At 33.6% G+C, this 72,089-nt stretch overlaps 4 protein-coding genes across 5 annotated transcripts in view; 3 read left to right on the plus strand and 1 right to left on the minus strand.

The window, feature by feature from the left end:
* Positions 1 to 293: 293 nt before the first annotated feature.
* Positions 294 to 9,809, plus strand: LOC138334765 (baculoviral IAP repeat-containing protein 7-A-like; the record flags this gene model as incomplete). Its single annotated transcript, XM_069283517.1, has 9 exons — positions 294 to 1,398; positions 2,380 to 2,546; positions 2,767 to 2,893; positions 3,253 to 3,416; positions 4,237 to 4,300; positions 5,838 to 5,978; positions 6,714 to 6,812; positions 7,328 to 7,357; positions 7,923 to 9,809. Coding segments are annotated over 9 exons (2,091 nt in total), but the record flags the coding sequence as incomplete, so codon positions are not given.
* A 272-nt stretch (positions 9,810 to 10,081) lies between these two features.
* LOC138334628 (aminopeptidase Ey-like) lies at positions 10,082 to 36,318 on the plus strand. Its single transcript, XM_069283270.1, has 21 exons — positions 10,082 to 12,424; positions 16,768 to 17,284; positions 17,551 to 17,706; positions 20,224 to 20,341; positions 20,673 to 20,793; positions 21,536 to 21,690; positions 21,975 to 22,088; positions 22,366 to 22,500; positions 22,786 to 22,851; positions 23,182 to 23,247; positions 24,003 to 24,169; positions 24,556 to 24,653; positions 24,869 to 25,005; positions 27,293 to 27,348; positions 29,207 to 29,354; positions 29,999 to 30,072; positions 30,891 to 30,995; positions 31,250 to 31,414; positions 32,767 to 32,907; positions 33,097 to 33,178; positions 33,682 to 36,318. The coding sequence occupies exons 1-21, from the start codon at positions 12,130 to 12,132 to the stop codon at positions 33,832 to 33,834; spliced, it is 3,069 nt and encodes a 1,022-aa protein (XP_069139371.1). The 5' UTR covers positions 10,082 to 12,129; the 3' UTR covers positions 33,835 to 36,318.
* A 1,777-nt stretch (positions 36,319 to 38,095) lies between these two features.
* Positions 38,096 to 46,792, minus strand: LOC138334637 (dicarboxylate carrier UCP2-like). The gene is made up of 5 exons (XM_069283277.1): positions 46,475 to 46,792; positions 44,595 to 44,732; positions 42,372 to 42,576; positions 41,477 to 41,966; positions 38,096 to 40,306 (listed from the first exon to the last, which is right to left on the minus strand). Exons 2-5 carry the CDS (start codon positions 44,712 to 44,714, stop codon positions 40,132 to 40,134), a joined length of 990 nt encoding a protein of 329 aa, XP_069139378.1. The 5' UTR covers positions 44,715 to 44,732; positions 46,475 to 46,792; the 3' UTR covers positions 38,096 to 40,131.
* A 13,930-nt stretch (positions 46,793 to 60,722) lies between these two features.
* The window catches only part of LOC138334647 (peptidyl-prolyl cis-trans isomerase-like 4), a 59,687-nt gene continuing 48,320 nt past the window's right edge, over positions 60,723 to 72,089 (plus strand). Inside the window, exons 1-3 of one of the 2 annotated variants that reach the window (XM_069283291.1) lie at positions 60,723 to 60,898; positions 62,829 to 62,896; positions 63,867 to 63,931. The gene's annotated coding sequence lies outside the window, so the exon portion shown is untranslated. The remainder of the gene's footprint in view (positions 60,899 to 62,828; positions 62,897 to 63,866; positions 63,932 to 72,089) is intronic. The other variant, XM_069283306.1, reaches the window with a different exon arrangement.

The raw sequence follows: 72,089 nt of genomic DNA on the forward strand, positions 1-72,089 counted from the left end.
TCACATACCCTAAAGTGACAGAAAAGGACATTAAGGATGCCAAAAATCGATTTGTCAGGAAAGAATCATATTCACAACCCTAAGGAGTTAGTTTATCTTGATTTTAAACAATTATCTATTGACTATGAAGAAAGTGAGAGTTGTACAGCTGAGCATATTATCTATAATTTAAAACCATCGTTAATGCTTCCTGAAATTCAAAGGTTTCTCCAAGACTTAGAACTTAAGATTGATTTTACTTCAATAACAAGGACGCCGGTTACTAATGTGTCACCCATTTCAAAATCAAACAGACAGATACCCCTTCAAAATATGTGTGCTATGAAAAGGTTTTTGCCAAGGACTTTGGTGGATTATCCGTGGAAGTGTTTAAAAGCGCAATTCCAATACATACCAGATTTGTAAAACCTGACCAAAGAGGAGTTTACGTGCTCCTGAAGTCAAGACAGGTATTCACAACAAAGCAACTAGCAGCCATTGTAGAGAGTTTGAACGCAGAACTAGCGAGTCTATCTGCTTATGTAACTAAATATTATAAAGAGGTGAAAAATCTATCTGGACGCACACCTCTGGACCACGAAAGGCTTGAACACGTGTATCACAATGGTAGCAATGGGTCGAGCTCGGGACAACAACAACGTAACCACTCCTTTGTGTATTGGGATTATTCAACAACTCCCATTCAAGATTTGGTTGAAGCAGGATTTACTGGAGTCGATCGAGTTTTACGAATAGTAGAATGTTTATCCTGTAGCCTGCGTTTAAGTGTTACTGACCTAAACGGCCGTCCTCCTTTAGATGTACATAGAGAATTATCCCCACACTGCCAGTTTCTGCAGTCTGTAAACCCCGGAATAACAAACAATAATATATCTTCAATCAATTTGCAGCCATTCAGATTAAATGAACCACCCCAAATCAGTCTGCCAGATAATGAGGTGGTTTATGAGGCTTCTCCTAAAGAGGGAACACTAGACATACATCGTTCTCAGTCACAGGAAGTCACAAAAGGGGTACAGACTGATGGACATGTAGACAGCAGGACTCATGAAATACTATCCACGGCACGCATCTCTCAACCCTCTGATGAAAACGACTTTCAAACGGATTCGATGCTTATCGGGAATACGGAGGTTTCATGTAAACTGAGGAACAGTTATTTATATCACAAGACTGAAATAAACGATTTGAGTTCAAGGCAGGTGCACGACGCTAACTACGACCTGGATCATACGGAAGGAGCAATATCTAATGAGACATTGGAAACAGCTGGAGAATCAACGTTGCCTCCGAAAGCTCCTCAATACGCCCTAGAAACGTCCAGACGGGAAAGTTTTAACTCTTGGAATGGTAGACACAACATTGACCGTCTGGTTGAAGCTGGCCTTTACTACACTGGTATGTTTATACTTGTTAATAGGGCGTTATAATACAACACACACAAAAAATACAGCCTTCATATTTTTATGGCTTCTTCTTTCTGACTGCGGCGGTCCTCCAGAGACAGCATGCGACAAGGGACATTCCGTCACATTATACTTGTATAGTATACACTTAGCTATTCAGTCGTCATGAATCTTGAATACTGAATACTTATTTGTAATGGAAACTGCCATTGTATGTGGGTTTTGACGACCTAAAGCATGTGGCGTACGTCTGTTGACCGCGTTCAATCCATGATTTATATTACATATTGTAATTTTATAACGTTTCTATTATTGATAAGCTTGCATTACGGCTTTCGGACACCATGAAGCATTATTGAATTGCCATAAATAAACCTTTGTAAAATCTGTCGTATCTCCGTACCCTTTTACTGTTAACTGTAAAATCCTTACCTTGTAAAAACAGTTTTGAAATGGCCAATCAAATTGGTACTGCCAGAATCTTGACTTGGGACGAAATAGTTCGTAAAAGCTGTCCAAATTACTTTTGTGTACGTAGTCATCTCGCCTAAAGAGCACAGCTAAGCTAAATGTATATGTATACTTGGACGAAATGGCGTTATTAATTGATGTAGCAATGTGTACAAAATGTATGTGATCGGAAGTACACGTAATAAAAAGGTCATCCGAACATGACCTTTTATGGACTGTTGTCAGATCCTCTATAGAACGGAGTGATTATAAGGATCTGTATTCTAATCAGATTGGGAAAAATGTGGTTCTTCCCTCTTTTTTATTCTTTAAAAGCCCGTACAATATTGCTTTTTCCTTTGTATTCCTCTTTCTTAATAGGTGCTTTCTTTTGGAAAACAGTTATTTCATTATCTTGGTTTTCGTTGTTCGTTTTCTGACTTCTCCTTTCCACAAATCACTAACTGAATTTTTCTGTTAACCTCTCATCACTGTATAACCACGATACTTTTATTAACAACAGGAGACCAGGACATCGTAAGATGTTTCCATTGTGATATTGGACTTGCTGAATGGAACCGAGATGACGATCCATGGGAGGAGCATGCGCGGCATAGCCACAAATGTCATTTCCTGTTGCAAACCAAAGGGCAAGCTTACGTCGACCACATTCAAAGGGAATGGGCACAGGTATCATATCAAACACTGAAGATAATATTATTCATGATAATTGCATATTGAATAAATAAACAAGCATCAACAACAAGGACATCACCATTTTTTCATGACCTAACGTTAGTCAATCCATTTTACTTATAAGGTATCAAGATATAGTCTATCGATATATTACTAGCGATCTTGAGTAACCAATGTTACACATTATAAATTTGTGGTAACCAAATAATTTCAGATTTATTCACCAAAACGACCAGAGCTTTCGCACATAAACCAAAGGCTGGAAACCTTCGATAACTGGCCAAGTGACTTCGTTGTGCAAAGTCCTCGACAACTAGCCACAGCAGGGTTTTATTACACTGGTAATTGACACTTATTTCTACACTTTGAGCTTTAGTATACATTTTAATGGAACAAGGCATCGACTGTTATATATAATACTAGAGCCTCTACGAATCGTGAGGTTTTATTTTAATACCCGTGTTGTGTTTTCTTTCTACAATTAAAGATAAAAAAAATCGGATGGCATAATTTACTGTTTCGCGACATTTTTCTGTATGGTATTATTATTTGTCTTAAACAAATTAGAATAAATTATTTATTTCTCCTTTCGGAGCTGACCTTGAGTAATTGAACATTCTGGTGAAATTTTAAAGATTTTCTCTGAAAAACTATATCAGGAAAAAGATAAGATACAAGCTTGTTTATTTTCTTTATCCAGGCGTGACGGATACGGTTCGCTGCCACTACTGTGATGGCGGACTCCGAGAGTGGGAACCTGGAGATGTTCCTTGGGTGGAGCATGCGAAGTGGTTTCCTCACTGCAAATTTGTCCTTAAGATCAAAGGACTGCCGTTCATTGATCAGTGTGTAGCACAAAGAAACGTATGTATTCTGTATTCGTATAACCTGAAGGTGTTTTTGAAAAGTTGTAAAGTCTTCAAAAAGCATATCAGTCGTTGCATATTAAAACTTTTGTCTATAATATGAAGTATCAAGTCAGTGATCATCTCCGGTACTCCAGGGGTTCCGATTACTTACGATCTCTACACCTGGTCCTGATTTCTTGAAACAAACTTTTCTCCTAATATAACCTATATGAAAATTTTTGACTTAAGTAAATGTTTGTCTTAAGTTTGTTTTGAGAAATTGGGGCCAGGACTATCTCATAGTAAAACTGGAGGCAACAGAACAGGCAATTTAATCCTTTGACGTATATCAAAAGAGACCTTTATAACGGTACCCTGTGTTTGACTGTGTGACCCTGAAGTAGGGCGTCGTTCTCTCTGTAGCCTTGAAAGAATTTTTTGCAGGCCTGATATTGGCTCCCCTGAGCTGCCTTCAGTTTTACTATGAGATAGTCCAGGGGTGTTGAGATCGTAATTGATCAGAACACAGGGAGTATCGAGGATGGTCAGTGATGTATCTAACAATATGTTCGAATGGGGATTCATATGTACAATATAACTTTATTTCAAATAAACTGTAGATCCTACATTCACCGAATGTGAATTGTAAGTGCAATACATTTTAATTCACTCCAGATAGACTTCATTTTTAGAAAAAACATCTTTGATCTTATCGGCTAGGACTGCATTATGTAATCACGTTTAAAATATTTTAAACAGCATGATTAGTTTCAAAGTCTACCTATTTGAGCTGCTAGTGATAGTCCCAATGGATTGTTTTTTATTTCTTGTTAAAGGTGATAGAGAATCCCGTTCCAAATAATGAACAGAGACAAAATGAAGTTTTACAGCGAATCAATGGTAAGCTCATTATACAATTAGGACTGTGAGAGATTTCTTTGTACAAATCAAATGTGTCTGTCGTTTGTAATTTTTATGAAAATTACCTACCATACATAAATGACGCTATCATATACTTTGTGATAACGAAAAAAAAAACCCATAATAAGTGATATAAACAACAAAAAACAATAGAAATAATAAATGGATAACAATATTCTAACTTTATTTTAGCGTGATAATCATGTGAACTTTTTGAACGAAATCCCAGATGTTCAAGTTACGATTGAACATCTTACAACTTTCTTTAATATATATTGAGAAAGTACATTGTAACTAATGGTAAAATAATCTTACGGGACATTTAATTAATTACCGTTAAATATCGACTATCGCAAATAAATGTAATTTATCATTGTAAGATTTAATAAACATAATAAACCCAACCTAATTTTGATGTTATATCTTTTACTGGACATACATACCAACTCAAAATATCAAGATATTTTTTTCCTTATTTTTGTGTCGCCTGCAACGCAAGGGCGACTCTTAGGTATCACTATATCGGCGTCGTCGGTGTCGGCGTCGGCGTCCGGGAAACGGTTTCCGTGCGATAACTGAAGTATTTATAGTCCGATTTCAACCAAATTTGGTATAGAGCTTTATATCAATGAGATCTCAGATGAGTTCGATAATGGTCAAAATCCGTCAATATTTGCAAGAGTTACGGGACTTTAAAAACTTAAAAACAGAAAAATCCATGGTTTCCGCTCAATAACTTAAATATTTATCGTCCAATTTCAACCAAATTTCATAAATTGTTTTATATTAATGAAATCTTGGATGAGTTCAATAATGGTCAAAATCCGTCAATATTTGCAAGAGTTACGGGACTTTAAAATCGTCAAAACAGAAAAATCCATGGTTTCCGCTCGATAACTTAAATATTTATCGTCCAATTTCATTCAAACATTAATTGTTTTATATCAATGCGATCTTGGATGAGTTCGATAATGGTCAAAATCCGTCAATATTTTCAAGAGTGACGGGACTTTAAAATCATCAAAACAGAAAAATCCATGGTTTCCACTCAATAACTTAAATATGTTTTGTCCGATTTCAATTTGGTATGTTGCTTTATATTAATGAGATCTTAGATGGGTTTGATACTGGTCAAAATCTGCCAATATTTGCAAGAGTTACGGGACCTTAAAATAGTCAAAACATGGCTTCCGCTTGAAAACTTTAGTATTTATTGTCCGATTTCAACTAAATTTGGTATATTGCTTTATATCAATGAGATCTTAGATCGGTTCGATACTTTTCAAAATCCATCAATATTTTCAACTTGATTACTTCACCTATATTATTAACAATATTTTCAACTGTAAATAACTATTTTTTTTTGTGATGCTGTGCAGGCGACACATCCACTTCCGTGGAATTCTTGTTGTCTCTTAGAAATTAATATGCTGCATGACATCGTCATGCAGTACAACATCGATATTAAAACAAACAATTGGTTTGCACGTTTTCAATATGATCGGTGTTTTTTCAGCACCTCCAAGTAACGAGGAGAAATATCGTGAACAGGAGGAAAGGAATCCTCTCCGCACTGCAGCAGCACAGGCAATTATTGCAATGGGTTACTCAACCGCTACTGTCACCAAATGTATCAACGCTTATGTAGCACATACTGGTAAATCAATAAGTATATCATAAAGTTTCTATTGAAGTGAAACAATATATGATAGGCATTGTGAAAAGGCTCTCGGTATTTTTTTATGTATTATTCTCATGCATATTGTCAATATATTTACAGCTTGTGAACTAGTGTTGAAGGCTTCTGTACATGCAATTGTTGTATTATATTTTGATAAGTAGTATCCATGTGACAATCGAAAGCATTCTAAAATATTTACAGGAGTATGAATTCGATTGGTCATTTATTGAATTTACTCTTATGAATCTATTATTTACAATATTGATTTTATGATTTTGAAGGAAGAAATTACCATTCATATATATTGTTTTGAATACCGGAGTAGTCGTACTAGTAAATATTCACCAAATGAATATAGTTTGTTACATCATAGTATATCAAGCTTAATTTTGTATATGTTTATTTTCCACATCACATTCGAAATTAATTTCTTATAACAATGTTTTGATGGTATCCATTGACCTAATCTAAGCTGTTTGAAGATTTATTAGAATGAATAACCATGACATTGACATTTTTCGCTCATTTTGCTTTCTTTCAATGCCCACGGGAACATATTAAAAGTTGATATTTTACTGGTGAAAATTTCATTATCAATGATATATTCAAGGCGCGAAATACAGCACATCACGGTGAACCGTTTGAAAGCTGACAAAAAATATCACATTTGCATTACAGTTATATATTATCTTATGATACCATTCTTTGAAGGTCACAAAAATTTTGTTGCTGAAGACTTGATGAATGTTATAATCGAGAGAGAAGATGATGGCGAGAAGCTATCAGATGACGGCGAGCAAGGTGAAAATGGTAAATATCTTAATTGTTCCGAATTGTGTTGTTAAAAAGAGTATTATTAACTCGTGAAATTTATACATCTAGTATATCTTTAAACGTATTGAAATCGGGAACATACTTTAAATACACTTTATCTTAATCGTTTATTTTGATGGCGGATAGGGATTTTCCACCCTTGGAATTACAAGATAAAACGCTAGAAAGAGTGCAGATTTTACCTGATGTTGTAACACATCTGAAGGCATTTTATACCTAAGTAAACGCTAGACAGAGTGCAGATTTTACCTGATGTTGTAACACATCTGAAGGCATTTTATACCTATGTTTTAGACCACCATATACTTGTATCTCTAATAAAATCTATTTCATCCAATTTCGTGAATTTTCTCATCTTAAATGATATTACTGAAATGACTTTTTATCAATATTACATGGTGATCGAACAAAGATTATGTAATTCACAGAAATTTTGTTATGGAATATGTAACCGGCGAAATACTTACAGATATTTGGTGTGTTTTTTTCAGATATAACTGAAGATGGCGAATTCCCATACGGTAGGTTGCTCTAGAGGACATTATGAAATAAGTTGTTTATCTCCGATTTTTATCAATACTAATATCTAGTATAATCATGAGATTTTTCACTGGTTCATTGGTCAAGTTAAACAACTTCACGTAACTATAACATTTGATTAAATGTCCACATTTCAAGGGTTGTGTTAAACTTCTGTTATGAGGAAAGAGAAAACACACCATTCTGAAGAGTGCACGACCACGAATCAAATCTAAGATGCTGGCATTACAATCAAGGCTCTACCGACAACATCAATCAGTTTGCTCCTTTAGTTGAGTGAATAACTATGATCAACACTGGTTACAGGATGCCGAGCTTTTAAAACACACTCAGCATTGTGTAGATAAATGAAAATATTGTTTCTTGAAATCAACGTCATTGCTTGATAACGGGTCAGAAAAAAAACAAAGGTGTGCAAGTCATATCATTAAATAAACTGTTCGAATAATATTAGAATCTGGAAAGCAATTAAATACAAAATTTTGTCTTCTTCTTCTGCTGTGAACATTTTCGATGTATAACTGAAATGCACGTTTAACCTTGCAGATGGTCCAGCTTTGTTTAAGATGAATGCAATTCTAAAAAGTGGTTTCATGTGTATCGACTGTATGACCAGGAGGAGACAAATTCTGTTCCAACCTTGTGGGCACTTACTGCTATGTGAAATCTGTGCTACCAAATCTACAACATGCTTACGTTGTGGAACACACATTCAAAACAAGCATAAGGGTTATCTATAAGAGTACATGTGTATATCCGAAGAATGCCCGACTGATGGTGGACTTTCTCTCGTAAAGGTAGGACGTTGGGGACATACAACAACGGAAACCTTTCATGTTGAAATGCAAAACAATGGATACTCGTTTTGGGATTCCATTGACTATTGCCAAACAATAACTACGTGCCACCAAACGTAATATTGATTACGATATGGAAGACACATTTGAAAGTGCTAAAGAAGTCTCGTTCATATCTTGTGCACATTTCCTGCTGTATATTAATCAAACGATGTTCTCTTAAATATGTTTGCCGTAATTTTCATACTCACGAATAAAGAATATGCTATCCACCAAAAGCATTTCACAATGCATTAGCATACAGTGTTGCGCAAAAAACAACCATTTTGACTAAAACAGAAGTCATTTAAAAAAAAGGGAGTAACTTAAAATGTTTTTTGATACTATAATCTTTCATTTGTATAGCAAAGTATGGCATAAAAACGACCATGCTTAGTGAATTTTGATACTAAGCAATATCTTTTACACATACTATGTTAATTTCACGTCGATAATCCTCAAATGATATGACTATTCTATGATCCAGAAGATGTCGCGCTTCGTTTAGAGGCCAACAAAGGCTAATAATAAAATGCACGATTAATGTGAAAGAAATCGTGTGTGTAATGTGATAATTTACATCAGAAAGAAGCATAACCTGCTGGAAAAAAAGAAATTATGATGTAAAATATACAGTTCGCCTTATTATGCAGTTGTCTATTCGAAGGACGATCGTGGAGAGAAATAGGCACACCTATGTAGACGCCGTTAAAATAACTAACTAACTAACTAACTATGTTTCCAATGAATACATAGTCTTGTGTGATATATTTTCATTATATGTACTATATATATATATACACATAATGTATACCGGTATACAGCCGGTAATGTAATGTAGACGTCTGTGTATCATTTATCTAGATAAGTTAAAAAATAACTTAATGAAGACGTACTTTCTGTCTGTCATATTTATGTCGAGAGCAATACACACAGTCCAGAAATCTGGCGAAGAAGAGGTAAATAAACCTCGAAAAGCTTAGGACGGTTAAACAGTGGAAAGAAGGCTACATGTAGATAGAGACACCGAAGAACAGAACCCGTATAGAAACTTTAAAAGCACAGGGGGCTTGTAAAGAGAGACGGGAGTGTCTGCTGTAGGTACTATAGTCCTTTATATTGTACCTACAACAACACACATCCCAAACTCTCGTAACAAGACCCTGTGATCTAGCAAGCCTGTATATATTAAATATATTTGTAACAGTTTTGGGATAAATATCAACGATATCATGCAAGGGCTATGCGGATCAGGTTACCATAGTAACAAAATCATACAAACACTCACACACCCCTCGGTATACTGTGGTTGTTTGGCGCTCTGTGTAACCTTCAAAGATAATATCTGATTAGTCAGGATTTTTGTTTAATTTTTGTCTTTTTGGCTGACGAAAGACATCTGACTGGAGTTTGTATAGACATCTTTTAAATATGTCAGAACACATGTCTAAATTAAAATCAGTATGAACTGATTATTTTCATATCGTACATCGCGTGTCGTTTTGGTACGTCTTGGTGCTTGTTTGAGCATACATATGTAGAGTAAGATTATCTTTTATCGTCGATAGATAGATAAATAAATCACAATATATTTTCAGTGTATTTTTTTTAATTATATTTTACTTTCATTGTACATTTTTCTGTTTATTTTACCTCCATTAATAAGTCGTAAATAGCAATTCCCTTTTATCTTTATTCAATAAAAATGATGTTTATATTTATTCCATAAAGATATTGTTATTTTACATTTGCTGCGACCTACACTATAATATATGTTCCAGGTATGCAGATTTATCAGCTATACAACAGCTCTCATCGCGAGAGAAACTCAGGTTTAGTAAAATTCATTGAATCATGAAAAAATCTATATATAAAAATGTAACTGCATACCGTGCACCATTTGCTGTTTTGATTGCATAACAACAACAAAATAACGATATTATTCTTTCTTATTTTATTATATCTCGTACCCCTTCTGTGACCCCACGCGGAAAGTTGTACCTGGCGGACAGTTGATTTGTAACTTCATAACGATGTTGCATATTTTTCTACTTCTTGATAAGTAACGATCTTTCTAATGCTTCAAAGGGATAAACACTTCTCTGTTGTAACAGATCGGAATCGAGTTTATAACTTTAAGCATTGGGGGGAAATAGATTTTTTCGAGTGAATTTGAGCGCAACTTATGCAGGACACCATCTTTAAATAATGCGGAGGGAAAGTTTTATGAAAGACATCATTTTGATTGAGTAATAGCGAAAACTAATGGACGCTACGATTGGTATAGAGTAAATGTAACTAAGCATTCTCTTTTATAGGCATATATCTGCTGGTATCTGCTGATACATGAACGAAACATGAAACAGAGGTTGACGGTTTCTATATTGTAGAAGGTTGCAGTTGTAGTAGGTACTAGGTATTGCGTTACGTGCTTGTCTTCGTGTAAACACGAATGAAATACCGTAAATCAGTCTTGTAGCTTTGCATTGTGATTTGTGAGGGCAGAACACTTGTTGAATAGTCTTTGTCCTCACCATGAAAGGTGGGGACGTGATCGAGCATACATATAGTATTATGTTTGCCCGTCGTTCCTGATGTTATGTTTTGGCGAACTATTCTAGTCCTTAAAATATATCGTATGAGTCATCCTAGTAACCCAGAAGTCCCGAGTCAGATCCCTGGCAGAGGCAGTGATTATGTTTATATAAAATCATGTGCTCTGTTAATATGAGGATTGAACTTAAGAAGAACTCCTTAACCTCTGTTATTGAATTGTTGATGTTATATGGTGTGACATAGCTGATCTGATATCCTCGATAAAGCAAAAGATATGTCTATCCTCAATTACGATATCCTGTCTGGATTGTTCTCGAGGTTTCGGGTTTACGTTTTATGTCACTTGATTGTAGACTTTCTATGCACTTTATGACATAATTTTTATTCGCCTAATTAGTTTATTTTGACTTGTTAATTTTTGACATGGCATTGTATAATTGAATTACCTTTGTTTGTTTTGTATCTTTACATCGGTTTATAATTTCATTTTATTAGTTATAATTTGTTGGAAATTTACCGTTGTACACTCGTTTTAATCATGCAACGTTAAAGTCAATATCCTTGAATTTCATATGTTCATCAAAATGAGCAATGACTTTCCCTCCATATAGAATCAACATATTCCCAAGCTGTTCTTAGTCTGTGGTCAAACGTCTGACAAACCGCTGAGTCTCAACTTTTCAAGTCTTCTGTTAATATTGTTGAACATGATCGCTAACTGTTGTACGCAAAGAACACCTAATATACCAGGTACGAAAAAACAATATAATGATAATTCATGCAATGCAAATAATGCAAAAAACTATTTGTTCATGTGCCGCATTCAAACACAAGTACGCGTTTAGGTGTTACTCACAATTTGAAATATCTAGGTAGATTCAGGATACCAATTAAAAGTGTTCCTTCCATTTATTTGCTTTTGACATGCATGATTTAACAGCACTATCAAGATGGAGTAGACATTCATCTCAAGTTGAGAGCACGAGTATGGTAGCATATTTCTGCCATCGTGTTATTTTAGGTCGAGTTATATAACGTAACTTTGCAGAGATAATTATGTCGACCAGTCGAGTTATATCATGACTTGTTGAAATATTGATGTCGGCAAGTCAGCTTAAATTACGGGAATTCGACTTATATCCTGGCACATTGACTCACTTTAACACTTTATGTTATAGCTCGACTTGCCGACATACCTATCTGGTCACAGTCGAGTTACCGTAATTCGATCTTAACTAACTCGATGGCAGAAATATACCACCATACTACACGAGTATTTATACCGGTTATATACCCACGGAAGGTAACACCTAATGACATTTTTATGGGATCCTGACACAGGCGGCTAGGTCCGAGACGCAATGTTCGAAGGATCCACTGACAAATTCGACTTTTCTGATATAGAGAGTAAGAAGAAGATGGGTCGCAATGACGATGAAGCAGGATGTCGAATGTCCGGAGCATCCGGATTCCTTATGGTATTGTTAGCTATAGCTATTGCAGTGGGTGTCGGGCTTATCGTGCACTTTGCCGGGAATCAGAAGGAAATGAATTGCAACTGCAATTGTGGTCCAGCGGAGGGTGTGGCCACGATGGCCCCAGGGTTTCTGACCGAAACATGCAAGGCGTCAGCTGTTCTCGGAAACCAAGAGCTATGTAATTTTGTTTTCTTATTCCTTTAAGATATATATATATACCAAAACTTGCGACAAGTTTGACATGTTAGTTTCTCTTCAGTAATATATTGATGAATTAAGCTGTGAAAATGATTCAAATGAGAGACAAACATAATATGGTGGCTTATAATCATTAGTTACTACACAATAGTAAAGCACTGGAAAAATCTTTTATTTTATGCCTTATGTATGTTTAGATAGGAACATACCTTTATCTATCACTTTAAAATGATAACATGATCTGACCATATGTACCCATTTCACTGCACTGCAATTTAAATATCATTTTCGGCTCTTATTTATGCGTATTAAATCAGAGCTTGTGTATTGTAAATATTGTTGTTCTCAAAATGTTGGTAATTTTTTATAATTTGGAATAACTTATCAAAAGCATTTCTTGATTCGTGGGTATGAAAATTACTGCACATATAACTTAAATTTTTCTCTACTCTAAATTTTTGTTTTGGTAACATGTACATGTATATGTTTTGTTGTATACGTTTATTATGTTATAAGAAACGTTTTAAAAGTAAGATTATATTTCGTCTCCTTTTATTTTATTAGGAAACATCCGGAAATCTACCTTTTTCAACTAAAGCAATAACATGATTAAATATTGAAGGAAAATAAACACTTTTTGAAATAGCATAAAACTCTTTTTTCGATACTATACTGTACACGTTACATCGAGTCGTTTAGTAAGCAATGTGGTGTGTTGAATGTTTTCATGTCGAAGACGCTCGCCATTTAAAATTCATAACAGGTAGAGGTTAATTGAAACTTGATTCAATATATGTATTGTGATGTTAAAATATGAACTATGAACCTATACAGATTATATAAGTTTGCTGGAGGTTATTATTAGTTCTAGCGTTTGGTAACATAGATATATGTGTATATATAGCCATTTTTTATCGGGAAATCATTCAGAGACAGATAACCGTGCCTGTGAAAATTGCCACTTTGAAAGAACTTTGATAAGCTTTACCTGAAAAGGACACCATTTCAGTATTGTGTATATGTTTATGTTGGGCCATTCGTCAAGGTATGAACAAGGTCGTATTGCCGTGGTGCTCCAGGTTAAACCGATGGTGTGCCGTGTTAACGCATTCACATCAATTCTTCAGGGGAAGTTTTATATCTCTGATCACTAGATTAGTTACAGGTGAACATTGCAGTCCTCCGTTTCACAATCGTCAAAATAGGACACACTTGAACGAATTTGTGACCTTGGTATATTGAAAAGGTCAGGTCCCACGGATATGAAAGCAACTCTTTTTCGGGTCGATTTCAACTTTACATAGTTATAGGTCATAGGTCAATAACACTAAAATGTTGGCAGACTGTTAATCTATGCACTAAAAACGAAACTATTTTTTAAGAAAAAGATTAGTCGTAGGTATACTTCATAAAGCAACCAGGACGCGCCTTTTCTATTTCACATCCACAGTTCCATTCAAATCCACTACAATGCTTGGTATTCACATCGTGTAAGTCTATAAGCGACAAAATCCACGGGCACTATATCTTTATACATTATCTAAGGCAGTGGAAGTAATGTGTTACAGTCAAGATAAAATCATTTGTAATGGTAGGGTAAATATTTTTGAAATGTAAGCCAAAAAGTTTATTGGCCTCGCCATATATAACTACTATGTCTGTATAAATATATAATAAATACTGTAGGGGGAGATGAATATATAAATATATTATGAATACTGTAGGGAGAAATGAATATATAAATATATTATAAATACTGTAGGGGGAGATGAATATATAAATATATTATAAATACTCTAGGGGGAGATGCATATATAAATATATCATAAATATTGTAGGGTGAGATGAATATAAATATATTATAAATACTGTAGGGGAGACGAATATATTATAAATACTGTAGGGGGAGATGAATATATACGTATATTATTAATACTGCAGGGGGAGATGAATATATGAATATATTATAAATATTGTAGAGGGAGATGAATATATAAATATATTATAAATACTGTAGGGGGGAGATGGATATATAAATATATTATAAATACTGTAGATACTGGGAAGATGAATATATAAATATATTATAAATACTGTAGGGGGAGATGAATATATAAATATATTATAAATACTGTAGGGGAAGATGAATATATAAATATATTATAAATACTCTAGGGGGAGATGCATATATACATATATTATAAATACTGTAGTTGAAGATGAATATATAAATATAGTTTAGATACTGTAGGGGGAGATGAATATATAAATATATTATAAATACTGTAGAGGGAGATGCATATATAAATATATTGTAAATACTGTAGGGGGAGATGAATATATAAATATACTATAAATACTGAAGGGGGAGATGCATACAATGTATATAGATATATCATAAATACCGTAGGTGGAGATGCATATATAAATATAGTATAAATACTGTAGGGGGAGATGAATATATAAATATATTATAAATACTGTAGGGGGAGATCTATAGGGTGTACCTGAGGTGTAAATTAGAAAATAAATTGTAATCAACATCCCCATCGATAATTTACTTGCTCTTGTTATATAGAATTGAATTGGGTTTATGGGCAAGAACGTTGAGTTTACCAAAATAATAATGGAATATAACTTTAAAATGTGGAAAAGTGTGAAGAACTAAACATCCGACCCTCTCCGACCTACTGATAAGATGGAGAGATACTGTTACCTTTTGATCATGTCACAAAAATGACCTATTAACCTGACCAGTATTTATAGAAATGTCATGTATTCTATAAAAAAACACCAGGACAAAAAGTAAACTAAGCTGACTTAAGCTTTTTGCAGTACGCTCTGATACCAGTTTGTAGTTCTTTGTACCTTACAGAAAGGGTGTAGCAAAGCGTATCGGTGTATATAAACTGCTGACCTTGACATACGATACTCTACCCGCCTTAGGTGTAAACACTCGTCTGGGTACAATAAAGCAAAAATTAACATAAGGAGTAAACGTACACAAAATGTACATTTATCTTATATGTTGATAAAGCTCAAATTTAAACATTGTCAGTATAGTTGTCTTACATTTATCTAGTGGAATGGGGAAGAATAAACCTCATAGCAAGGTATCACTGGTAATGGAAAAAAGTTAACAAAAAGAATAAATCGGACTTTCTGTAGTTGTTTTGTTCGAATACTAGACAGGGGAGATAGAGCCTGATCTAATGAAAAAGAAGAAATGCGGTTTATTGAGATTAACATTTTACGTAAAGCTGGTAATTATTCAATGTACACCTTGACTATTGACCACATTCCTTAATATTTTCCAACATTTTTGTTGCTTTCTTCCTGCTGAAAAAAGTAAGAGGACAGTGTACTTTTCCTATTGTATTCCAATTCTGTAATATACAGGTTGGTCGTAGAAATGTAGTAGAACATAGAAAAATACCTATCCCAGTCGTATGCCCTGATTAGGAATCTAACCCGAGTTTGCGGCGTGAAAAACTACGGCTCTACCGGCATGTCCCGTCAGCGAGACTTGTTTGCCGCGCCGACTCATTCCTTTCATAAAATCAACAAAATGATGAGAGTAGTAAAATTCCTGTTTGATCAATGAATTTATTGTTTTTCCTTTAGAGTGCGCTTCTTCAGCCATCTCGCTATATCAATAGGAATACCTTACTTAATACCCACCAATAGAAAGTAGTCCCTGAGGCGTTTTTGACGCTGTCATGTAAACAATTTTAAGTGTTCTGCACTGAAATTAAATGCAAATTAGTCACATCGTTTCAAATGTGTCAAGGACGCAGATGAATTAATTTGGTTCATAATATATCTACTTATATCATACACGGTATCCCGTGGAGCTAAAATATATTTAATCTAAATCAGTCGCCTAATTCTCTTCACTTGATATTTCTCTACCAAAGTTGTATTATGCGATCGTCATGTTCATATGTTGATGATACCTAGATAGGACAAATGGCAATTTTAAGGCTGCCGTGTCAAAACACACGTCATGTTTACAATGTGAATAAGTTATTCGGATATGAATTGCATATTTTTACTGCATTTACCAGATTGTCGATCATCTAAAATCATCCGTCTCTCCGTATCTCTCCGTTAACAATATATCAGTATTTCATACTATGCTCGATCAATTTGAGAAATATAATGTATAAGACTAATGTATTTATTCGACTTAATCCCCGATGAAATGTTCAAAAACGTGTTAATTTGAACACCCCCCCCCCCCCAAAAAAAAAAAAGAAAAAAAAAACCGTTTACCCTTTTCAGTATATTTCATGTCGTTGTTACTGTATGTTTGTTATGAAGGCGGACTATGTCCAGCAGTGACCACGTCAAGGCAAATGACGACAACTACTGAAATGGGAACAACATCAGTTATGATGAAAACAACAAACACTCCTACGTCGCCTCCTGCGCGGATCACGGATACCCGTCTACCTACTTCAGTAAAACCCCTTCACTACGTTATACAACTGAGACCAGAGTTCTACAACAACAGACCAGAGACCTTCATATTCAATGGTACGGTAGCAATCACTGTAGAATGCCAGGATTCCACTAACAATATTACCCTCAACATCGCCCAACAGACCCTGACAGCTACCCCGACCGTGGAGGCACTGACTGTAGGTGAGGCATCCCCTGTGGTCCTCAGAACAACTAGAGACACGGTCAGACAATTTCTGGTCTTATCCTTAGACAAATCATTGGTCGCAGGGAGCCAATATATCGTTAGGATTGGATTTGAGGATGTGCTCTCCAATACAGTTCTTTTGGGCATGTATGTAAGCACATACAGAGATGAGGCTGCTAATATGACGAAGTAAGTAAATATCATGCTATGAGCAATGTAGCGAATTTCATAGGTGTCAATGGAACGTGTATCTGATTCATATGTCTCTAGATAGATGTATCTAGATCAACAACTGTTCTTTGTAGTAAATAAATTGTTCGAATTATGTTGAACTTTGTGTAGTACAATGTTCTGTCTATAAAGATGTTGTTTCGTATTCTTTCATATCTTTGAATATGATTTATATTTTTATGCATATGCTTATTGTATTGGATACATCATATGTCTTTGCAAAGGTATATGACAGTTACCCAGTGTGAGCCGACTTATGCCAGACATATCTTCCCCTGCTTTGATGAACCGGCAATGAAAGCTACGTTCGATATCACACTTGAGAGACAGACCCAGGTTATCAGTCTCTCAAACATGCCACTCACGAACTCAGTCACACTGTAAGTATACTCCACATTATCAACCTCTCACACATGTCACTCACGAACTCAGTCACACTGTAAGTATACTCCACATTATCAACCTCTCAAACATGCCACTCACGAACTCAGTCACACTGTAAGTATACTCCACATTATCAACCTCTCAAACATGTCACTCACGAACTCAGTCACACTGTAAGTATACTCCACATTATCAACCTCTCACACATGTCACTCACGAACTCAGTCACACTGTAAGTATACTCCACATTATCAACCTCTCACACATGTCACTCACGAACTCAGTCACACTGTAAGTATACTCCACATTATCAACCTCTCAAACATGTCACTCACGACCTCAGTCACACTGTAAGTATACTCCACATTATCAACCTCTCAAACATGCCACTCACGAACTCAGTCACACTGTAAGTATAATATATAAATACTACCTGCATTAGAGGGTGACAGTGCCTAGTGTCACCCCGAGGATATCACTGTCATCCGAGGCGAAGCCGAGGGTGACAGTGATATTCCGAGGGGTGACACTAGGCACTGTCACCCTCTAATGCAGGTAGTATTTATTTTATTATACTAAAAGTCTAGAAACAAAACTAGTTTTCAAGTATTTGCAATCTATTGAAACATTTAACTGATTTTAGCAAAAGTCGAACAGTCACCGTCGGCAGTAGAATAGCATATTAGCTTATACTAAGTAGCGTTAACTATCATTGCATTATAAAAAAGAAAACTCACAATAAGCATTTAGTGAAAATTCTCGTTGTTTTGTCTCCTGCGTTTGTAAAAATCTCAACGTTTTTGTAAATCTCGTAAATCTCAATGAATTTTGGTTTCGTCCCGTCGTCTGTTCACAACATTAGCAACGTCACGAAAACGCTTGAAATCGAATGTCTTTCGTTCACCTAATCACCGACGAGTTCATAAAATCCAACATATAGCGCTTTGATGGTAAGCGAAAAGGCGTGAACGGAAAGCTCCGTCCTTAATATGAAAAACAATTATTGACAAATAGACTTATTTGGCAAAACTATTACTAAATAGCTCCAGATAAATTTTGAAGCGTCGCTTCAGAAAACAAAGATGGCGTCGAAAAAAGAAACGAGTGCGCATCTTTTTCGGGCGGTTAATATTTTGCACTGTCAAAAATACACTATCACCCGTTGCTAGGGGGTTGCTACGAACGTGTCTATTGTTTCTTGTTGTTCTAATGTTACCTGCCGTGTGATAGTGTAAAATACCAAATATCTCTCGACCAATTAGAATGCAGGATTCTCACTTGAGGTATAATAATCTACATTATCAACATCTCAAACATGCCACTCACGAACTCAGTCACACTGTAAGTATACTCAACATTATCAACCTCTCACACATGTCACTCACGACCTCAGTCACATTGTAAGTATACTCTACATTATCAACCTCTCAAACATGTCACTCACAAACTCTGTCACACTGTAAGTATACTCCACATTATCAACCTCTCAAACATGTCACTCACGAACTCTGTCACACTGTAAGTATACTCCACATTATCAACCTCTCACACATGCCACTCACGAACTCAGTCACACTGTAAGTATACTCCACATTATCAACCTCTCACACATGTCACTCACGAACTCAGTCACACTGTAAGTATACTCCACATTATCAACCTCTCACGCATGTCACTCACGAACTCAGTCACACTGTAAGTATACTCCACATTATCAACCTCTCACACATGTCACTCACGAACTCAGTCACACTGTAAGTATACTCCACATTATCAACCTCTCAAACATGTCACTCACGACCTCAGTCACACTGTAGGTATACTCCACATTATCAACCTCTCACACATGTCACTCACGACCTCAGTCACACTGTAAGTATACTCCACATTATCAACCTCTCACACATGTCACTCACGACCTCAGTCACACTGTAAGTATACTCCACATAATCAGCCTCTCACACGTCACTCACGACCTCAGTCACACTGTAAGTATACTCCACATAATCAGCCTCTCACACATGCTGTTCACGACCTCAGTCACACTGTAAGTATACTCCACATAATCAGCCTCTCACACATGTAACTCTCTCAAACATGCCACTCACGAATTCAGTCTCAATTTACATATAACCACACAGTATCAACCTCTCATTTTGTCATTCCAGTTTAGACGATTACAATGTGGATTTTTTCAACACTTAATAATCGATCTTAATTTTATTGTTTACGAAAGTATGAACGTAGTTGACAACGAACCTATTCTGTGGTACGTGTAAATTCCATAGATATGTTCGCTGCCATTTGAACTCATACTACTGTATACTTAACTAAATGAAGATCATCCTTATATTTAATTTCTATTTTGATTTTAGACAGAATAAATCTGGTAAAGTTCTACAGTCACAAAGGTTGCTAGACTAAACAGACTGCGTATATGCTAATGTATATGCAATCACACTTCACTTTACAGAAGAAGAGAACGATGTTTATAAATTAATTTTTCATTGCAGTGGAGACGGATACATCGCTGACCACTTTAATGTGTCAGTCACAATGCCTACATATCTTGTTGCCTTCGTCGTTGGCGAACTGGAAAGTGTGAAGCAATTGTCGACCAATAATGTTCTGGTGAGGTTTGGAAAACAACATTACTAAATGATTGGATAATAAACATTATTTGATGTTTTGTAGTTAGCATAGGGGCTAACGCTTGTTTAAAAGAAGGAAAATGCTTTGTTGTGGATAATTATATTAAGAATACGTCACGAAGGAGTCGTGCGGTATTTACTTTTCACAGTCACGCTGAAAATTATGCGATATGGCATATTATAAAAATCCAAAGAGACGCAAAATAAGAGATGAAATGAATTAATTTGTGTTAAATATTACGAATTGATACAATATGGACGCATCAGCAAATATGATCACGCTTGTGTCATTGGCATGTATTCTGTTTCAGTTTGGAATATATACCACGCCAGCCAATATCAATCAGACCGACTTTGCTCTGCAACTTGGAATTTCACTTCTCGATGGATTTGAGGAGTACTTCAACATTTCATTTTCACTTCCAAAACTTGGTAAAACATTTTTGTTTGTTTCTATGTAATTGAAATGTTAATCGTTACGATTGTTGTTGTCGTGCGTTTTCTCTTTAGCGTAGTAAACACACTACTGTTTACGGCTTTCAATAACCAATGTCACCAATGTAATGATAATTAACTAAAGCATGGTACGGTGCTTATGGTTGTAATGCATATGATAAAATTTAGATGTTTATCAAGATCAACGGTAAAATCAAATATTCTGGGTTTGAATCGGGGGGAAAACACACGTGAAGAGATAGACACATGTTCACCTTATCGAAAGGCACATAAAATCAAAAATCTTCTCAATGGCCATAGCTTGCCAATTCGATTGTAGTTCTTTCATATGCGAGTGGCTTTCGGGGTTTTCTTAAATTAACAAAATGCGATCTTCATAGAAAAACGAGTAATAACAAAACAAAAAAAAAAAAAAAAAAAAAAAACGTTATCCAAACCAAACAAAAAGATTTTACGACTGAAGGTATACTAAAGCACAGTCTACAGAATAATATAAGTCACTGAACATGTCTTACAATAATGTGTCCAAGATAAACTGAGTATTCATCAACGGTACAGCAGCATGTCATCTAGACCTAAACTGTGTCGGTCAATAGTTGACATCTACCACAGAAACTACCGAGGGCTATTCCTAGAAAAACGAATCAAAAGGAGTGCGAAAGAACTACATTGTAAATGATATCAGTTTGTCAATAACATTTATTTCTCTAATATCCAGATAATGTGGGTCTTCCCGATTTTGTGTACGGTGCCATGGAGAACTGGGGATTAATGACATACCGGGAAGCCTTCCTCCTGTACTCCAGAGGTGTTACTACTACTCGTGATATGGAGTATGCAGCCGAGGTCTTGTCACACGAAATTGTCCACTCTGTAAGTATCAACAGACATCATTATCATCAAACAAAAGTTGTTCTTTCATCTTATAAAACAATTTGCCATTAGTAAAACTTATATTAAGTTTGAATGTTACCTTGTATAGAAAAGCATACGTATCGTACGTTACAAATAGTTAAAGCTTTCGGCTCGGCAAAACCCTTGTCATAAAACAGTTTTTAACGTTGTAAAAAGTATCCGTTCTTTATTATATTCATAATTTCATAAACCAAAAAGATATTGAAATTAATGTTTAATATTTGAAATTTTATGATTTTCAGTGGTTTGGGAACCTTGTGTCGCCGGCATGGTGGGATGATATTTGGTTGAATGAAGGATTTGCTACATTCCTGTCATTCTTCGGGTTAGATCTCGTAGCCCCTGAGTGGGACATGGTAAGTATACCTTATATAACTGTTTTGGCCTGGCAGGGAAAGCACTATTGCCATATTGTATTGTCAAGGGATGGAATAATGCCCGAGCGGAAGACCATAAGACATGTGACCTCTATCTATAATAAACTCGGCTATTGTGGTAAAATTTATAATACATGTACACAATATTGACAAATACTATAAATATGTTTACAAATATTAAATGACAAATCACTTCATCGTGAACTGCAGTTTGTTTATACTGGTTTTATGTACAACCTGATGGAATGATTTGTAGATGGACCTGGTCAACCTTTATATAATACAGCCGGTGATGGATGTGGACAGTGTTGAGACTGTTACTCCTATATACCGACAGGCCTATACCCCTGACGAGATTTTAGCCCTGTTTGAAATAATTACTTACTACAAGGTAAGTTTACATTGGCCAAAGTCAACCTTTCTAACGATAAGATGTAATTATCCATATGCTCTAGATTGTTCAAGTGTGATTCATGGTGATTTGTTTTTGGTTTGATAGCAGGTGCTACTTTTTATCGTAATCGTTGTTTTTCTATGAAAATAACAATTCTACATATGGAAAAATGAACACAAAATATGAATTCGAGTGTACCAAACATCATGTATCTGACAAACACACTGTGTCTCTTTCGTCTCTTGGCCGAACAAAATATATCAAAGTTTTTAACCTATTCAGGGATGTGCGGTGATACGTATGATGTGGTTTTTCCTGGGACCGGAAACATTCAGGAAGGGATTGCAGGTGTGTTAGTACTGTTTCTGAAACAATGTGGTCTTTAACATCCGTGTCATCACTAGTGAATCATGGAAGTTCGCAATTATGGCTGGTCATTATTTAATTTAAAAAATATCGTACTGAAGAAAATCCAAAGATTTCTGGTGAAAACATAGTATTTCAAAATTCAAAACATTATCTATTTAAGAGATCAGGACGTAAAATAGGACCCTAAAATCTTAATACAGACCATGGTACATAGTTCTGATAACGAACAGTCAGGAAATGATATTGACATGTGTCATTATGATATCAGAATAAGTAAAAAGAGCAATCATTTGTTCATTGACATCCTAGGGATACCTGCGAGGAAATGCTTATGGAAATGGTGCCCATGACGATCTTTGGGCTGCCCTGCAAACGGTATGCTGTGTTGTTTTGTGTTGTTGGTTTTTTTTCTCGCGAAAATAAATAAATCTTCTTTCGTTATTATGACGACCTAATCATGCAACGTCCATTGTGCTAGCTAGTTATTAATAAAGGTTAATATATTTAGGCACATTTTTGTCCAATTGTGTAATATTTGAAGATGATTCAAAATATAGAATTAAAATCCAATATATACTAGTAACTATTGATTCGGTTACTGGTTATCAACGTGTGTGCATTGTATATGCCTCTGTTATTTTACTCTATTTACAGATACATAGTCTACTTACAAATTAAGATTTTTGTATCACTTTAAAGATGCTCCACCGCCGATTGAGCATAAATGATATTCTTCATTAGAACAATAATTGGTGTTTAATTGTGTATACATATGTCTAATTAACACAGAAAATAGTATAAAACAATATGATTTTGCCTTTGATGCATGCGCAATTAGTATTTCTTTCCATATAGGATATAGTACCACGGAATTTTTCGGGATGCAATTAATTATATTTTATGTTTTTAACTTGAAGTAAAATTAAAAGCTCAAACTTTTCAATGGTGGTAATGCTAAATACTAAATCGTTTGCTCCTGTTTTGATAGTGAAAAAATACCATTTGTCAGCGCTGGGGCATCTTTAAGGAAAACAATCATTCTAAATTTGAAAAAGAAACAAAAATACAAAGATACGTTTTTTTTCCATTCGAATCAGTAATACCTTACAAAGTCGTGTTTATGTCCACAGCAAGCAACTATGGACGGTAAAACGGATTTCGATATAAAGGATGTGATGGACTCCTGGATATTACAAACAAACTACCCAGTGGTGACGGTGAGGAGAGTCAATGGTGGTCTCTACCTCAGCCAGAGACGATTTCTTCTGCAGTCCGACAATACCACAGACTTTGCAGGGTCAGGTTTAGTTTGTTATTTACTATCAATGGCTAAGGTCACTTATGTGAGAAACGCCAGAAATCCTGTCATTCTCGACGAACAGCCGTTAGAGTTACCTCAGTTTCGATAAAAATAGGAAAATATCAGCCATTGATTGATACTTTATTGTTGGTTAATTAAAGGTAATAACGAATGGTTAGGTAGTAGTATGTAGTTTCTGTGGATATGGATTTCTGGCGTTTTGTAAAATACCATTTAATATATATCCAGACTACATGATCAGATAGAGTGTTTTAAAGGCATATTTGGACAACATATGGTGTCTACAACATGAAGATAAATGCTTTGCCCTCTTATTACCAATCAAATTAATATTAAATTGTTTAATCCCATTATACATGTAGGTACAGCTGGAATATTCCATTTACATACACGACAAACCAGGAACAGAATTTTAATCAAACTTCCGACAATGTTGTTTGGATGGCGCCCAACACTCAAGGTAGGTCTTGACATGGGGAATGTTTACCAATGATTATATCAGAGCAAGTATATTTTCTTTCTGTTATGAAGACTTTTGCGTAGTGTCATTCATGCATCAAATGAATATGAGCGAGTATCTTTGTGTCAATTAATTTGTTTTAATTGTTCTCTTAAAGAAGTGCATTACTCTAAACGTTCACTACAGAAGTGAACAAGCATAATGATGTGTTTCAGTATTCGCTACCGATGCCAGTATCAGTAAAACGAGCGGATGGGTGATTGGAAACATACAACATTTTGGTTACTTCCGAGTGAACTACGAGCAGGAGAACTGGAATGCTCTGATCACTCAGCTTAAGACTGATTTTACGGTATATTTTCTTTTATTAAAAAAACAATATATAAAAACAGACCAAATAGATAAGATATAGAAGAAACATAAGAACAGACTATAGAAGAAACATAAAAACAGGCCATATAGGTAAGATATGGAAAAACATAAAAACAGGCCATATAGGTAAGATATGGAAGAAACATAAAAACAGGCCATATAGATAAGATATGGAAGAAACATAAAAACAGGCCATATAGGTAAGATATGGAAGAAATATAAGAACAGGCCATATAGGTAAGATATGGAAGAAAAATAAAAAACAGGCCATGTAGATAAGATATGGAAGAAACATAAAAACAGGCCATATAGGTAAGATATGGAAGAAACATAAAAACAGGCCATATAGGTAAGATATGGAAAAACATAAAAACAGGCCATATAGGTAAGATATGGAAGAAAAATAAAAAACAGGCCATGTAGATAAGATATGGAAGAAACATAAAAACAGGCCATATAGGTAAGATATGGAAAAACATAAAAACAGGCCATATAGGTAAGATATGGAAGAAACATAAAAACAGGCCATATAGATAAGATATGGAAGAAACATAAAAACAGGCCATATAGGTAAGATATGGAAAAACATAAAAACAGCCCATATAGGTAAGATATGGAAGAAACATAAAAACAAGCCATATAGGTAAGATATGGAGAAACATAAAAACAAGCCATATAGGTAAGATATGGATGAAACATAAAAACAGGCCATATAGGTAAGATATGGAAGAAATATAAGAAAGGCCAATAGATATGGAGAAAAACAGGCCATATAGATAAGATATGGAAGAAATATAAAAACATGCCATTTAGATAAGATATGGAAAAACATAAAAACAGGCCATATAGGTAAGATATGGAAGAAACATAAAAACAGGCCATATAGGTAAGATATGGAAGAAATATAAGAACAGACCATATGGATAAGATATGGAAGAAATATAAGAACAGGTCATATAGATAAGAATAAGATATGGAAGAAAATAAAAACAGGCCATATAGGTAAGATATGGAAGAAATATAAGAACAGACCATATGGATAAGATATGGAAGAAAATATAAGAACAGGTCATATAGATAAGATATGGAAGAAAATAAGACAGGCATGTAGATAAAAATATAAGAACAGCATGTAGAAAAGATATGGAAGAAAAACAGGCCATATAGATAAGATATGGAAGAAATATAAGAACAGGCCATGTAGATAAGATATTGAAGAAACATAAGATCAGGTCATATAGATAAGATATGGAAGAAGATAAGATATGGAAGAAATATAAGAACAGGCCATATAGATAAGATATGGAAGAAATATAAGAACAGGCCATATGGATAAGATATGGAAGAAACATAAGATCAGGTCATATAGATAAGATATGGAAGAAATATAAGAACAGACCATATGGATAAGATATGGAAGAAAAAGCAGGCCATATAGATAAGATATGGAAGAAATATAAGAACAGGTCATAATAGGCATAGATAAGATATGGAAAAACATTAGAACAGCCCATATAGATAAGATATGGATGAAACATATAAAACAGGCCATATAGATAAGATATGGAAGAAATATAAGATCAGGTCATATAGATAAGATATGGAAGAAATATAAGAACAGACCATATGGATAAGATATGGAAGAAAAAGCAGGCCATATAGATAAGATATGGAAGAAATATAAGAACAGGTCATATAGGTAAGATATGGAAAAACATTAGAACAGCCCATATAGATAAGATATGGATGAAACATAAAAACAGGCCATATAGATAAGATATGGAAGAAATATAAGAACAGGCCATATAGATAAGATATGGAAGAAATATAAGAACAGACCATATGGATAAGATATGGAAGAAAAAACAGGCCATATAGATAAGATATGGAAGAAATATAAAAAATATAAAAACATTAGACACATGCCATTTAGATAAGATATGGAAAAACATAAAAACAGTCCATATAGATAAGATATGGAAGAAATATAAGAACAGGCCATGTAGATAAGATATGGAAGAAAAAACAGGCCATATAGATAAGATATGGAAGAAATATAAAAACAGGCTATATAGATTAGATATATCAAACCTTAAGAAAGCATATTTGAAAAATAAATGGGATTTATTTTCTCACATCGGAAGAATAGAAATGTCTTCTCTTTTGTTATTTGCCACACACACACATATATATATAATCACACTGAAAAACACTACGTGCGCGAACAAACTATAAGTATCGGCTTTATCCGCCATTTACTATTCCAGAAAATACACGTGGTCAACAGAGGGACACTTATAACAGACGTGTGGGCTCTTTTTAAGTAAGTCGTTTGAATATTAATTCCCAATATGAGAAAATTACTAGATGTTTCTACACATTTTCCTACATTACTAAACAATGTCATCTTAATGTGATTTTGGAAAGTTTGTTTTACCATACTACTGAATCTTTATGGAAGCTTGTGTGAAGTAATATATCATTCCATCATACATTTTAATCTTAATAAAGCTGGTTTTTACGGCGGCGTATTAAGGCCACTAAAAACTAAAAAAATTTATTCATCTTGTACGTACAAGTTATTATCTTGTACGTACAAGATAGTATCTTGTACGTACAACTTAGTATCTTGTACGTACAACTTAGTATCTTGTATGTACAACTTAATATCTTGTACGTACAACTTAGTATCTTGTACGTACAAGATAGTATCTTGCACGTACAACTAAGTATCTTGTACGTAAAACTTAGTATCTTGTACGTACAAGTTACTATCTTGTACGTACAAGTTACTATCTTGTACGTACAAGATAGTATCTTGTACGTACAACTAAGTATCTTGTACGTACAACTTAGTATCTTGTACGTACAAGTTAGTATATTGTTGAAACTCTCGGTATTAAAGGCTGTGACTGGTTTACTGTCACAATAGCATCGCATGAAGCTATACGTATATTACGTACCCTTTGTTTAAGCCAAATGGAAAAAAAGAATACCTTGCGACATTTTGTGGAGTTGTGATGCTGTGATAAGTTTCCGAACATATACATGTATAACGGAGTATTAACTATGATCATCATTTGGACAATAATTGATGTGTGTATATATGTCTAATAAACACAAAAACACATACGAAATAATTTGTTTTGCTTTTGTTGTCAGTGCAATCAGTAACTCGTTCGAATTAGGGCATAATACCTAGGTTTTTTATTTTTCAGATGCAGTTAATTATTTTCAATACTACTATTCTGAAGTAAAATAAATGCTCCAACATTTCCAATAATGGCACCTCGAAAGGAACTATACAGTGTCAGTTTCAAAATAATGCAAGTGACTATACAGTTTCAACTCATAACCCGGCAATTTCAAATTACGATTATGAAAAAGATATTGTCCTCATTGATATATATTTATATTTTTAATATTGTCAAATAAGTTAATAAACCTGTGATCGTGCTTGAAGCAATGCAAAGTAGACAGACTATCTTCAATTACGAAAAATATCAGGCGGGTGACTCAATCCTGCGGTGATGAACAGCAGTTCAACTCAACTTGCATGTACAAGATACTAAGTTGTACGTACAAGATACTATCTTGTACGTACTTAGTATCTTGTACGTACAACTTAGTATCTTGTACGTACAAGATACTAAGTTGTACGTACACGATACTAAGTTGTACGTACACGATACTATCTTGTACCTACATGTACAAGATACTAAGTTGTACGTACAAGATACTAAGTTGTACGTAAACGATACTATCTTGTACGTACAAGATACTAAGTTGTACGTACAAGATACTTACTTGTACGTACAAGATACTAACTTGTACGTACAAGATAATAACTTGTACGTACAAGATACTAAGTTGTACGTACAAGATACTATCTTGTATGTACAAGATACTAATTATAAGTTGTACGAACAAGATACTAAGTTGTACGTACAAGATACTATCTTGTACGTACAAGATACTAACTTATACGTACAAGATACTAACTTGTACGTACAAGATAAATAAAATTTTGTAGTGGCCCTAATACGCCGGCGTAGGTTTTTTGTATAGTTTTCAGTTTAATTATCTGTTTTGTTTTCGTTAAAATGTGACCATGCAGTATCTACAAATTAGAGAGTTCTTTCAAGATCTTCATCAAGTAATAATACTATCCGTTGTGACAGGGCTGGACAGGCTGACCTTGTGACCGCGTGGGACATATTGACTTACCTACGGCACGAGACGGAATACATTCCCTGGGCATATGCCTCAAGTGAACTTGTGTTCCCTAGTACCATGCTTGTTAGTCGTCCAGCGTATGGGAATTTCGAGGTAAGTGTACAGTACGTGTATACATCAGGATTCAGATCCTTAATTAGTGTGATGAATTTTATTTAGAACATAATTAGTCTACGCGATAATTTTAGAACTCATTTACGATGAGCTACATTGGCAATGCAGCGTTGATTACAATCTTTGCATGGATATGAATTTATATTATTTTGTATATTTTCATATTTTCATTATTTTCATACCTATAAAGAAACTTTCGGTATGATACTGAAAAATGAAATGTATTGTAAATGCAAATTTTGAAAGCGAGTCTATATACATGTAATTACCGCAACCAGCTTGCCAAGCTGCAATTGTTTCAAATATTAATGATAAGATTTAACTTATTCCTTCATCATAACAACAAATAAAAAACATTCATAATTGTTCTATATCTGCTAATTGACATTCCATTGCCATTTTTTCATTTTTCATTATATTTTTTAACTCTTCCATTTACTCGTTGATTTTTTTTCTATTGAATTTATTTTTGTGATAATCACTCAACATTGAAACACACGTTTACAATTTATTTAATTTGTACCCTGATATCAGAAGAAAAAACAATTAAAAAATACAACCAAAATTTAATCATATTGTGACAAGCAACCCACCGACTCACTACATTACATTTTCGTGTTTAGAAATTCATGCAGAACCTTCTAGAAGGGCGCTCTCTGAATGCCTCTTTGTACGACAACCGTCCAACTCAGGAAAGGTAAAACATAGCAGAGAATTTATTCGTTTGGATATCAGGAAAATATTTAATTATTTGGCATTGAATTAAGTGGATTCCAAAAATGTGAGATGTAATGTATATTATTGATAGACTTATCATCGCAATAGTGCAGGGAATGGAGGTAGCTAGCGTAAATAAATAGTGTCGGCTATCGCTGTTATTTATGTAGCTATTTAGACTTCGAATTAATTAGTCCCTTGCCGTTGAAACCGGAGGAGACTATAGTGCTTGTTCCCGTCTGTCTGTCTGTCTGTCTGAAAACACATCAACAGAATTTGTTCAAACGTCATACAATGAAAGCATAACAAAGCAATAATAACTTGCCATAGATTAGAAGATGTAATTGACGGTAGAGCAGGGGGCGTGCACGCAACACTTACTGTAAGCTTAGCTTGTTTCATAGATTTGGAGGACGAAATACATTAACAACTTTCGGTTGACCATTGAGATATCGGCAACATTTGGTTTTATTATTTTTACGTCCTATTAACAGCCAGGGTCATGTAAGGACGTGCCAGGTTTGTTGGTGGAGGAAAGCCGGAGTACCCGGAGAAAAACCACCGACCAGCGGTCAGTACCTGGCAACTGCCCCACTTGGGATTCGAACCCGCATCCCAGAGGTGGAGGGCTTGTGGTAATATGTCGGGACATCTTAACCACTCGGCCACCGCGGCCCCGATATCGGCAACAATATTTCTTGTGTCAATATGATGATATTTCATTGCCCAGAAAACATATATGTACTTCCCATTCAATTTAAAAAAATGAACTCTTATTTTCGTTTTGTTTTGTTTCAGATCTCTTACCGGGTTAATGTTTGGGCTATCATGTAAATATGGAGTCAACGATTGTGCCAACAAAGCTATAGAATTCTTTAATGACTGGAAAACGACTGGGAAATTGTAAGTATTGTCGAATATTACACAGTGTGTGGACATTAACATGTATTTTCACAATAAGCTTTCGTTATCGTTATTCAGCTCTAGGAAGATTTATCAGTTGTATATAGCAATTAATTAATTCATTTGTTCTTTCATTTCAATCAGCTACCACTGTGTGGCTAGAAACTGCAAACTAACCTCCTCCGACGTCAGGTCGCGTCTTCCGAGTATGGCCTTAAAACCTTTGTGATGTCTGAGTTTCATTCTTGTTGTAGAATTCCCCCTGATATCAAGCCAGCAGTATATTGTAAGGCTGTAAATGAAGGTGGCGAGCAGGAATGGGACCATATGTACGATATGTACGTTAACGGACCGGTGACGGAAAAGGCTGGCGCTTTACAATCACTCGGTTGTACAAGTCGTTTGTGGATAATTAGCAGGTAATTGGCGCTTTACAATTACTCGGTTGTACAAGTCGTTTGTGGATAATTAGCAGGAAACTGGCGCTATACAATCACTCGGTTGTACAAGTCGTTTGTGGATAATTAGCAGTAAACTGGCGCTATACAATCACTCGGTTGTACAAGTCGTTTGTGGATAATTACCAGGTAACTAGGCTTTTACTGTCGACATGTTGTAAAAATCGTTCGTGGATAATTAGTAGGTAACTTAGGGATTTCCCCTAAGTTGTACAAGTCGTTCGTAAATAATTATCAGTAAAATCATATTTCATTTAAATCATAAAGATAATAAATCAAAATTTACTCATATAAATGATATGTCTTAAATATTTTAAAAACATGATTTTTAATAGTGAGAAGGAACGTATCCAAAATGAACGTTTCGCAATCAAAAACCAGTACACTAGAAGATACACTGTATATATTCGGTCATTTTCGCAAGGATGATAAGATGGACACATAATAAAATATCAATTTGGTAATATTAAAATAGAAAAACTGTAATTTTGTTCCATTTTCCCAATTATGAGTGTTCAGGACAATTGACAGATATGCAGTAATCGTGGAGAATACCTACCCCAAAAATGATAAGAATAGACCGTCATATTCTATTTTTGGAACACAAAACGGAAGCTGATCGAAAGCGAGATGCAGACTTGCTTACACGAAAAGAAATATCAGTTTTTCACATTTTAAGATAATTTTCTAATTAACGATGGTTGACATATGAAGCCATGTTTGTTGATATTCGTTATAAAACAATTTGCATTTAGCGCGAGAATGATAAGTCAAAAGTCAAACGTGACTTTTCATTCGACGAGGCACCGCAAAGAGAGTGACTTGACTTATTTTATATATGTACACCACGCAAGTTTAAACTTGGAAGTTGCTCCTGTCTCTTGCATTTAAGTGATCCATTAATATTTACCTTCTTTCCAAATCGCGCACGTTACTGACACTTTTCGTACTCTGTTTTCTATCGGAATTCGTTTGTGTTCGCTTAACGCACGTTTTTGACCCACCATTTTATTTACATTAATCTAATTTATGCAGTGCATTGTGGGAGGTCACTAAAGTTCAACACTACTATTTTTATCACACACAGTCTACAAAATTCGACCGGGCCGGTTCAAAATACCGAAAGATGGAATTTCCATTATAATTTTTTATTTGACACATTTGCAAAATAACTGATATAAATTACTTAGTAAGGTATCTGACACGTCTTAAATTTGTATTTTACTCAAATTTCCAAGGTTATTTAGGTTAATGTCCCTTTAACGTGCTGTGAATAACGTGAATTATTTAATAGTTTTGTTCTTATTTTTCAGATACCTGGAATATATTGTGGACACTTCTAAAATTAGAAAACAAGATGCTCCAAGTGCTTTGATCTCTCTGCTCGGAAATACAGATGCATTCTATCCCACATTCGAGTTCATTCTGAAAAAGTGGGAATTCATTGTTACCGAGTAAGTATTACAAATTCCAATGTAATGTGAGATAACGAAAAATATATCCTTAAACAATAGTTTTATTATCATGATTGGTCATTTTTAAATATCATATTTTACCAAACACCATGAAATGTTAAGATAAAAGTGACATTTTATGCTCAAGTAACAGAATGTTATGATACAAAATCATATTTTTGTCTCTAGTTACGGAATGGACGTAAACTCATTGAATAATATCGTGGTCAATGCAGCGAGAGGGATGTATACGGAGTACGACATGAAAAAGGTATTGATCGCATCCAAAGGGGATTATTTATTACAAGTTACCTATAATATCGCATTCCTAAAGGCATTTATACTTATAAGTGTAATAAAGAATTTGTAAAATAACGCCAAGTAGATTTATGCAGAAAGATAATAGAGAAGACAGATGATATGGATATAATTATATGAACGCAAACGATTTCAGCTGGTATTAGACAAAATTATTTAGCATTTCAGAAACATCGTGTAGATATTGCGTTCGTGGCGAAACGCTGAGATCATTAGGTGTCCTAATTACATAAAAGGCAACTGTTCTTGTAATTGTAATGCTTATCGAATAATGACACTGTCATTTATGAATGAAATAAAACCTAACGACCTTTTGATTCGGTCACTATGGCATTATACAACCCCTGTGTAATATGTAACACATTTAATTTAATTCGACCATTTATAGAGGTTTACTTATTTTCGGTTAGCCATTTTATATTTCCATATTCCATAATTTATGTCTTATACTTACAGATAGAAAACTGGAGAGACGAGATTCATCCTGAAGACGGCCCTACTGTTTACGGGTTTCCAGTGGCACTAAGTAGGATCTCCGTCAACAAGGAATGGCACGACAACTATTACGACAGAGTGGCAGGCTGGCTCGAGAACTACGTAGGGCCATGAAGATTCTGTACCAATCACACTTTTCATATGATGTTTTGTAATTTACATAAATCTGATGAATGTCAAAGGAAGAAATCACAATTGAGAGAAGATAAACATAAACATTGGTTCAATGATATTTGTAAGCAAAAGTATAAATACAATAGGTCTGTATACAATTGTTTTGTTTTGGAATGGGGGGCATTATTAGAAACAATGAAAAATGGTTTTATAATGGAAGCGAATTACAAATTGTTGACTGATTCAATTATCTTGGAATGCTTTTCAATTATAATGGGAAATCTTATGTTACTCAAAAACATGTTACTGAACAAGGCAATAAGGCTTATTATGCAATCAATAGTTAGTTCAAAAATTATCATTTTAACGTAAGTACACATTGTTCTGTATTTGACACATACATGTATGTAAATAGTATATTGAGTTATAGTGCAAAAGTTTGGGGTTTTCATAAAGCCTTATATATAGAAAAAGGTTCATTTAAATTTTTGTAAAAGAAAACAAAACTAGGGGTAAAAAAGAACACGTGTGATAATTAAGTATATTGTGAACTCGAAAGATTGTCAATGTCAACATTTAGGAAATTGCGTGTAATTAAGTACTGGCTTAAGATTCGTAACTCAAATAACTGTGTAATAAGAACTTGCTGCGAAGACAGAATACGATCTGTTGTCAGTTGGATTTTAAACATACGGGGGAATTAGATAAATTAGGATTAACATATCTCTAGAATGATACGACAGTAGATGATAAAGTTTCTTATACAATTATTGAGTATAGATTTAATGATGTTTATAGGCAAGCACTAGTTTTAAGTATACAAGCGATATCGAAGGGGTTTCTTTATAGATATCGTGTAGATAAATACACTCTTCAATATTTTTTTAATGAAATCAATCAGTAATGTACATAAGAAGAATATTGCACGTCTAAGACTAAGTTTACATAACTTAAATATTGAACAAGGGAGATATAGGAACCGTCAGGGAATTCAAAGGTTGTACTTATGATATTGAAGATGAATCTCACTTTATGCATTTGTTACTCTGATTTTAAAAAATATATTAAATCATATTGTTATAGACGTCCTACTTTCATCAATCCAGAGTATAGGGGAATTAAACAGCTTAGGAAAATATGTAGATTCGGCTTCCAAGCTATGAGATGATTTAATTAATATTGCAAGGTTTTATAAGGTGAATTATAAAATTATTGATATTATATCTTATGAAATATATATACACAATTAATCATACAATGTACCTGTTTTGTGATGCAAAATGTAGTTATATGCTTGTCCAGTACTGTCTGCATTGTTATATTGTATATGTTTATGTCAACTCTCCGATGTTGTAAAAAACAAGGAAATAAAATAATCTGAATATGAATAAAGGATTCAAAATATGGCACCTTCAGGTCATATCATTTTATCTTCGTCTCAATGAATCATTAGTTTTATTGCCTTTTATTAAAGATTTCAAAACTGTATTGATTGACAAAAAATGAATGTTCATCAGAAATTGTTTGATTTCATCGATTGAAGAAAAACATCATTATTATACGTTCTGAAAATGCTTGTTTCCTTAGATTATATCTTAAGCAGAATCAATCATTAAACTGTACATGATATATAGTCATACGTAGCTAGATTTATATCGATATATATATATACATTATCTTTGCAATATGAACGTGGCATTACAATAACAGATGTTGATATTCTATTAAATAAAAGGCGAAAATCTTAGATTTAGCCTAAATAACTCTTCGTTTCGACCAATAAGGCATAATTAAGGAGTTATTGCGTCAGTCATTTGTGTTTTGTTATTCCAATATTCGTTGTTGACAGATTTATTTTATAAAAGTTTTGGTAAATATGTATTGTTCGTATATATTTTTTCAATTCCACACAATTATTATTCACTTGTATATATTTTTGTAGAACTTTGAAATTAGGGCGCAACTGCAATTAATTATTGGAACTATAAAAGTTCTTTTTCTTTTTGCTGTTATTGTCGTGATTTTCGAATTTCGCCTCTCCATGCTTAATCCAATGCTCTTGCATAAAACTTCATAAAAAATCATAAATTTCAAATTAAAATATTTAAATACATCTTGAAATATGTCTGTTACGAAATAAACAAATTAATACATATGGCTATGTTTGTGTTATGGGTGTGTTTCAATCACATATGAGTTAGAGTATGGACGTTATACATAAACATAATTTAGAATTGATATATTGTACCCTGCTGTAAGCATACATCTTTCCTACAATTATTCATATACCAACTGAAAATGGCAGTTAGATAGGATGCCAAGTACACTCGCCAATTTTGTTACTAGTTGTCTCCCTTGAAACATAATCGCAATACGTTCATAACGTACCTTCTTATACTAGTGTATAGTAAATATCTGTATTTTAATCAGATTGGCACAATAAGAACTTTGCATATCAAATAAAAATACATTTCATACTCATTATTTTATTGTACATTGTAATTTTCTACATTTGTCAAAGTAGATAAACTGTCATATACTTGCGTATAATCAAACATGGTAACGGTAGGCTATTCTCTCCCAAACAAACACAGATAATTATAAACATACTGAAATTCCAAAACAATAGTTACAACACAAACACAAGATATGTATTATCATGGCAACAGAGGTACTGATATTTACAAAATTTGCTGAATGATTTGATACTCGAGTAACGTATGTCCCGATATCTGTCTTTTTGTGTGTGCCAAGTCCGATGTTGACCTGGAAAATTTATCATTTTAGTAGTTTTAGATAAGTCAAATTTGGATAGAAACCGCAAACTGACAATTAGCCATAATTTTCAGGTTAGATAACGACTCTCGGGTGGTCAAATCGCCATGTCGTCCAATCACGTGGGCATCGAATGTATATTATCTTTCCTTTGTGTACTTACATGTATCATTAACATATTTATTATGTCTTCCAACCGAAGGGGTGAACATATTGTTTTTGCTCCCAATTATATAATTTCTTCTACTTCCTTCCACTAGAGTTTGACGAAGCTTTTCTCAAAATCTAGTTGGCTACTGACTACTGAATAAACACAAAGCCTTACAATTAGGGTGAGGTATGCGTATTAAAGTAGGGGGTTTCAGGGCTAAATTCCTCCTTTTAGGTTTCAGTCTTCAAATTTGAAGAAAATTAGAATATATAGAAGTTTATAATCAATACATCGATGCCAAACAACATGTAAACCGTTTCGAACAGAATATTGAAAATAGTATCATCAAAATAATGACCTCTGATTGTGTATATTCCAAATACATGTCTCCATTTTGGCCTAGTTTAAATACTGTTGCTTTGTTATTTGTCAGTAATCTTTTCATATTTATTGGCACATTCGTCCATGTCATGTTTTGGAAGGCTTGTTCTTAACTAGTCTAACGTTGATGTATTTTTAATGTGCAAGTACTGTTAATAATTTTATACCCTTATCATGAAACCAAGCATAGATATAGTCATTTGTCACGACTGCCATTTAAATATTTACGTGAGTCAATGAAATCATGTTATAATAACAACTTAACCACTTTGTCTAGTACTTCATAATGCTGATTATCAAGCAAACTCTAATATACCTGTACACATCATATTTTAATAAAAATCATTCTCAGCTGTGCAACTAATGTGATTGAACAGGAACATAGAAATTACCGTTAATTATGAGAGTCGTATAACTCTTATCTTGAGTGGGTTAAGACAAAAAAACTTTGAAGTGAAAAAGTAGGACCATTTGCTGAATCAGAGACGTAGATGATTTAATTACTATCTATGTCGCTAGTTGAATAATGCATGAATGATCTGATCGCTACTATTGAACAGCTTCTTTGCTTATGAACAACATTAGGGGCATGTGAAGTCACACCACTGGTGTTGTTTATCACAGTGGGGTATACCCTGATGTCCAGTCTGTCACTCACTCAGATGTATAGTATGATAGCAGTTATCAAATGGTGTCACAAAGTTACTACGTTTTGAGAATATATCATCTATGTACTTCTTTTTGGATCAAATAAATATAAGTTTAGGATGTTCTTAAGATATGAATAGTTAATACTCACCACTTTCCATCCATGTGAACACCAAACATTTAATTCAGAAGATATATTTAAAGTTGAGCTTTGACAATAGTTCACCAATGGCAAACTTCAAAGTATTAATGCATTTCACGAATATAACAGGATTTCGCTTTGTAACAATGTAACAATAAGACAAAAACAAGACAAAGGATTTTATTCTTAGGAATTTATACTACAGAATGATATACATTTTGTATCTCCAAAGGGATGATTCCAAGCTCAGATGTTTAGTGTGAGTTACATATTATACATGAAATATACGGGCCAAATACTGGTTTGCTAAAATGAAACTGAAATGGATACTTTGAATGAAGAATAGATCCATCTAATGCTCGCTCATCAAATCATCAAATATACAATGTTTGTACATATATCTCGTTTTAATCATATATGGCAATTTGATACATATACAACAAAAAACAACCAAATATCCACACCTCGTTAATTCGAAGTTGGCGGGACCATACTTCGACTTACTGTAAACCAAATATTTTCGCGTACAATGAAATGACGCGAGCTTTTTTATTCGTTATACTTTTACTTCATTACATAGTATATCTTAACAACACAATACTTCGAATTAAACATGGTCTATGAATTCGAGAAAACAAGGTTCACCTTAACATAATAACAAATAACAAGGATAGATATCGTATATTTACCCAATAAAGTCTGACACACCCCTCACAATCTTTTACAAACATCAATTATACGGATCATTATAGAAATTATGTAATTCATTGAAAGACACTGGTGAGCACTACTATATACAAGAATGATAAACAAAGTTTTAGTGTAACACACTATAGCCGTCGTGTAACACAACTATGAAGGGATTAACAACGAAGTCTGATATGTTGTGAATTACAAACACCAAATCACACAATCTGATTAACAACATAGGCTGTGTAGCTTGATCTAGCGAACACGTTTTAAAGGGAAACAAATACTTTTAATCAAATTATATAACAACAGAGACATATTTATCAGAAGGCTTCAATTGATTTATATATGTCAGTTTATATTGCACATCATACAGTTTTTTTAAAGTCTTTAGTGCTCCCAAACCAGTTTGACAGCAAATGACTTCGTTCTAAAAGTACGATGGACAGATAGTTTCTCGACAATGAAAGGATGATTTTGAGCAATTTAGCATACGTTAAGTGATGGTATACGCCTAATGACTAATTTCTTTGGCCTTTTCTCACTGAGAACTGTTGGGTCATTTTATGACTTTCCTTCAGAAAAATCGTCAGTATCGGCAATAACACTATGCATAGGATATCGACCCCGAGATCCAGAAATGAAGCACTAGTGGTAATTGTCAAACATGTATAAAATGATTGCTTCTGTACGTGTCTGTAATGATATGGTTATAGGTATTGCGACTGGGTGTGTTTATAAAACTTAGGAGGTAGAATAATTAGATAAGCAAAATCGGGATTGAGCACAGTGGCGCATTTTATATTTAATGAATACAAAGTTGTTACTAAAACGTAACATAGAGCATAAAAGGCTTTAAACATCAGTGTATCTACCGGCAGCACTAATGTTATTGTAAAATTCCACACATATTAATGTGAATACAAATACACGAAATGCCAATATGTATTGTACGCTATCGCTGCACATTTATAAAATGTACACTTTATCAGAAGATTATTGGTGACTATATTATTTATCGACAGTATTGTTAGTTAAACTACATTGGGACTGCTTATTATCAGAACAAAAATGTTCGTATACTGATGTAAACATATTATATAATATATATAAACATTAATGCATATTTTTGTAAATGCCAACTATCCCATGTTATAGCATCCCAGTCCACGCGTTGTTAAAGTACACGACTATTGACATTCGCTATATTGATTTTCATAGTTCTCTCGTAGTTGATAAACACCTCTAATGAGTCTGTATCACTGCGGTAAGACGAAGCTACATTAAAGCTATCTGTTTGTCTTCAAGTAAGTAACAAACCATTTTACATCGTAGTTAATGTACATGTGTAAAATACGATGCCATCAATAAGATCACGTGAACCTCACCGGGAATGCAACCGAAATAGACAATTATTGTAGCTCTCCGAAAAACATCGTTGGTTACCCCTTGAAACTTGTGAGGGTTCCAGAGTAGAAAAGCCTGGCAAATCGTTTTTATTCTGACGCATTTATTCCGTAAGCACTGCCTGCTGGTCTCTTTTCTCAATGACGTCACAATGCGCCTTGGCTAACTTGGGAACACGGATGGCGGATGGGGGATCCAGCACCAAGCGTTTGATTTGTTCATAGCATACAAAGGTGGCAACGTTCCAAGACCCGAGTCTGACGAAGGACGGGGTAAACCTTAATAAAAAAACAACAGATGACATCGTTACTTCTAAGGCGGAACATTACGGGCACTAACACATCAAAGCACTGTTTTATGTACTCGTGCTTTTTGTGTTAAGTGTTCCCATTCTCTAGGTTATAAGGCACTTATGTTGTAATGAAAGTGCATGACTTACAATATAGTTATTCATTATTCCATAAATGTTTTTTTCTGGATATGTAACATAAAGTAATGGGCCATAAACACACTTTTAATGTTTTCCTACAAAGAATTTCAATTCTAAACACCAAGTATTAACAAATAATAGAAAACGTTAGAAGCACTGTACGGTACAAAACTCGTGTTTATGTGTATAATATATTATTAATTGGTTGTATATTATGGTTTCTTTCTTCAAAATTGCTTTAAATACAAATATCTAACTAATATATAATCATTCCTATGGCAACTTTATATTTCTTTATGATATTCAATATCACTCATTAAACATTTACGTCTCCTTGTGGTAGCAAACAGAGTGTAATTTTCACATTTATCCACGTATTTCCGATTCAGACGTGTATAATTGGTGAAGTACACAGTACATATCATAAAGGAGTTAAACATATTGATCATTGTTTGAACTTTATTGTTAATACCATGTATTTATTTCAGTATTTGCTCAGGAAACGAGACCACTTTAACATATTAGAAGGATATATTGTCTTAGCATGCGTATCAGAAACATTTGATTTCCATATACTGTCTAGTCAGACGTTGGTCATATACATGTATCTAGCGGTGGTTGATGTCGCACAACTCCTTTGGGCTGACGTAGGGCCATGTTGTTATTTTTTATGTTTTAATACGTCTCAATGTAAACCAATATTCTATTTTTATTTTCTTTTATTCTATTTTAACATTTCATTATGGTTTCAATTTTTAAAACCACTAATTTTATTTCTCGGTGTATTGTATAATACGATGTTGTTAATCTCTTTTAGTCATAAAAAATCTCTAATTTTCATAAACTGTTTCTTATGAAGTATAATTACGACTCTTTCTTCACGAAGTCACAAGCGCCAAGCCATATGTGGTGTTCACTTCATATTGCAATTTTCTTGTGAGGACTAGCGTAATGGCCTACGCTCAATTTACAAATTGTGAAAACAAAAAGTGTTTAATTTGTATCAATGTTAACTTACCCTTTGTAGAATGTGCGGAAGCCGTTTTCATTGAAAACTTTAACAGCACAGTCAATGACTCCTTTGTATCGACCCTCTTCGGCATTCATGAACCTTGTCTTGATCACATCCACCGGGTTGGCAATTATAGTGGCGCAGAAACCTGCTCCGAATGCCGACAAAAAGTGGCACGGGAGATTATCTGATAAAATGTTTCTGGAGACAATGTTACTTTTCAATATGTCGTATGTGACAATTTCGCCAACATTGATGATGCTTGTCCGAGCCATGTTCGGTAACATCCCTTTCCAAAGACCACATCGAATACCATCTTGTTTGGCAATAGTAAGGTAAGCATTAATGCATCCTGAATATCTGTTCGGAACACCTCCAGTCTGTGCCTGCATTCTAACCTTAACGACATCTGTGGGTTGTGCGAACCATACACATACCGATCCGGTGGTAATGGCCGAGGAGATCCGAATAAACAGGTTATCATTTCTGTTGGTATCTGAAAAGAAAATAAATAAAGAATTGTGCAATATGTATCTTATACAAGAATCGCTAATGTCTTAATGATATCAACAAACATCTTTACAATTAGCAATTACATTAGATTGTGTTATGCTATTTTCATTGGATGCGACAGATACGTGATGATAAAGCAAATCGATTAAAGTGTATAGTGAATATAAACAAAATAAAATGTTAAAATCATTGTTTATACTTTGGGAAATATTAGTATGACTTTGTAGGAGGTAAACGTGACCTTGTTGATTTGTTGTTTGCTCATTCGTGTCTACAGTGCAACTAAGTAAATTATCTTTGTGTGGGTGTATGACGCTAGATCACGGTATGTAAACGCGATAATTAGCATGTTGTCATAACAATGAATATTAGATCGTTATGTAATTACCATTGTAGATGAGTTTCTTATACTGTTTCTTGACCTCGTCATAGCTACCGAGTCTGATTGAGGAGAAGCACATTTGTCTCTGTAGGCCCGGTACCAGACCCTTATACAGCCTTCGAGGGCCGTCCTCACGTATCACCACCCGTATCGTACCAAACACACCCCGGTACTTCGGCGTCTGGGTAGGGGACAGTTTCTCACCCTGGACCTAAACACACAAAATACAACAAACATGTGTAGCCCATCATTAGTTAGGTTGTCGTTGCGAACGCCCGTAGAACTAATCGTACGCAATATATTGAAGTACTCGATATTTAGTGGTAACAAATTTGATACAATTTACTGGTTATCATGGATTCAATTGTACCATACAACCTGTCTCAAAAAGTCCTAAGATGGTGATGATTGAGGACCATTTAACACGATAATCACAGTTTATCAAACTAATTAAAACATCTATAGGTTAAGGTGTAAGATCAGATTGGTGTCCAACTTCCAACATTGTATCTATAGACGATGTGGTCTCGGACATCATGAAAATCCTATAGGTCATATTTTGTGATCTTCATAAAGAGTGGTTTGAAATAGGACTTCTTTATTTTGCTATTCTATTATCATTGTGCATATTACAGTCGCTAATTCTGAAATTAGGCAGATTATATCGTCGCCTGTTTGTCACGATACCTACATTCCAAAGAACTCATGACCTGAAATTATAGTCCCTTCAATTGCTGCAACCTTATGCTTATAACACGTGACGGTACACCAACCCGAATAACGAACAATGCGTGAAGACAACCTATATCTGCGGTTTTGTTTACGCTGAAGAATGCGAACGTTTTGTCATATGATTATAAAATGTTCAAGAAGGTGTCGAAATACTATATACCTGAATTACAATTAATCATTTGTATCCTTCTACCTTTTGCATATTTAAATAAAGTTATGAAGATATTAAGTCAAATGCAGTTACATACCACAAAATCCATATTTTTTGGACTCATAACCTTAACATTTAGAATTCATTTGTCCACTTAAATGTATTATATTACAATTATATACTGAAAAATATCAAAACATCTAGGTTTGCCTTTATTTCCCCTGAAGCTTGAGGTTGTTTGCCACTACAGAATACCTATAGGTATAACTTCTACTCGTATAGAGGGATGTGGAGCTATGTTAGGATTTTATTATCACTGTTTTGCTCTCAGCGCCACACAAACATGTAGAGTGCATACGGAAGGTAAACCATACATGTATATCAGAGCTAATTTCTTTTAATGTAACATATCAAAACCTTTTGATGTGAAATCTCCTTCACATCCAGTCTGTTATGAAGATACATGTAGCTGAATGTAATTTTACCTTGTTAAATTTTCATTTTGAAAAGTAACTCATATGTTTTAGTCAAAAGTCCATATAAACCTATCATTAACAATGAACATCCTTCTGTTTTTGAATTCTACTTTAAAGTCTTATTTTTCAAGAATGTTAGGTGAAAGTGTTTTTGTAACATATTTCGGATTTATGATTACTATTGTACTCTCTTGTAAACAGGTGGACTTTGGACCCCTAAACAAGTCACCGCGAAAATTATAAGTGTGTAGTATATAAATACACATCAGGATTTGCTGTTGTCAGCATCGCCCTATAGGGCGGGAGAAATGGTTGTATATGTATATATGTATACACGCTCACCGTTATTGACATGGTCGACTGAAGTTGGACTTTGAACCTATAAACAAGTCATGTGACACCACAGGTATACCGTGTGTATCAACATGTAAACAAAGTCTGTCTGGCAATGGTGTCAATATATCTTTTGTCCATGTTAAATACAGCTTAGTAAATCACCAGATCTGGTTATCTCTTTCAACGACACCATCAAAGCTTGTGGGAGAGTGTCCTTAACCAAAGTCCAATACAGGTAGATTTCAAATATTTTATAGTTTAGCCTTTTGCTTTTACTTTCGAATCATTGTAGAGTAAATCCAATTGATTTACGACTATTGCTGACTAAACACTCATGATATAAGACCAGAGTGGCGGGTCTTTGTAATTGATAACGTCACACAGTTGTATCCTGCCAATAGTTAAAGGGCAAATACAAACTGTATAGCTGATCATCGATTGCATAATTTTGATTCCTCCCACAACGAGTAAATGATTTGATCGGTCATCGTATCGACATCTAGTATTTTTAACGATATTATATAAAAAGATTACCATGAGGAGCACCTTGGCGGTATCCAAGGGGAAGGTCAAACAGTCCGCGATACATGCTGCTGTCCCAGCACACGCAAGGTTCTCCAACAGATCCGGCTTCCTTTGTTTACTGACAGACATATCGAAAATGTCTCTGATCTGCAAAACAAAATTGCAAGTGTGCAATCTTTTGTATAAATGTGGCATTTGTAATTATATTATATATCGTTGCATGTCGGAATTTTATTTATTCAATGTGTTTTCGATGCGATACTGATTGGGCCTGTAATTATTTATTGCATTATATCGGAATATCAAACTAACTTTTGCTTTAGTTTTGATTTTATTCTACAATTAGCAAAAAAAATGGTTTTAGAGTCACAGATGAAACAGCTGTATGGTGACATTCACATCACTAGGGAGACCCAGAGGAACAAAACAACAGTATGGTGTCTCTAGCATTACTGACAACTCCTAGAAGGACGACACTGTTACTGCATTGCATCATCATTAACAAACCACCTACATCTATTGTGTTGAGAGCAACGCCTCCTCAAGCTGTGGCCATCACAAACAATACACGCTTGTTTCAATTGATCCCAAATTGTTGTATGCAAGGTAATCAATTCATTTCGATTTGTTGTCAGTATGAATCCCGGCTAATGAAGGGTGTCTCTGCTCGGTAGTCAGTGGATATGAGTACATGGTATAGGTACTACTGATATTGACTTCTATTTCTTATCATTATTATCTATAATTATCAGCATAGAAATTTCATTTCGCGAGTTTATCCAAAAGATTTTAGAACAAATGATGTTAAAAGCGTGAAATGTACTCTGTTCCATACAGCTTCTCTGTCTTATTTTGTGATAGTAGGCACCATTTACGGAGGATTTCACAAAAGACCAACAAGATTATAGCAACTGCTATAAAATAAAAGGAAGTTAGAAATATTTCAAACCGATTTAAGAATGCACGTTGCGTGTTTGTGTTTTATTGGTCGAATTATTTAAAATCAAATAAAATATGGTTTTGGTGAAAATATGACGTTTATACATTTTTTATTAGGAATAAGCAATTTCATCATTTTGAAAATTTATGAAAAAAAAATATGTGCTAAATATCTCTACGCTTAAGTTCTTTCATATTGTACAGCATAACTTTACGTTTTAGTTGTTCCTGTGCGATGAATGTTACCGAATTCCTTGGGGACCTGCCTCGTTTGTAGACTCTATTACGTGTGGGTCTACATAATGATGCCATAATCTATTCATGAATCGACTGACATGTGATGTGTATTATATACATTCTCTCACTCAAATATGCAACAATAGAGCTCGACTATTACCTCAATGGATTGTTACACTCTGTTGGGCAACATATAACCCTGTATTATTTAGATCAAATCCCTCCTTGGCAAATAACAATGGATATGCTTTTTTGGCTCTCTTAGTGCAATTATTTGTATGATATGAATTAGTAACATATTAAGAATTTACACTGAAATATAATACATATAAATAGCGGACGCAAACTGCCATTACAAGTCGTGAGAGGCTTAATGCCACATACAAACAAATCCCTGACGCAATAGTTTGTTAAGCTCAATCACCTATAACGCATTGTGGACTTTGGACTTTCAGTTTCCTTGTTATGAGTAGGTATTTAAACATAAAGTCTGGCGTAAACGCCAGAATCTACACACCTCGATAATGACTAAACTATATCCTTTTATGAAGTTATTCAATCCATCGTTCATGTATTTGTACTATAGAGGGAAGCAGAATATTGTTTTACTTTCGCGTGAACTTCAGGATGAAGTCATATTAGGATAATTAAAATTGGTTAATTTTACTTCGCTAACAATAATATATAATAAAAATAAATATAAATCAATTTACCTGATGTACTTGTTATATCTCCGGAAAACAATTTACACAAAACACAAATGTTTTTTTTAAGTCAGTCAGTAAAATGTTCAGAAGGTTCTCTTTGAAAGTTCACTTGGTGAGTCTGTTGATAAGAATGATCAGACCTCCTCCCGTTATAATTGTCACAGTAAGGTAGTGTGAGTACACCGTTGACCATTCTGTTGTTGTTTCTAAGATATTTGGATAGTCTTTGATAAAGTCTTGTAAGTCGCTCCTTTGAAAAGTTCCTTTCCAAGCGTTTTATTTTATAGTCAGCTGCCCCCGAACAGCGCGCTGATGTAATACAGCCAGCCTGGAAGGTGTGTCGTTTTCCAGCCTTCTGATTGGATAACAAAAATAGGTCAAAACCCTCCGTGACACGTGTATAGGTTGTTTACAAACACTGAGCTGACTGGTGTATATATTAACTTACTGGATGACTTGGCAGTAAAACTAACTCCGATTCTATATACTTATTGAAAATTCCCCAATACACGTCTACGTAGATACATGGATCAATTACATCTCTAGAATATAATAGGAATTACGTATGGTGACCTGGTACCTAATTTATAAATTAACACAGGTCTAAATATACATAATGTAAACTTAATGGTGCAGTTTACGGTTGTCATTCATTGATGACTTCATCTAAACAGTCTGAGTAGATCTTGACACGAATATTGTGATTGTGAAATGATTATTGAAAACCATTACAATATATTTATTATTGTAACGTATTATCTCAGAACAACATTGGCGTGTGTTTTAATTTGAGGCCCTCATATCTCAGTATCCCCTTTAATGTATATCCTTCATTGTATGGAACGTCCAGATATCCTGTCTACCCACTGAGTCAGTGAATCTTACGTGATAGAGTATTGATCAGACAGAAGACGACTGATGCAACACAGACCAAATCAAATCAACTAAAATATCACTTAAGCGATAACTATGCTTTCGTACTGTATCTAGCCTTTAGTTCTGTCAGAGGCTTTCGACTCTAAAGATGATACATGTATATGTACTGCTACTTTTGACTCTCTATATACACAATAATGTCTCAGTAGTATATACATAGAGAGAGAGAGAGAGTCAAAAGCCTGTATGGTGACAAAGACCCTCGCTACCTTCACCAGGCGTGTGTGTGTGGTGGGGTGGGGTCTTCGTGTTATATCTCAGTCTGATGTATCCTGTTATCTATACTCTTATTCGGTCGGTGTGTTCTAAACATGGTTTGTATTTTCATAAGATATTAAGCTCTCTTATAACAATGATTATCCATTTTTCATAAGGTGTGCATTCAAAAAATATTTAAAACCGTGGGTGCATGTTTCAATACGCAAGACACAAGCCGGACTAAAAATCACGCCATCTGAGGTCCTGTTCGAAACAAGATACACTATTTGCTTTTAATCAGTTCATATTTGTTAACCGTGCAAATAAGATAAAGAAAACTTATGCCAGTGACGCACAAATAACCAATACACTTTTTTGTACTTAAAGTCAGACTTGAAGATACTTTTTTAAGAAAACCGACAGGTAAAAATCGCAGGTAATATTGGCATTTTGGTATCACATCCCAATATATTGAAGTGCATTAATAGTTTATATATTGTTTTAATACAGAGTAATTAAAGTAAAATTGCACTCCTAGTACACTACACTAAGTAAGTCTACATTAAATTGTACATTTATATTAGCCTGTGTCAGCTCGGTATTAGTGATGGTTTTGAACTGGATAAACATGTCAAAATTTAAAAGGGTAATATTATCTTTTGTAGGACAGAATTGTTATGATCATGTTTCCACTCCATTAAAAACACGTCGTCGGTGAATAATACATAACAATAGTTTCCTGCTGTTGTAAACCTCAGTAGACCAAAACAAGGCTATACGCATGAATGAACAGGATCGTCCTTTTTTATTATTTTTGCTGATATTCTAGGTCATTTTGTTTATTTTGAGATTGTGAAAGGTATTCACGTTACGTGCTTATATACGATTTCACAAGGACAATTTTTTCCAAACAATATATGAGTTTATACAAATAATTTAACATTATCCTCGACATGTAGCACACTCAGATACTTCACATCATTAGTATCTAATAACTGGGTAATGTTTTTAATTGATCACATGTAAATCGCCTAACATTAATACTTATATTTTAATGTCACTTTGTTATAGTTCATACGTATACCATTGCGGGGTCAGTATAGCAGGCTTATTTCCATGATTATGTATTGTCATAACTAAATAGTTCTATATAGTGAAAGCTACAGTACCCGACTATCACAGATTGTATAACGATGTTCTAGTTGTGAAGTACTTGTATCCGTATTCTATCGTACCTGTAATCGATACGTTATCTTCTCCATTCATTTGTAAGGCTTGTAAACATGAGGTACTGAAAAATGGCGACAGTAGTGATTATTTAACTTAAACAGTCATTCAAGTAACTCAGACCACAGTTTCGTGCTATTTTACTTAAAGATGCTCCACCGCCGACAGAGTATAAATGATATTCATCATTTGAACAATAGTTGGTGTTAAATCGTGTATAAATATGCCTAATTAAGACAAAAAATAATATAAAATAATTTATTTCGCCTGTGGTGCATGTGCAATCAGTACTTCATTCCATATAGAATATAGTGCCACGGAATTTTTTCGGGATGCAATTAATTATTTTTCATATTTTTAACTTGAAGTAAAATTAGAAGCTCAAACTTTTCAATGGTGGTAATAGTGTAAAGTAATAGTGTAAAGTAAGTAACTTTTGTAACTGAAGAAAAATACTAAATCGTCTGCTCCTGTTTTTGATTGTGAAAAAATACCATTTGTTAGCGGTGGAGCATCTTTAACCAAATATGACGTTGTACTTTAGCACATGTAAACACAAATCTACACAGTGATTACAAGGGACAATTTCTACATTTATTAAGAGTCCGGCCTTTATCAATCAGTAATAACTCCGTTTTTCTTGTGTGCATGGTACAACAACAAAACCAGATTCAGTAATTATGAGATGGGGCGGAAACTTGATAAAATCTGCATGGCATAAATCTTAGGTTTTTAGTCACCATCCTTGACCTAAATAACATGTAGTCACAAACACCTTTATATTTACATTTGACTTTAAAACACAGGAATGACTCCTCAGTACTATAAATATTGCGTGAACTAGTTGAGGACACAAATGATTCAGTCAATATCTAATCACGTTTTATCTATCTTAAACAGTGATATATAATTATTAACAGTGCTATACTGAAAATAAGTATTCAGAAGATGTTTTCTTGTCAGCAGTGTGAACTAAATCAATCAGACTTTAATCTGCTACACTAAACCCAAATACAGGAATGTTTCCCACAGAAAGTCTCGAAATATGCATACATAGCTCCATTTACCTATTATGCAGTAGAATTTAAAGACCGAGATATATGAAGTATTCAGGTTCTATTTTAAACTTAAATGCATTATGTTAGCAGAACATTTTCCTCCCTTTTTTCCACTACCACTTGGGTCAAAACAACCTTAAGATAGCGTCATTTTCAAAATTAATTGTCTAAACCGGTTAAACATTCTATGTATATGGAATGGAAATTACACCGAAATTAAGTGTACGTTTTCTATCAAAGCCTATTGAATAAGAAAGGCACGTTTATATGAATTGATCTTATATTTAGCGTTTATATGAATTGATCGTATATTTAGCGTTTATATGAATTGATCTTATATTTAGCGTTTATATGAATTGATCTTATATTTAGCGTTTATATGAATTGATCTTATATTTAGCGTTTATATGAATTGATCTTATATATAGCGTTTATATGAATAGATCTTATATTTAGCGTTTATATGAATTGATCTTATATTTAACGATGATGGTAATTCACATCCAAAACGAGAAAATGATGTCAGCTTAGCTGTGAGCATCTGTACTTCCAAAGTTCATATCTGTATTTCAATTTTAGAAGTGAAAGTGCCGTCAACACACTTACCTTTTATTAGATTATGGCACCTATTTCGTCCAAGAAACATTTTTGTTTTTAAAACGCATTTGAGCTTAAAATGGAGCACATGCAAATCAAACGTAAATAACAACTCTTTAAATATGGTTTCAATTAAGCATTGGTGCGTTAGCGCACCATGATAGATATGCTAGAACACCCAATGTATGTTACACACCAATGCATGTCAAAAATATGACAACCAATGTTTATATTTACATTTAAAGTAGTCATTATCGTTTAAAAAAAGAAAATGGATAAAAATAAAGCATGGAAATAAGTCTTATACGTCTGCATAGAGAAAAATATCAGTCGATGGAACAGCCTATGATTTGGCGGGAAACACTGTGTGCCACTGACTTCCGGTATGTTGTCATGGACAGCCGATCGCGACTAAACAATAGCAGTAGATGAAATAGTCCTATTGATAAACCAGATATACAAAAATAAATACAACACTCTAATCTATATCAAATATTTTAATTAGAATGTATTGTCATATTGGTCAATTTGAAGAATATTTTACCAGTTTTTGCAGTAAATTCTCACTCTGACTTCAACTCAGTGTTTTCGTGACCTTTTCAACTTTGATTGTGGTATTAGTACGCCAGAGCCTACCTGCCAATGTTAATATTGGAAAATAACAAATTGGGCTTAGTAGTAACATAGAGGCACTGTGCAGTGGTAATGTAAATATTATGTATTAATTTATCAGATGTAAATGGCAAATATTTGTACGAAAATGACTCGATCAACCTTATCTTCTGTAAATGAACATAGAGATTACTTAACACAGTATTTTCTTCCTGGCATCAACATTGATGGTCATTCTTAAATCATCATTTCAGATTTGAACATTAAAATTACAAGTTCAAAGGAAACATTATTTTGGTAAAATGAAGGGCAGCATTTGTCATTAAGGCTAATTAATTAAGTACAACAATTAGGTCAGAAAGGGTAATTCTGGCTTTAGAATTTGATTACAGTTGCTGTAGATAAAGTGTCTATATCTATCTAGTAAAATTACCCAATCTGTTCGCATCGAAGTATATAAATGTAATGTCTTCTTTAAAATAGGAGGTGTGCTGGTGGTGGAGTGGCCAAAATGTCCCGACATTTTACTGCTGGTCTTTATATTTTTTTTCTTTCAAAAAATGACTGCGACGGATTATAAGATCAAGCTTAAAACTGATAATTGAATGACTAAATCCCTAAGATTACAAATATATAACTACAGCTTCAATATTCCTACACAGTTTTAAACTTTTACAGAAGATAACCAATGAATAATAATAATCAATGTATATGTAGAACTACCGTGATGCCCTTTACTTCTGCTAAATATCAGTTAATATCGTACCTGTCGATTATAAAAGATAAGTACACAATACAATTGTATTTAAAATTATTGTCATCGATATTACTAAACCCAACCTGACTAAAGAGAACACTATAATGATGATTGTACCCATTGTCATCAGCCCTGGTAATGATAAATGGATATTTCATCATTCCTAACTTTAGTATATTGGGCAAATGTGCTAAATAAAGACTATTAGTTATGGTATACTTTTAAAGTATCTGCAACCAGTCTAGTACGTAGTATATAGCTGAATGATTAACAGCGATTACCCTAACGGGAGGATTACCCATTTCTTAATAGCAGCTTTGCAATGTAATCCAATCACCAATACATCCCGGAACATATACCCTTCCTAGTTTATTTATAGCAACTACAATATGCAACGTAGTTTTGGTTTAGAAAATACTGTCCGTTGGTCATTTGTTGTCGTCAATTCACTTCCTGGTTGTAAGTGGATTCATTACTAGTCTATGTTATTTATCATCAATTAATTAGGCTTATAGAAGCAAAACCTTTATCTAATCCATTCTTACATATCACTTATACAGTGATCAAATTACACCATTTTGACTTACATGTTTTTGTATTTCGGCCTTTCATATCTGGTGTAGAGTTGATTTACTCGTGGGCATTATGCAGTCTAAAGATATTCGAAAATAATTACGCCTTCCATACAGTCAGCTTTTATAAAACTGTAATTTCTAAGTGGATAAACAGATCTTTAAACTTTACCTCTTTGTTACTTTACTCATTGAAAAATTAGAATGTTTTGAACGACAACAAAAAATGTGGTATTCGTGTTGGGTTAGTTTTAGTTCAAGTTCTTTTAAAAACAACAGGTCAAGTTTTCGTTGTTAAGTCGGACATAACCCCAGAGCCAAATATTTATTAAATAACCCTTAGAATATTGTTTTTTGTATTTCATTATTTTTTTCAAAGCATTAATAACATATTGCCTTACACAAAAACATAAATTCTCAGCATATATGGTAGTACTTGGTTTACATGCAAAAGTATCAATTCTATTTTTTCTAAAGGCTGAGTACAGAACAAGGAAAATCAGAATAATTGTGTAGTTTAGATTATATAAGTACTTTCCTTTATTAACATAACACATGTAATGGCTCATCCCAGGCACAACTCATGCAAGGAAAAGACACACATATATACTGTACATACTTTCATTTTTATTTATACCCATTTCCATACAACCAAGAGAGAGAGAGAGAGGGAGGAAAGGGAGATGCGAGGAGATGTTGATAGGTGTGCTAGCAAGAAAAATATTTTGATGGTTATAGGAAAAATATTATTATAACTATAGCGTCAAAGAGCGTTTCTAAACTTTGTAAACAAATATGAGCTTCTTGACATTCCTATACAAGATGACTTATTGTTTCAATATTCGATAGGGGACAGAGAGGCGAGGCTGGCAATCCTATTTTAAGTATTAAAGAATTTGTAGTCAAGTTATGATGTTTTAGTCTATATTGAAACTAATGATGCTTAGTTAATTGTTTGTTTTTACTGTAAAGAGAATTTCATAAATAGCTACCCATTTCAATTGATACAATTCTTTTCATTCCGTCTTCACATCTTCTGCTGCCAATATTTTTTTTTATTTGTGTTTTTAATTATATTGAACAGATCCCTTGACCATTTTAGTTTTATGCAATTTGATTTTTATTCAGAGGCAGCTTCATTCAGGTATTTTTAAAGCAGATAATAGACCATGTTATTCTAAAAGTCAGTACTAACCTTATATATTTGTATGAATTCATCAAAACTGTAACATGTAAGCGTGTTGCTATTTTTCATTAAATCATTTACCACAGTTATGCTTTTCTTGAACAAGTTTTATAAAAAACAGAATCAGTTAATATTGCCACCAATAGTCAAAGTAGCACATTGTATTATACTACTGAGGAAATTCCCTGATATTCTTTCTCTGTAGTTTCATTACATCATCCTCGATATTTAACCTCGTCCAAGCTAGAAAAAAATCTCTCCACTATTTATTTTTAATATGGTATTTATATAGTTATGCTAATTATCATATCTACAGTGTGAAAACATATAACTTGCCATTTGCTTGACTTTTTCAGTTAGCTTCTTATCCATCACAATAAGAACATCTATGAATGATCTTATGCTTACCACTTTGAGACCCTTTTCATAACATTTGTTTAACCATATCTCTCTTTACCTTGTCGGTTTTACTTTTCCACTAAACATAAAAAGAATAGTGTTTAATTTATTTAAAAGGTGGTCATCAGGTAATACTATAAATAATGGTTGAATTGTGTTGTTCTCTATGATCACATAAAGAAATTGCTGTAGGAATGATAAACATTAAAAGCCTACATGGGGTATGACGTGTTGCCATTCTCTTTTCTTCTGCCGTCAGTCATTTGATATCTTCATATTTCTAAGTATTACATAGAGGAAAAAATGTTGTGTACTCTTTCAAACTCTTCAGAGAATTTATTTGTCATATAAAGATCAATTTAAAACCTAAGCGTTCGATATACCAAACCCGGAAGATTTAAGAGTTGTTTATGATTTAGTTTGGTCATGCTTAAATGATTCTGATCAATAAAGTTGGCTAGGTATCAAATATGCAATGTCTCACCACCGCACACCACCTTGATCCAATATGGTCATGAAAGGTCAATTTAAGTGCAATTCTAAAAACAATGGAATCAATAGTATAACTGGCACCACTGACCGCTGGTCATCGGCCAATGACAGGCCTTCACTTTGTAAAAGTAGTTCCAAAAACTTTAGCTATTTTCATGCTACATTAATACAGTGTATATTACAAAAGTACTGTGGCAATGGTATCGGTCGTAACGGATCATATAGTTTTACGTAAAACTCAATTTAAATATGTTCAAATTATTAAAAACTATTTTATACTTCATATCTAAGCCTTATAAATCGGTTGGCTGATAATGCTGAACATCTTACGTCAATCAAAGTTTGGTTTGCGGTATTTAGGCTCCATTTTTATTCCCCGTTTTTTTCTCTCTTGTTTTCATCTTTTCTTTGAAGATATAAGGCGTTAGTTTTGTATTACTGCTAATACCGAATTAATCAAGTATATGTTACCTACATTATCGGTTGTTAAAAGAAGATAATTATCTTTCTACATCATGTAGGTGTTATTTCTAACCTATAATAAATAACATATTTAGACATATATCTTATGAACTAGTCACAACTTATTCCGCAAGTTTTATACATGTACAACGTTGGTATTAACACAAAATACGCGAAACTCCATCTTTAAGGTTCCATCTGTAAGTAACGTGCGGTGAGAACGTGTGTCTTTCAACACACTGCATTCTGTTCGTGTTTTGTCCCCTTGATATAGTAGAACCCTTCTCTAGTTTATAGGGACATCTTACTAAAGCATACTGCCAAAGCCATCGAATAGTACACACCACCCTGTCACATTATATACTGACAGAAAATGGACGAGCAATTAATAACGTAACGCTACCCAAAATGGAACGTTACCCAAACTAGAGCATTTTTTAAATATTTGATACCGAATTTTAGGTTTACAATGTAGCCTAACAATAACTGTCCTGAACAAAAATATTCAGGTGCTGAATAATAACTGACAATTTTCATATGTTATTTTCTTTCAAGTTGCTTGTTATCTGGATTTAAAAATGAAAATAATGAAATTGGGAAATTAGGAAACGAAGTCATGTAACAACCCTAAAAACACTATATATTTCAAAACAAGAAAAACAGTTGTGTGGACTTTCTTTAAGTGAATTAAAACCCGTTTATCATGCCTGGGCGTGTATTAATCAAACTATATTTAGGAGATGTTCCATTTTGGGTACTTGAACCTGCAGTACCCAGGGCTGGACCGGGCATGCTTAAAAGCTCTCTATTTTTAACTGTATGCACTGTTGACAAGAAAACAGGCCATGAAATTAAAACTGAAGGCATCTGTTTGTGGAATGTCAAAAGGAAAATCTGGATTCAAACACACACTAGATTTTTTAACAGTAATCTTCAAAAAGTGTCCCAATTTGCCAAATTCGAGGGAGTGTCAATGGAGACGGGTTATGAAGAAGAAAGCCAAAAACAAAATAAACAGAAAATATAAAACATGATATAAAAAGACAATATGCCAAACTTAACCACCTATCGTGTAATGTGGGACAGCAGGTACAATTCAATTGCCCTACCTGTATGAACAAAACTAAGCGGTAGTCTAGGTTTTAAAATAAAACCATTTAAAATGTGCTTTTTTTTCTCATTTCATGAAACATATGTAAGCAGAATTTATAAGTACTAGCTTTATCCATGATCAGAACATGTGTTATGGATTTTATTTGTTATCGCTTACATTTTTTGTGAAATCAGAGATAATGTTTTAGGTTTTATACTATAACAGTGAATGACTTCGATTTATAGGTGAGTTTGTGATGGTTAACATCATGAATTATAGAATACTTCAGTTGAGACTTAGTCTAAGTGTTTAATGCCATTCACTTCTTTCAAATCAGATATGTAACTTGTCTTATCGCTCCGGAATTGGTGAACGCAAATAAAATATCTTGCCTTCTTGGTTCAGGCATCAATGCTGTTCCTTAAATTGCAATATTTTTTTTTAAATTTTGCTAATATTTAAATCGTACTTGTTCTTGTGGGCATTCATGTGAGAATGTCTTTCCATGTGTTTTAGAATGTCGTCTATATTCAAATGAACGTACTATTCTCATTCAAGATTTTAACACTTAAATGTTGATTCAGAAACAGTATTGTTTGGAAATGTAAATCTTGCCGAAGACCTTTTAGATACATTATGTACGTGTATTTTTTTTTTTAAATGTATTCAAAATTTTATAAAATTAAGTCATAAATTTTGATGAGTATACAGATTATGAGAATATAAAATGCACTGTATGCTAATTTGCAATTTGTATTGGTAATGCTATACCTCATGTGCAAATAGTAACTTAAATATTCTGGGGGAAGGCGATAATAAGTGGAAATAACTTGTTCCTTATAACTTGTTGTCTGTATTTTCAATAATGAATATATTTAAATCGAAAATCGTGATGACCTGATTCTTATAATGGTATTTCGCAATGCTACGAAAATGACTTCATGTTTAGATTTTAGTATTTGCGGATGGACGTCCAATGAAAAAGTCGGACCTTCCCCTCATTTTGATACACATTACTTAGTTCATATTCATACATTTATTATAAATATAATATACACGTACAGTTAGGGGATTTAAAGACGTACTTAAAAATAAATATCGGTTATGAGGAAGTTAATTTAAATGTTCTGTATAATATCATTATGTCTGACCAGCACTTTCGCGACCTTCACCTTGTTTGGGTATAGGCTACAGCAATACTTTGCCTCACTCACTGAAATACTAATAAAAATCCCTTTATTTTAACTATGTACGAGGAAGCTGAAATATTCCAAGAATATAATGATTATCTGTCCTGTTTGTGTGTCTGTATCTTTAAATATTTAATGTCGACAAACCTCGGCTCCACTATACTCTAGTATAGTGTATTTATGTATTACTGGTGAGTCGGTATCGATCTCAATTAAAACTGATATTGTATACAATGTACTTTTTTCTGGGCTTTCCCAATCCTGCTATAACATCGAGATATCATCATAAACATCACCTTGTTTCCTATCCATTTGGACCCTTAATATCTACATTCCAGTCACAATACTCACGACCAGATGATTTATTACAACTCAGTTCATGAAGAATTAGACTTCCTCAGTAGTATGACTAGCCGTTGAACGCCTAAATTAGAAGAGAGCGAAAAGTGACAAGCTTTTGTTTAGCTAGTCTCCATCAAACATCTATACTAAGCTCATGTCGTTTAACAAAGTATGTAAACAACAATAAATGAATACTGTATAGTAACAATAAATGAATACTGTCTAGTAACAATAAATGAATACGGTCAAGGAACAATAAATAATATTTTCTAGTAACAATTAATTATAACCGTCTAGTAACATTAAATGAATACTGTCTAGTAACAATAAATGAATACTGTCTAGTAACAATAAATGAATACGGTCAAGGAACAATAAATAATATTTTCTAGTAACAATTAATTATAACCGTCTAGTAACATTAAATGAATACTGTCTAGTAACAATAAATGAATACTGTCTAGTAACAATAAATGAATACGGTCAAGGAACAATAAATAATATTTTCTAGTAACAATTAATTATAACCGTCTAGTAACATTAAATGAATACTGTCTAGTAACAATAAATGAATACTGTCTAGTAACAATAAATGAATACTGTCTAGTAACAATAAATGAATACTGCCTAGTAACAATAAATGAATACTGCCTAGTAACAATAAATGAATACTGTCTAGTAACAATAAATGAATACTGTCTAGTAACAATAAATGAATACTGCCTAGTAACAATAAATGAATACTGTATAGTAACAATAAATGAATACTGTCTAGTAACAATAAATGAATACTGTATAGTAACAATAAATGAATACTGTATAGTAACAATAAATGAATACTGTCTAGTAACAATAAATGAATACTGTCTAGTAACAATAAATGAATAATGTCTAGTAACAATAAATGAATACTGCCTAGTAACAATAAATGAATACTGTATAGTAACAATAAATGAATATGGTCAAGGAACAATAAATAATATTTTCTAGTAACAATTAATTATAACCGTCTAGTAACATTAAATGAATACTGTCTAGTAACAATAAATGAATACGGTCAAGGAACAATAAATAATATTGTCTAGTAACAATTAATTATAACCGTCTAGTAACATTAAATGAATACTGTCTAGTAACAATAAATGAATACTGTCTAGTAACAATAAATGAATACTGTCTAGTAACAATAAATGAATACTGTCTAGTAACAATAAATGAATACTGTCTAGTAACAATAAACGAATACTGCCTAGTAACAATAAATGAATACTGTCTAGTAACAATAAATGAGTACTGCATAGTAACAATAAATGAATACTGCCTAGTAACAATAAATGAATACTGCCTATAGCGACCTGTGAATTAACTATATTGGCTCTAGATGTCGAGAAATACCCTCATTCGGCTCACAATACAAACGTGTAACATGTGTGTGTTACCATTGTTAGAGTTATGATAATTATTTAAAATGGAGAAGAAGAAAAAAAGAAAGAAAAAATGTCCCTCCTTTTCAAATCATGAGGAACATTTGCCTCATATCTTTACCCTTTAAACCACAAAGTAAATATTTTCTGTTTTTATTCGCCATGCATCAGCCTCGTGTCTTTTTTTATTAGAATATGTCTTTCCAATATAGTGCTACTACGTTCTATTTTACATTAACAGAATCTGTATATTATGTGTTTCATTACAATATTATTATATATGGCAGTTTTGTAACAACGAAAACATTTTACTTTAGTATGTTTGATTGTAAAATGTATGTATAAACAAACACACAACTTAAAAAGCAGTCTCCTATCATTATGATATACAATTAACATGGTATTGATGACTTAGATATCCAATACGACTTACCTTACTAAAATTGATAAAATATAGCTATTAACTATAATATTTTATTCGCCACCAAAAAGTACCTACACTTTATACATAGGTTTTAATTTTACATGTACATACATTGTACATCATTTTAATACAGTACATCTATGTACACACAGTGCAGTGAAATGATTACATTAATCTACAATTTCATTTCATATTTTCACAGTGTTATTAGTACATTATGTAATTGTAACGTGATTTCTACAGGAACGTATGCATCTAAACACACAAACATGTATTGCATAAAAACACAAGAATTTTACATCGCATAAGTTCCGCGTTGTAATAAATAATTGTGTATTTGTGTAAGATGATTTTGAAAGGAAAAACATCGCTCTTTCTAACATAGTAACCATTTTTGTGAATACTTATAACTAGAAATGTGATTTTTTTTTTTTTTTTTTTTTTGCCGCTAAAACTAGGTGGGGTAGAATTTTTTGTGTCTGAGAGATTTCCGCCATTGGTGTATAACAATATATGTAGAATATAATGCTAACCTTTTTCATCAAGACCCCAAAAACGGCTAAGACTGGTCTATAGACACTCTGGTGGGTCCCTGTTGATGTAAACTATAACTAAATATCAGATCCCTTTGAGCTTGACATAAGTTGGAAAACCTGTGCCCAATCTAATTCATATACTATAGCAAAATATTACAATAAAATATGTTTATATAAAAAACCAAATGTATATTTTTGTCATAGTCCATATATATATATGATAATTATCAGATGGACAAAATCCATTAAATATTTTTCTCTCAATATTTTAACAATTGAAAGTGAGAAATTTCTGTAAAATGTCTTTGTACTTTTATTACTTTGCGGGAATTTCCCATTTTCAGTTCCAAGATTAGGCATTGTGCAATCTGAAACTTTCACATTATGATTAACAAGTTATATATTAAGGACACTGTCAACTGGGAAATACACATGCACTTTCAGTATGATTAAATATTAATGTGGTAAATTGTATATATATATATAGGCTTACGTAAACGTGCACAGAGATTTACTAGATTTTGGGCCTGTGCATTGTAGAAAATGTACAAAAATCGATATTAGAAATCTACTTAAAAACATATAATAACATACTACATGCACAGAGTATGTGTAATCTCTGTTCATTTAAAATAAAAGTCTTCTCTCGCTTTCCTAGCTTCTGCTTACTACCTTAGTATCCAATGCTAATTCCGTAATGTTCCGTGTCCGTCACCCACACGAAGTTTAAAATCCGCTACTATCTTTTTTTACCTCCATTTTCACAAGAGTCGTATTCATTTCAAAACGTTTAGCAGCGCTAGCTGCTTCACATATATTTCTGTAATCAGCTGCTGTGAAAGTTATGGTGAAGAGATGGCTGTGGTATTGGAAACATCCCTTGGTGATATTACAATAGATTTATTCGTTGACGAAAGGCCAATATGTACGTCATTATTTATGCAGGGATATTTATTTCTCACTTATAAATTCTTGTTTTATGAAATAATAACAGGCATTACTCAGTAGGCCTATGAACCACATGCACATCGAATCCTCAAAATAAAATAATACTAACTATAGGTATAATTTCAGGCTCAAAATTATGACCGATCGCGTCTTAAAGATAGGTCAAAATTTTAATCTGTGGTTTTAATTTAGGATAATATGACTGAAGGCAAGGCCTTAAGGTTCATGTATAGGCTTTAACCAGTGATATTTTGCAAGCCTACAACTTATTACTGTCAGAGATTTAAATAGTAGGGATAAGAAGGTAGCTCATAGCCTTACTTAACGACGCCCGCAGCGGAAGCTATCCCAGAGTGCATCGCGTGTCTAAATTACAGTCGAGTACAGTCTAACGACGCCATATTGAAACTACGCTTCGTCCGATGAAGCGATCTAGGCTATAACAGGAGATGAACAGAAAAAAAACCCACCAAATAGCTTAAAGTTTGCTCTTTATTGAAAATGTAATTTATTTGAATAACCCATCACATTTTCATAATTGTAGAGGTGTTACACTAAATAAACGTAATGTTAACTGTGAATGTCCTCATCCCGACATGATTACTTCCTCGATCGGTACTTGTAATCGATCGCCCCGTGAAATATTAATATAATAAAAACCCGCATACTCTGATTTCAATAATTGACCAATTTCCATTTAGTTTTCAAATATTTGTTGCTTGGTAAATTTTAAATGTTAATATATTAAATTGATCTAATTTGAACATATTGAACCTTTTGAATTTTCGGAGGTAAAACTGTACACAAATCATTCAAGCTACCCTAAATTTATAATGGCGACGATACTGTTCAGATAAGGTCGTGAAAGATAGCACAATTAAAACCACGTACTCTGAATTCATTAATTGACTGATTTCCATTAAGTTTTCAAATATTAATTTTCTATTGGTTGAGTTTGTACATATGAAAACTTTAAAAGCTAAAGTACAAGTGTTAACAAATTATCGATGGTACCCAACATACATGTATCATGGCGAAGAGATAGTGTCGATCGAGCTGTGATAGCGTAATTTGATATCTAATTAACAGAAAGTGATTTGCAACTGCTATGTACAGGTGTCATACTGTCATCAGGTGAACCGTCGGCCAGAACACCTGGCCACCGCCCCAGGTCATCGCCTCACTAACTCAACGGGGGTCCATTTACCTGTGTCTGAGTCTTGAAGGCTATACATTAAGTTTGTAAAATAGATAATATTTTTCTAACAGCTTTATTTATAATGCATAGAACCATATTGAAATAAAAGTCAATTTTAAGTGAAATACTTTTCTATGTTTATTGGTTGATAGTCAAATATGCCGTACACAGCTTCACGGGCTAACTAGTGCGCAGACGCACGGCTTGTTCTCGCGGTAACCGTTCATCCGTTTACGATAACAATAGGTGTGTACGTGATATCGCGAGAACAGCCCTAGTTACTTATCCCAATACTATTTAAATCTCTGTTACTGTGCTGCAATTGAACAAAACTAACTTCATTAATTGTTGGTATGTACCCTGGCTAACTGTCAGTCTTAATTACTGTGGATATGTAATTTGTGAAGCTGCTTGTAAATTTCAATAAAATAAGAGAAAAATGTATATTTCTGGAGAAGAAATAGAACTCATGTAAATTGCATTGATGGCACCAAATAAACATGCTATCGTGTTCAGTAGTGACTATGCCAGGTACTCCAACAGTCTGTTTGGCAAAGTCGGACCAGCGAATAGCGCAGGTGCCTATATATATGCGATATTTGTGATCCGCCATTTATAGCAGCCATTTGCATTTACTACAATAGGCACCTGCGCTATTCGCTGGTCCGATGATATATGTACAGTGTGTGACTGCTTCAATTTGTTTTAGGTTGCAAAAATTTTCTGAAGCTGTGTAAGGTTAAATACTACAACTTTTCACTCTTCCATTCTGTACAGGTAATTATATGAATTCTCTTTCTTTACTTAGTAATAATTATACATGTACGCTACTAAGTCGATCACTATAGCAACTTCAAGCCGACTGGTTGCAACATGCATTCTCACCTTGTTACATTTTATGCCGTAGACCTCTCTACGAGCGAGCCATATTAAAGCCTAGAACGTCTTTCAGTTGACATTCCCACTACTGAAAAGAGGCAAATTCAATGAACTTCATATTGAAATTGCTTTTGTCCAGTTGGCATTCATATTGTGTATCAATGCCAACTGAAAGACTTTGAATGATATATATTTACATTTGATAACAATTTTATGATAAAATCCCAAGAGATGTTGCAAATCTACTATGATAATAACATCATAGTAACCGGATGACCGTTCATTTAGCATGATAATGCCAACTGCGCTTGGTACGGTTACATAGTAGGGTTGATGTGAAAATGTAAATAAAGGAGATTGAGAGGCTTTTTGGAAGTCAATAGAATCTGGATGGGTTTCCATTATTACCCGAATGTTTTAGACATGTGTGGTACATGTAGTTCTTCCAAAATGTATTCAATTTAAATACATACAACATTTCCCATTTGGGCCTTATCTCAATTATACATTTGTATATTTTTATGTGCATGTATGTAAAAACTATAAAATTGCTGCATGCTTTTATGGATGTAAATTCACCATCATAGATATGCATTCATATTCATCAAGTGCATATTTTACAACAATTAATTTGTGAGAGTGAAAAATATATGAAATATTACTAAAAGTATTAATATTGAACTTAATTGCAACAGTTTTTATAAATTTCACATTACATATATATACACTGTAGGATATATTCACTTAAACCATAACTAGGAAATGATAGAGTAGTTTTCATTTTGTGACTGTCACATCCACTAAGATTATAAACACAGTGACATAATCTATTTAATATTACTATTTTTCTTGGCCTCTCTCCTTTCAGAGAAATTTAGTTGCTCAGACAGGTGACCCTTCAGGGACTGGTAAGGGAGGAGAATCTGTGAATGGGTAAGTACATCAACTAAACTGTCTCTGTAATTTGAAATGAAGATATGTTTACATCTTTATCAAACCTCGGACAGAAATGTCCCAAAATGATTGGCGGAGAGCCGTCACATGGTGACCCCCTAACACTTTATAGGGGGTCAGTAAATTTTATTATGATGCAATATGACGGCTGTCACCTGATATTGGCGAGCGATACGGGATGGCGACCGCTCCCTTAAGCGTATGTACGACAAGAAATATGTCATCCTGAGGGGCAGCAAGTGCTTGGACGCGCATCCGATATGGTATCTCCCGTCACTTGTTCTGGCACTAATATTAGAATAAATATGTAATTAAAAATTCCATAAACAGGAAGTGTTTGAAGTGGAAGTAGGGGTTGAATGAAAGCTCACGTTTTTAATAAGTGCAACATGTCTCTCTTTATCTTTAAATTTTTGATATCTAATTGGATTTACGTGCGAACAGCTAGTTGGATAGGCTCGCGCGTGTATGTCCGTTCAGAAGCGAGCCTCCGCTAATGTTCGTGAACGCTCGTCATTCTGAAGACGCCAGTGCAATGAAGCCAGCGCTCGTAATGCCCTGTTCAAGGAAGAGATAACTCTGTCCTGAATGTCGGATTATTCTGGCTCGGATATCCAACCCTCACCCACCATATAGACAAACTGTCAGAAATTCTATATAAGACACAATCTGAATGAGGAGACGGAGCAACATCGTCCTCTTGTGATGTTCCATGCAGTTGAAAACCATCTTATCCACTTAGTATTAAATCAAAATATCAAATAGTTCATTACAATACCAACTAATACATTTTGTACCACTTTCGTTATGATAAAGTTATTGTGAATCAAAAAAGTAATCGTGATATCGAATAAGTAATCAGGAAATCGAATAAGTAAGAGGCCTTTAATGGGCAATTAAAAGGTCAAATACATCATTATAATGCATACCAATTTATTTTAAACAATTTCTGATGTCAATTAGTAGCTAGAATTCGAATAAGTAATCAGGGAATCGAATAAGTAATCAGGAAATCGAATAAGTAATCAGGGAATCGAATAAGTAATCAGGGAATCGAATAAGTAATGGGCCCTTCAGGAGTAATTAAAAGGTCAACGAGATCATTGTAATGCATAATAATGCATTTTGAACCATTTCCGATGGTAATTAGTAGCTAGAAATTGAATAAGTAATCAGGGAATCGAATAAGTAATCAGGGAATCGAATAAGTAATCAGGGAATCGAATAAGTAATTGGCCCTTAATGAGTAATTAAAAGGTCAACTAGATCATTGTGATGCATAATAATGCACTTTGAACCATTTTTGATGGTAATTAGTAGCTAGAAATTGAATAAGTAATCAGGGAATCGAATGCGTAATCAGGAAATCGAATAAGTAATCAGGGAATCGAATAAGTAATCAGGGAATCGAATAAGTAATCAGGGAATCGAATAAGTAATTGGCCCTTAATGAGTAATTAAAAGGTCAACTAGATCATTGTGATGCATAATAATGCACTTTGAACCATTTTTGATGGTAATTAGTAGCTAGAAATTGAATAAGTAATCAGGGAATCGAATAAGTAATGGGCCCTTAAGGAGTAATTAAAAGGTCAACGAGATCATTGTGATGCATAATAATGCATTTTGAACCATTTTTGATGGTAATTAGTAGCTAGAAATTGAATAAGTAATCAGGGAATCGAATAAGTAATGGGCCCTTAAGGAGTAATTAAAAGGTCAACGAGATCATTGTGATGCATAATCATGCATTTTGAACCATTTCTGATGGTAATTAGTTGCTAGAAATTGAATAAGTAATCAGGGAATCGAATAAGTAATCAGGGAATCGAATAAGTAATGGAATAAGGAACTGGGAACTAGGAATCAACTTCACGGATGTGTACTTGTATCCGTATTCTGTCGTACCTGTAATCGATACGTTATCTTCATTCATTTGTAAGGCTTGTAAACATGAGGTACTGAAAAATGGCAACAGTAGTGATTATTTAACTTAAACAGTCATTCAAGTAACTCAGACCACAGTTTCGTGCTATTTTACTTAAAGATGCTCCACCGCCGACAGAGTATAAATGATATTCATCATTTGAACAATAGTTGGTGTTAAATCGTGTATAAATATGCCTAATTAAGACAAAACATAATATAAAATAATTTATTTCGCCTTTGGTGCATGTGCAATCAGTACTTCATTCCATATAGAATATAGTGCCACGGATTTTTTTCGGGATGCAATTCATTATTTTTCATATTTTTAACTTGAAGTAAAATTAGAAGCTCAAACTTTTCAATGGTGGTAATAGTGTAAAGTAAGTAACTTTTGTAACTGAAGAAAAATACTAAATCGTATGCTCCTGTTTTTGATAGTGAAAAAATACCATTTGTTAGCGGTGGAGCATCTTTAACCAAACATGACGTTGTACTTTAGTACATGTAAGTACAAATCTACACAGTGATTACAAGGGACAATTTCTACATTTATTAAGAGTCCGGCCTTTATCAATCAGTATTATAACTCCGTTTCTCTTGTGTGCATGGTACAACAACAAAACCAGATTCAGTAATTATGAGATGGGGTGGAAACTTGATAAAATCTGCATGGCATAAATCTTAGGTTTTTAGTCACCATCCTTGACCTAAATAACGTGTAGTCACAAACACCTATATATTTACATTTGACTTTAAAACACAGGAATAACTCCTCAGTACTATAAATATTGCGTGAACTAGTTGAGGACACAAATGATTCAGTCAATATCTAATCACGTTTTATCTATCTTAAACAGTGATATATAATTATTAACAGTGCTATACTGAAAATAAGTATTCAGAAGATGTTTTCTTGTCAGCAGTGTGAACTAAATCAATCAGACTTTAATCTGCTAAACTAAACCCAAATACAGGAATGTTTCCCACAGAAAGTCTCGAAATGTGTATACATAGCTCCATTTACCTATTATGCAGTAGAATTTAAAGACCGAGATATATGAAGTATTCAGGTTCTATTTTAAACTTAAATGCATTATGTTAGCAGAACATTTTCCTCCCTTTTTTCCACTAACACTTGGGTCAAAACAACCTTAAGATAGCGTCATTTTCAAAATTAAATTTCTAAACCTGTTAAACATTCTATGTATATGGAATGGAAATTACACCGAAATTAAGTGTACGTTTTCTATCAAAGCCTATTGAATAAGAAAAGCACGTTTATATGAATTGATCTTATATCTAGCGTTTATATGAATTGATCTTATATTTAGCGTTTATATGAATTGATCTTATATTTAGCGTTTATATGAATTGATCTTATATTTAGTGTTTATATGAATTGATCTTATATTTAGCGTTTTTATAAATTGATCTTATATTTAGCGTTTATATGAATTGATCTTATATTTAGCATTTATATGAATTGATCTTAAATTTAGCGTTTTTATAAATTGATCTTATATTTAGAGTTTATATGAATTGATCTTATATTTAGCGTTTATATGAATTGATCTTATATATAGCGTTTATATGAATTGATCTTATATTTAGCGTTTATATGAATTGATTTTATATTTAGCGTTTATATGAATTAATCTGATGATGGTAATTCACATCCAAAACGAGAAAATGATGTCAGCTTAGCGGTGAGCGTCTGTACTTCCAAAGTTCATATCTGTATTTCCATTTTAGAAATGAAAGTGCCGTCAACACACTTACCTTTTATTAGATTATGGCACCTATTTCGTCCAAGAAACATTTTTGTTTTTAAAACGCATTTGAGCTTAAAATGGAGTACATGCAAATCAAACGTAAATAACAACTCTTTAAATATGTTTTCATTTAAGCATTGGTGCGTTAGCGCACCATGATAGATATGCTAGAACACCCAATGTATGTTACATACCAATGCATGTCAAAAATATGGCAACCAAAGTTTATATTTACATTTAAAGTAGTCATTATCGTTTAAAAAAAGAAAATGGATAAAAATAAAGCATGGAAATAAGTCTTATACGCCTGCATAGAAAAAAATATCAGTCGATGGAACAGCCTATGATTTGGCGGGAAACACTGTGTGTCACTGACTTCCGGTATGTTGTCATGGACAGCCGACTAAACAATAGCAGTAGATGAAATAGTCCTATTGATAAACCAGATATACAAAAATAAATACAACACTCCAATCTATATCAAATATTTTAATTAGAATGTATTGTCATATTGGTCAATTTGAAGAATATTTTACCAGTTTTTGCAGTAAATTCTCACACTGACTTCAACCCAGTGTTTTCGTGACCTTTTCAACTTTAATTGTGGTATTAGTACGCCAGAGCCTACCTGCCAATGTTAATATTGGAAAATAACAAATTGGGCTTAGTAGTAACATAGAGGCACTGTGCAGTGGTAATGTAAATATTATGTATTAATTTATCAAATGTAAATGGCAAATATTTGTACGAAAATGACTCGATCAACCTTATCTTCTGTAAATAAACATAGAGATTACTTAACACAGTATTTTCATTCTTAAATCATCATTTCAGATTTGAACATTAAAATTACAAGTTCAAAGGAAACATTATTTTGGTAAAATGAAGGGCAGCATTTGTCATTAAGGCTAATTAATTAAGTACAACAATTAGGTCAGAAAGGGTAATTCTGGCTTTAGAATTTGATTACAGTTGCTGTAGATAAAGTGTCTATATCTATCTAGTAAAATTACCCAATCAGTTCGCATCGAAGTATATAAATGTAATGTCTTCTTTAAAATAGGAGGTGTGCTGGTGGTGGAGTGGCCAAAATGTCCCGACATTTTACTGCTGGTCTTTATATATTTTTTTCTTTCAAAAAATGACTGCGACGGATTATAAGATCAAGCTTAAAACTGATAATTGAATGACTAAATCCCTAAGATTACAAATATATAACTACAGCTTCAATATTCCTACACAGTTTTAAACTTTTACAGAAGATAACCAATGAATAATAATAATCAATGTATATGTAGAACTACCGTGATGCCCTTTACTTCTGCTAAATATCAGTTAATATCGTACCTGTCGATTATAAAAGATAAGTACACAATACAATTGTATTTAAAATTATTGTCATCGATATTACTAAACCCAACCTGACTAAAGAGAACACTATAATGATGATTGTACCCATTGTCATCAGCCCTGGTAATGATAAATGGATATTTCATCATTCCTAACTTTAGTATATTGGGCAAATGTGCTAAATAAAGACTATTAGTTATGGTATACTTTTAAAGTATCTGCAACCAGTCTAGTACGTAGTATATAGCTGAATGATTAACAGCGATTACCCTAACGGGAGGATTACCCATTTCTTAATAGCAGCTTTGCAATGTAATCCAATCACCAATACATCCCGGAACATATACCCTTCCTAGTTTATTTATAGCAACTACAATATGCAACGTAGTTTTGGTTTAGAAAATACTGTCCGTTGGTCATTTGTTGTCGTCAATTCACTTCCTGGTTGTAAGTGGATTCATTACTAGTCTATGTTATTTATCATCAATTAATTAGGCTTATAGAAGCAAAACCTTTATCTAATCCATTCTTACATATCACTTATACAGTGATCCAATTACACCATTTTGACTTACATGTTTTTGTATTTCTTTTCGTGACCTTTTCAACTTTGATTGTGGTATTAGTACGCCAGAGCCTACCTGCCAATGTTAATATTGGAAAATAACAAATTGGGCTTAGTAGTAACATAGAGGCACTGTGCAGTGGTAATGTAAATATTATGTATTAATTTATCAGATGTAAATGGCAAATATTTGTACGAAAATGACTCGATCAACCTTATCTTCTGTAAATGAACATAGAGATTACTTAACACAGTATTTTCTTCCTGGCATCAACATTGATGGTCATTCTTAAATCATCATTTCAGATTTGAACATTAAAATTACAAGTTCAAAGGAAACATTATTTTGGTAAAATGAAGGGCAGCATTTGTCATTAAGGCTAATTAATTAAGTACAACAATTAGGTCAGAAAGGGTAATTCTGGCTTTAGAATTTGATTACAGTTGCTGTAGATAAAGTGTCTATATCTATCTAGTAAAATTACCCAATCTGTTCGCATCGAAGTATATAAATGTAATGTCTTCTTTAAAATAGGAGGTGTGCTGGTGGTGGAGTGGCCAAAATGTCCCGACATTTTACTGCTGGTCTTTATATTTTTTTTCTTTCAAAAAATGACTGCGACGGATTATAAGATCAAGCTTAAAACTGATAATTGAATGACTAAATCCCTAAGATTACAAATATATAACTACAGCTTCAATATTCCTACACAGTTTTAAACTTTTACAGAAGATAACCAATGAATAATAATAATCAATGTATATGTAGAACTACCGTGATGCCCTTTACTTCTGCTAAATATCAGTTAATATCGTACCTGTCGATTATAAAAGATAAGTACACAATACAATTGTATTTAAAATTATTGTCATCGATATTACTAAACCCAACCTGACTAAAGAGAACACTATAATGATGATTGTACCCATTGTCATCAGCCCTGGTAATGATAAATGGATATTTCATCATTCCTAACTTTAGTATATTGGGCAAATGTGCTAAATAAAGACTATTAGTTATGGTATACTTTTAAAGTATCTGCAACCAGTCTAGTACGTAGTATATAGCTGAATGATTAACAGCGATTACCCTAACGGGAGGATTACCCATTTCTTAATAGCAGCTTTGCAATGTAATCCAATCACCAATACATCCCGGAACATATACCCTTCCTAGTTTATTTATAGCAACTACAATATGCAACGTAGTTTTGGTTTAGAAAATACTGTCCGTTGGTCATTTGTTGTCGTCAATTCACTTCCTGGTTGTAAGTGGATTCATTACTAGTCTATGTTATTTATCATCAATTAATTAGGCTTATAGAAGCAAAACCTTTATCTAATCCATTCTTACATATCACTTATACAGTGATCCAATTACACCATTTTGACTTACATGTTTTTGTATTTCGGCCTTTCATATCTGGTGTAGAGTTGATTTACTCGTGGGCATTATGCAGTCTAAAGATATTCGAAAATAATTACGCCTTCCATACAGTCAGCTTTTATAAAACTGTAATTTCTAAGTGGATAAACAGATCTTTAAACTTGACCTCTTTGTTACTTTACTCATTGAAAAATTAAAATGTTTTGAACGACAACAAAAAATGTGGTATTCGTGTTGAGTTAGTTTTAGTTCAAGTTCTTTTAAAAACAACAGGTCAAGTTTTCGTTGTTAAGTCGGACATAACCCCAGAGTCAAATATTTATTAAATAACCCTTAGAATATTGTTTTTTGTATTTTATTATTTTTTTCAAAGCATTAATAACATATTGCCTTACACAAAAACATAAATTCTCAGCATATATGGTAGTACTTTGTTTACATGCAAAAGTATCAATTCTATTTTTTCTAAAGGCTGAGTACAGAACAAGGAAAATCAGAATAATTGTGTGGTTTAGATTATATAAGTACTTTCCTTTATTAACATAACACATGTAATGGCTCATCCCAGGCACAACTCATGCAAGGAAAAGACACACATATATACTGTACATACTTCCATTTTTATTTGTACCCATTTCCATACAACCAAGAGAGAGAGAGGGGGGGAGGAAAGGGAGATGCGAGGAGATGTTGATAGGTGTGCTAGCAAGAAAAATATTTTGATGGTTATAGGAAAAATATTATTATAACTATAACGTCAAAGAGCGTTTCTAAACTTTGTAAACAAATATGAGCTTCTTGACATTCCTATATAAGATGACTTATTGTTTCAATATTCGATAGGGGACAGAGAGGCGAGGCTGGCAATCCTATTTCAAGTATTAAAGAATTCGTAGTCAAGTTATGATGTTTTAGTCTATATTGAAACTAATGATGCTTAGTTAATTGTTTGTTTTTACTGTAAAGAGAATTTCATAAATAGCTACCCATTTCAATTGATACAATTCAATTCATTCCGTCTTCACATCTTCTGTTGCCAGTATTTTTTTTTATTTGTGTTTTTAATTATATTGAACAGATCCCTTGACCATTTTAGTTTTATGCAATTTGATTTTTATTCAGAGGCAGCTTCAT

The sequence above is a fragment of the Argopecten irradians genome, chromosome 1 (genome assembly GCF_041381155.1).
Source record: "Argopecten irradians isolate NY chromosome 1, Ai_NY, whole genome shotgun sequence".
Taxonomy (NCBI): Eukaryota; Metazoa; Mollusca; class Bivalvia; order Pectinida; family Pectinidae; genus Argopecten; species Argopecten irradians.

What these genes read in the sequence shown, in the direction of transcription:
- LOC138334628 (XM_069283270.1), top strand. Translation starts at nt 12,130, where the DNA reads ATGTTCGAAGGATCCACTGACAAATTCGACTTTTCTGATATAGAGAGT. An exon ending in TGTCGACCAATAATGTTCTG is followed by an intron (nt 20,342 to 20,672) that starts GTGAGGTTTGGA and finishes ATTCTGTTTCAG; the next exon opens with TTTGGAATATATACCACGCC. An exon ending in AATACCACAGACTTTGCAGG is followed by an intron (nt 24,170 to 24,555) that starts GTCAGGTTTAGT and finishes TTATACATGTAG; the next exon opens with GTACAGCTGGAATATTCCAT.
- LOC138334637 (XM_069283277.1), bottom strand. Translation starts at nt 44,714, where the DNA reads ATGTCTGTCAGTAAACAAAGGAAGCCGGATCTGTTGGAGAACCTTGCG. An exon ending in TAAGAAACTCATCTACAATG is followed by an intron (nt 41,967 to 42,371) that starts GTAATTACATAA and finishes TTTTCTTTTCAG; the next exon opens with ATACCAACAGAAATGATAAC. An exon ending in TTCCGCACATTCTACAAAGG is followed by an intron (nt 40,307 to 41,476) that starts GTAAGTTAACAT and finishes TTTTTTATTAAG; the next exon opens with GTTTACCCCGTCCTTCGTCA.